At 42.8% G+C, this 72,089-nt stretch overlaps 1 protein-coding gene across 1 annotated transcript; it reads right to left on the minus strand.

Annotated features, from left to right (window-relative positions):
- Window positions 1–3,585: 3,585 nt before the first annotated feature.
- cUnh10orf90 (chromosome Un C10orf90 homolog) lies at window positions 3,586–48,154 on the minus strand (the record flags this gene model as incomplete). The annotated part of the gene is made up of 13 exons (XM_084078342.1): window positions 3,586–4,283; window positions 20,440–20,545; window positions 24,139–24,202; window positions 26,440–26,578; window positions 28,186–28,230; window positions 29,278–29,432; window positions 30,843–30,962; window positions 35,247–35,570; window positions 35,997–37,104; window positions 39,256–39,350; window positions 43,196–43,268; window positions 47,012–47,282; window positions 47,790–48,154. 13 exons carry the CDS (start codon window positions 48,152–48,154, stop codon window positions 4,251–4,253), a joined length of 2,898 nt encoding a protein of 965 aa, XP_083934468.1. The 3' UTR covers window positions 3,586–4,250.
- Window positions 48,155–72,089: the final 23,935 nt, after the last annotated feature.

Here is a 72,089-nt window from a genome sequence, read left to right on the forward strand (position 1 = left end):
TTCAAAAGTACGCTTTGAAAAATACTGTAAGTACAAGTAAAAGTAGAAATACATTTCTTAATTTTTATATCAATGAATTGGCGTAATATTTTCACAATGAATTTATAGGACCTTGTTTCAGAGAAGTAATTCTCTGAAACCACCTGCACTGCATGCACTGCTGTGCTTGCTTGTAGAACCACTATACGTTATACAAAGCCTGCAGAAACACTTATAAAAACATAGAAATTACGGAGGAACCAGAACTAAATACTTTTACTCCCATACACCCATACAAGATGTAACAAAGAGGCGAGCGGAGGGGGAACCCAGAAACACGGCCAGTGTGAGAGCAGAAGTTAGGCCAATTGCATTTTAGGGAAGAGAAACAAAACAGCCAACCTAAAGGCCAAACCGCACCAATGCAACTAGTTGCAACATAACCGTTTTATGGTCAACCGCACCAATGCAGCTCCTTGCAACTGCCATTGGTGATCAAGTAGTTGCGTGTTGAAAGGAGTTGCATGGCGAATCGTTGGTGTGGAGTGGGCTTGAAAGTACTCAGTACTTTACTGCCTTCCTAAAAACGTACCAATGAACTGGCCAGATGTATGGAGAACCGGGATGACTGGTGGGTAGCTACTTGAGTAAAAGTAAAATATTCGTCTTGGAAATATACTCAAGTAAGAGTAATAAGTATTTTTTTTTAAATCTAATACTCATGTAAAGTACAGATCCTCAGAATCTGTACTTAAGTGCAGCACTCAAGTACATTTACTCCGGTACTGTCCACCCCTGCGTATTATGATGTATATATGCATGAAGATCAAAGCCCCTGCAGTAACATTGTTGTGCACGGTGATAATAATGGGGCCCTTTTACTCTCAACCACTGTCTGTCTGGGTGGGCTGTGGAAGCTGATTGGAAAAGGTAATGTTTTGCCCTTGCACAGTGCTGCAGGGGAGGATGAGAGGGTCATAGAGGAGGGTGTAGGCGAGGAGAGATGAGCACCAACCAATCCCATCCGCCGGATCCGAGGACTGAAAGTACTCAATAATAACACTGACTCACTTTATCCCATTAAGGCCGGGTAAACGCGTCTGTGTCATTTTAAGATTTCTTTGGGGCTTTTCAAAGATAGCAGATATACAAGCTCATAGCGCGGCACCGAGTGCCGCGCTATGAGCTTGTAGACCTGCTATTTTAGAAAAATCGTGAAAATAATGTGCAAATCTTTGAATATATATATATTTTTTAAAGCATTTGTAACTCAAATCTTTGCTTCTGGGGGATTCTACAAATGTCTTCTAAATCCTAACCGTTTTTTTTGCAAAAAATAAATATTTTGCAATAATCTGTGGTTCTCAAACCTTTTTCATGTCAAGGACCCCCAAAATTATATGTATTTGGCTGCGGACCCCCCCCATCTCAAAATATTTTGTTCCAGGGACCCCCTGGAAGCAAAGATTTTAGTTAAAACCGGCCGCTTTAAAATATATACACATTCAAAGATTTTCACACATTTTCACGATTTTTCAAAAATAGCAGATCTACATATCTGCTATTTTTGAATAGCCAAATAAAGATGCATTCCCGGTCTTGAAGGGTTATACAGTGGCAATATATGACATCTAAACATTTTTTCCACAGTGGGGCCTTTTGCAGACAGTAAATATAGATTCTGAAGTAAACTGGGAGAGAGAATAAATAGTACAGCATGTGAGGAAAAAATGGAAAAGGGGTGTGTGGGGGTGTGTTGTGTCAAAAACAATAAAAGGGGACTCAAAAATACCACCACTTAAAATATAAAGCCTTTTTGAAGACACTCTTTTTATGTTACTTCACACAGTAAGTGAAATGCTAAATTACATCCATGGAAGGAGACATCTGATGAACGTTTTGGGAAAAAAAACATGAAACCAAACCTGGAGGAGAGGAAGCGATGCACTCATTAAAACATCCTTATCTCTGGGCTTTGCGCTGCCTAATCTACAGTAGAGCCATTTTACTAAGTGGGCAGAAGCAATTATCGGGCATCAAGTGCTGTTATTTACGCTGACTCTAGTTGCTTTTGTCTTCTGAAGGACATTAGAGAGATTTAAAGCCGGATTGCGGGACATCCATTGCACAAACGAGTATAAAGATGGATAGAACAGACTCTGAAATGATCCTAGACCACAGTGGTTCTCAACAAGTGGTCCGGGGACCACCAGTGGTCCTTCAGGCCGGGGATTACCAGGGGGGTCCCCAGCAAAATAAGTTAATATAGCATCGCAATAGTTTTAACCAGTTAAACCATACTTTATACATTGGCTATTCAAAAATAGCAGATATATACAAGCTCATAGCGCGGCACTCGGTGCCGCGCTATGAGCTTGTAGATCTGCTATTTTTGAAAAATCCCTGGCACAAAATGTTTTTGAGATGGGGGGTCCGCAGCCAAATATCATTTTGGGGGTCCTTGACATGAAAAAGGTTGAAAACCACTGTCCTAGACTAAACAAAACAAAAGGGGAAAGGGTGGGCAGTAGGGGTGAAGTTTGCAAATATGAACAATAGGAGTTGATGTGGCTGTTGCCGCGTGGATAATTCCAAGTGCAAATATTCACACATTTCACTTTTAATTTACGCCCGGGCTCCATCAAATCGTCACTCATGCAGCAGTCGGGGCACGTCCGCCGCACTGGATCACAGTGCACACATCTAAATCCGTGATGGCAGCCCTCATTCCATCATCGGACAAAGACAAAAGAGACAAGGGCTTCTTTCAGATGGACACTGTCCATTAGCAAGGCCCCCCCCACCCCACAGACGAGAGACTAGGGTCACATTCTTCCAGTGCCCTGTTTAATCCATCAAGACCGGGAACGCGTCTGTGTCATTTTAAAGATTTCTTTGGGCTATTCAAAAATAGCAGATATACAAGCTCACCGAGTGCTGCGCTATGAGCTTGTAGATCTGCTATTTTTTTTTTAAATGCTGGAAAACGTGTGCAAATCTTTGTATATATATATATGTTTTAAAGCGAACATTTTTTACTCCGATCTGTGCTTCTGTGGGGGTCCCTGGAACAACATATTTTGAGATGGGAGGTCTGCGGCCAAATACATTTTTGGGGGCCCTTGACATGAAAAGGTTTGAGGACCACTGATTATTAGCAACATACGTTTTTTCAAAAACATGTTTTAGAAGACATTTGTAGAATCCCCAGAAGCAAAGATATGAGTTACAAATGTTCGCTTTAAAAAATATATATAGCAAATCTGCAAAAACAAATCATAATTATTTCAAATAATAGCAGATCTACAAGGTCATAGTGAGGCACTAGGGGCAGCAGTGGCTCAGGGGTAGAGTGGCCGGATGGCAACCGCAACGTTTCAAGTCCTTGAGCAAGACGCTGAAACCCCTAATTGCTCCCAATGAGCAGGTTGGTGCCTTGCATGGTTTCCTCCGCCATCGGTGTATGAATGTGTGTGAGAATGGGTGAAAGTGCTTTCGATAAAAGCGCTATATAAATGCACCATGTACCATTTACTTGGTGCCGCGCTATGAGCTTGTATATCTGCTATTTTCGAATAGCCCAAAGTATAAGATAATGGCTAAAGTGGTTAAAATCTAAAATGACAGATGCTTTCCTCCTGGTCTTAATGGGTTAATGGCTGGCTGGCTGGCACTGAACGGTGGCAGAGACCTGACCTCTCTTCTTCTTCGTCGTCCCCATGATGTCCACAAGTCCCCCCTGCTTATCAGTGAGTGGCTAAATAGGGCAACAGCTGAAAGGCTGAAGGCTCTCTGATGGCTCTCTGGTGCGTAATGAATGTTTATATGTCTCCTATCACCTCTGCACGTCGCGTTTTGAGAGCTATGTGTGGAAGTGAGCGGCTGTGTGAGCGCCGCTTAAACGCTTCTGTATCTTCCAGCAGCAAAGAGGTTATACTAGTGCTCACAGCTCTCTTCTGTATAAAGGATAAAGGAAGCAGCTCGGCTCAGATCAAAACAGATCAAACCGCATCAAAGGATACAGACGGGTCTTGTAAATCAATCGTGTTGTCAATCATATTTGGAAGGGGAATGGAAACAGACTAATGATGTCTCAGATGGTTTTTAGATTTTTTTTTTGTATACCAGTGTTTTAGCTATAAACTGTCATCTATTGTTATATTAGTGCTGATCTCTCTCGGTACATTTCATCAGTCTCTGCATGGCTCTGCAACAGGAAAGACATCTCGTATTTGAAGATCCACCCCTCATTCACTTTTCAGTCGTTAACTTCAGGTCCTTTGAAGAATCTGATCCAACAATTTCTGCAAAGGAAAAAAAAAGCACGGTTCAGACACGCGTATATATATATACGCAATGCAGCCTGATTATAGACAGAGAGAGAGAGCATTTCCCACATTTCCCCACACACACTATATCTCTTCCCTTAGCCTCAGCCGGGCATCACTATATCCAGGTACACACCATGGACATATTAAAATACATACTCGGTTAATTTAACTAAAGAGAGTGCACAAATGGAAACAGATGGATCCCTACAAAGGTCCATTTTGTACACTCTCAGTTAACCACTTAAGCCCTAGTTCATTGGTTCTCAGAGTGGGGTCCGGGGACCCCCAGGGGGTCCTTGTGAGGGGTACCAGGGGGTCCCCAGCAAAATGCCAGAGCTCTGATCAACAGTCTGTGGCGGGTCTTGGAGGCATGTGGAGTGATCCTGTGCATGCGAATCTCGGACGAACTTTCGGAGCTTTTGTCAATTATATAGTAGTAAGATTTGGCCGTGGACTCCCCCCCAACTCAAAATATTCCAGGGACCCCCAGAAGTTGTAACAGAGGTTAAGAGCTATAAAGCTGTGGCATTATGCCACAGCTTTATAGCTCTTAACCTCTGTACAAAATGGACCTTTGTAGGGATCCATCTGTTTCCATTTGTGCACTCTCTTTAGTTAAATTAACCGAGTATGTATTTTAATATGTCCATGGTGTGTACCTGGATATAGTGATGCCACTGGCATATAGCCCTGATGCCACACATCCCTTATCTGTTGCCTCTGCAGCAGTGTGGGCGAAAGGAGTTGTGTTCTGTAGCAATGCAACGCTCTTCCCACCTCTCTCCCACTCTCTCTGCAGGCTGCAGCTCCACACTGAATGGTGGCAGTGCAACAACTATAGAGCTCTCTACCAGTGAAGGGCCTTTTGTTTGTTTCTCCACAGCAACGTTGAACCCATACACACCCTTCAGCACAATGACACTGTTCACACATGCAGAGAGAGAGAGAGACAGACAGACAGACAGACAGACAGACAGACAGACAGACAGACAGACAGACAGACAGACAGACGTGGTGTAAAGTGGTGTACATTTACTTAAGTGCTGTACTTCTAAGTACAATTTTGAGGTATTGTACAGTACTTGACTTGAGTGTTTCCAATTTCCAATACTTTTACTTCTACTCCACTACATCTCAGAGGCAAATATTGTACTTTTACTCCACTACAATTATATGAAAAATGTAGTTACTGGTTACTTTGCAGATGTATGATATTATGAAACATACATTAACCACTTTAGCCCTATTTTATACCTATATTTGAAAATAGCCGATCTACAAGCTCACAAGCTTGTTGATCTATTATTTTCAAAAATGTTAAAAAATGTTAGTACATTTTGATGCCAGTACTTTTGTACTTTTACTCAAGTAAATTTTGAATTCTGAACTTTTACTTGTAACAACGTATTTCTATATTCCAGTATTGGTACTTTTACTTAAATAAAGAATCTGAGTACATTTTCCACCACAGACAGACAGACAGACAGACAGACAGACAGACAGACAATCTGTCCAAAGCAGATTCCATTCTTTAGTAAATGACTAAAGAATGGAATCTGCTTTTGACAGATTCTCTCTAGTATAATGTAAACAAAGCACACACAACAACCTTTTAAAAAAAATGAATGAGTCAAGGTATTTCACAATATGCACCTCCTTTGGGTTCAAAATGATTGTGTCTGAACAAAAAGCCATGCCTGTGTTTTTACCTACTGATATTTTCTTAAACACATCTGTCCTTGGGAAGAGAATGTGAGGAGGGAAATGTGTGTTAGCACGCAGTGACCTCTTGTGGATGATGCAAGTCATTGCTCCTGTTCAAGATCATTTCGTGCATTCAAGTGGTAATTTCCAGTGGTGGAAAAAGTACTAAAATGTTTTACTTAAGTAAAAGTATCAATACTGCTATGTAGAAATACTTAGTTACAAGTAAAAGGCCGGAATTCAAAATGTGCTTGAGTAAAAGTACAGAAGTATTGGTATCAAAATGTACTTAAAGTACCAAAAGTAGAAAGTGTCGTCTTTATGCAGAATGTCCCATTTCACAACTTTTCAAATGTATGAAATGTATGAAGATCTTTTGAAAAAAGCAGATCTACAAGCTCACAATGCGTTGCCTAGCGACGCATTGAGAGCTCGGCCAAAATGTATATAGGGCTGAAGTGGATGATATATGTTTTGTACTAATGAATGCTATTGGTTGGGACCAGAGCGGGGTGGGGCAAGAATGCTATTGGTTGTGTAGCTTGTCAATCAAATCATCACAAGGTAGCCATGCCCCTCCTTGAGCATATACCCTACTTTATCATCAATATTAAAATAAATAGGACCATAATTTACCAAAACGCATATCATGGTGATTGAAAGAAGACTTTAAACTAACAACTGGAAGCATATAGTATTTATGACAATGTTTATTAAGGTAATAAAATCAAGTGTAAAGTTCGGCAACAACCCATCCGCTTGAATGGAGCCTAATTCTTTCTGACACCAGCTGGGGTAAAACAGCGAGACTACAGACCATTCATATGAACTGTCTCTTCCTATACAGCCTCAATTTACCACTCAGTAGCTGGCCCCTTGAGGAGTACGTACAGTGACAAAGTTCACCCTCCTTGCCCAGCTCACATGCCCGAACACGACTAATTGTGTTCGAATAGACACTCGGCCAAACCGTATGCACCGCGGTGGATTCTAAACCCTAGACTTTGAGATGGTGGACAGGTACTTTACAATGCATCACGTTTAAGAGAGAAATGTGTGCAGATATAAGAACACCTGCGCAAATCAGCGTTGTTACGCATGCGTGTCAACACTGTGTTGTGGGTGACATCATATCAGAGCTCTGGACAGCCTTATATAAGGTATCGGAGATATCAGAGAGAGAGCTATCGAGACATTTAGTTGCAAGTGTGCCAGAGAGAGATAGATGTATAAGTGTTAGAGAGAGACACAGAGAGAGAGAGAGAGAGAGAGAGAGAGAGAGAGAGAGAGAGAGAGAGAGAGAGAGAGAGAGATGTTGTGTTGGTCGTTGACCCTGAAAGAAGAACTGGTGCATCCCGAAAGCGAACTGACTCATTGTGCTGTTGTGCCAGTGGGGGACAATGTTTACTCTTTTGCAGGGCTCCATCCCGCCGGTGCGACCAGCGACATGGATCAGATTGATGTGCAGGTCTTCAACACAGTGTCTTCTCACTGGATGAAGTTGTCTCCGGTGACAAATGGAAAAGGAGAACGGCCCCTCGAGGTTCCCTCCCCACGCTTGGGCCACACGGCTGTGCTGATAGAGGATTTCATCTACGTCTGGGGGGGAAGAGTGAAGTTTGAGGAGATCAAAGATGACCCTATTCTTAATGCATTTTATAACAATGACTACACAATCACAAAGCACCGCCAGGACCCTATTCTTTATGCATTTGATGTCGACACCCACAGATGGTTAAATCTCGAGATTTCTGGGACCGTTCCAGAGGGGAGAGAGGGACACTCGGCTTGTGTCTTAGGGAAGGTCATGTACATCTATGGAGGAAAAATCTATAGTTACAATAGATCAGGAGGAAGCAGGCGTAGTGACAGCGATAGTAGCTATGGTGTTAGTAATGACTTGAACAAGTTGGACACCAGCACAATGGTCTGGTCTTTAATTGACACCGGAGGCACTCGGCCATCTGCTTCACACCATCACTCTGCCACCATCATTGGGACAAAGATGTTTGTATTTGGGGGAAAGGAGTACTGGGAGTACCACAACAACATCAGAGTATTTGATACAGAGACCAACTGCTGGCTGAGCACGCCTTCTGCACAGCTTCTTTCTGAGGGACGCATACGTCATGCAGCCTTTGCCTATAATGGAGAGCTGTACATATATGGCGGCGACAACCTTGGTCTGAACCTCAATGATCGTCTAGGGACTCCTGTCCAGGACAGTGATAACCTCAATGATCTGTGGAAATTCAACCCAAAGACCTTCTTCTGGAAGAAGGTTGAGCCCAAGGGGAAAGGCCTGTATTGGACATGTGGTATGTTCAGTTGTATGGTGAGAGATCGCCTCTTCCTCTTTGGATACACATCCCAGACACAACAACCCGTCTGTTGTTCCTTACAGGCCTTAGACTTAAGTCCTAGTCTGAAGACGCTGTGCAAGCTAGCGGTTATTCAGTACGGTATGGAGCAGTCTGGACTCCAACACAACATCAGGTGGGAATTGGCAGCCATGACAACATGGCCCCTGGGGGTCCAGGGACCCCCGCTGAACTAATTAGCGAACTAACTAACTAACTGTTTTTCTCGCTGGTGAAAGTTCATATGGTGTGCAATGTTTTTCAGTTTTTCTTTCCCCTTTTTCCCCCCCATTTACCCAGAGGAGGTTGGCTGAGCACTGATGCTCTTGTTCTGCCACGCCCTGCTACACCTTCACAAATGGAACTTCCCAGCAGTGGTGGAAAAAGTACATCATTTTTTTTTTACTTAAGTAAAAGTATCAATACTGCAATATAGAAATACTCTGTTACAAGTAAAAGTCTAGAATTATTTATTTTTTTACAATTTTTTTTTTCATCCCACGATTTTTTAACCCTTTTTCACCCGGTGCCAATTATCTAAGGGATCCTTGGCGCTACACTCCCCCCGCCAACTATAGGGAGCCCAGAGCCGAGCTCATTCCTCCTTCAATGCATGAGAGTCAACTGACCTTCTTGTCACCTGACAGGGGGGAGTTTCCCCGGTAGGACGTAGCGCGTGGAAGGAACGCGCCCCGGCTGTCATGCGGGAGGCGGTATAGTGGCCACGATTACTACATGTTTTTGTGAGGGTATCAACTACCCTAGGAGACACGGGGAGAACATGCAAAAGGCTAAAGTGGTTAATGTACGTTTTATAATGTAATAATGTATATCTGCAAAGTAACTAGTGACTAAAGTATTCAAATAATTGTTGTGGAGTAAGTACAATATTTGCCTCTGAGATGTACTGTAGTGGAGTAGAGGTAAAAGTACTGTATAAACAATTCAAAATACTCCAGTAAAGTAAAAGTACCTCAAAATTGTACTTTAGTAGTACTTGAGTAAATGTACTTAGTTACTTTATACCACTGCTTAAGAGCATAGCACAACGTGAGTTAGGCTCTGCGACAACCAAACACATTTCAATTCACATGGTAACCTGTCAGTTTAATTTGTACACATTCATAGTGGTTGTGTGGCTCGACCAAATACACCGGATTAAAAAAATAAATATTCCCCTCAGCTATTATTCTGAACTCTAAATCTCTGTCTTCCTTCATTCCCTCTACTGTGCCTACATAAAGTAACTCCTCTATTGCCTATTACCGTAGATCGATTATATTATTGTTGTTTATTAATCACCTATATGCTGCTATCTACATGTCTATGAGGCCACTAAGTTCATTTAATTGTATATTCATGTCCAATGACATGACTGTGTCTCCATCCTACTCCTCCCGCTCAACATTCCCACTGACATCCTGTAGGAGTACCATAGACTGTAAAAGAAAAAAAAAAAAGAAATGGACAAAGTGACGCCCATAGACTCTACAGACCGTATATGAAGCCTGTTTTACAATGATTTCAAATCCGCCATATCTTTCTATATCCGGTCCGATAATTCAAATAAGAAACTGGAAATTAATGAATGCTATTGGTTGGGAATTAATGCTATTGGTTGCATAGCTTGTCAATCAAATCATCACAAGGTAGCCACGCCCCTCCTACAGCATACCCTACTTTATCATCAATTTTAACATACATTGGACCATAATTTACCAAAACCCATATCATGGTGATTGAAAGACGACTTTAAACTAGCGACTGGAAGCATATAGTATTTATGACAATGTTTATTAAGGTAATAGAATCAATTGTTAAGTTCAGCAACAACCCATCCGCTTGAATAGAGCCTAATTCTTTCTGACACCAGCTGGGGTTAAACAGCGTGACTACAGGCCATTCATATGAACTGTCTCTTCCTATACAGCCTCAATTTACCACTCAGAAGCTGGCCCCTTGAGGAGTACGTACAGTGACAAAGATCACCCTCCTTACCCAGCTCACATCCCCGAACACGACCGATTGTGTTCGAATAGACACTCGGCCAAACCGTATGCACCGCGGTGGATTCTAACCCCTAGACTTTGAGATGGTGGACAGGTACTTTACCAACACCACGTTTAAGAGAGAAATGTGTGCAGACATAAGAACACCTGAGCAAATCAGCGTTGTTACGCATGCGTGTCAACACTTTGTGTTGTGGGTGACATCATACCAGAGCTCTGGACAGCCTTATATAAGGTATCGGAGATATCAGAGAGAGCCATTTACGTACAAGTGTGCCAGAGAGAGACTTATCTAAAAGTGTTAGAGAGAGGCACACAGAGATACTGTAGACGAGACAGACCCAGACCGAGAGAGCGAGAGAGAGAGAGAGAGCGAGAGATGTTGTGTTGGTCGGTGACCCTGAAAGAAGAACTGGTGCATTCCAAAAGCGGACTGATTCATTGTGCTGTTGTGCCAGTGGGGGACAATGTTTACTCTTTTGCAGGGCTCCATCCCGCCGGTGTGACCAGCGAGATGGATCAGATTGATGTGCAGGTCTTCAACACAGTGTCTTCTCACTGGACTAAGTTGTCTCCGGTGACAAATGGAAAAGGAGAACGGCCCCTCGAGGTTCCCTCCCCACGCTTGGGCCACACGGCTGTGCTGATAGAGGATTTCATCTACGTCTGGGGGGGAAGAGTGAGGTTTGAGACGATCAAAATCACGGAGCAGCGCCGGGACCCTAATCGTTATCCATTTTATTTCAGCAAGGACAATTACGTGGAAATCACGGAGGAGCGCCAGGACCCTATTCTTTATGCATTTAATGTCAACACCCACAAATGGTTAAATCTCGAGATTTCTGGGACCGTTCCAGAGGGGAGAGAGGGCCACTCGGCTTGTGTCTTACGGAAGGTCATGTACATCTATGGAGGAGAGACCTATAGGTCCCGGTACTCAGTAGGAAGTTCATGGAGTGGTAAAAAAGGTGGCGGCAGTAGTGGCCGTGGTACAAAAAATGACTTGTACAAGTTGGACACCAGCACAATGGTCTGGTCTTTAATTGACACCGGAGGCACTCCTCCATCTGCTTCACACCGTCACTCTGCCACCATTATCGGGACAAAGATGTTTGTATTTGGGGGAAAAGGGGAAGAGAAGTACCACAACAACATCAGTGTGTTTGACACAGAGACCAACTGCTGGCTGAGCACGCCTTCTGCACAGCTTCTACCAGAGGGACGGATGCGTCATGCGGCCTTTGTCTATAATGAAGAGCTGTACATATATGGCGGCGACAACCTTGGTCTGAACCTCAATTATCGTCTAGGGACTCCTGTCCAGGCCAGTGATAACCTCAATGATCTGTGGAAATTCAACCTCAATGATCTGTGGAAATTCAACCCAAAGACCTTCTTCTGGAAGAAGGTTGAGCCCAAGGGGAAAAGATTGAAGTGTAATATGTTCAGTTGCATGGTGAGAGATCGTCTCTTCCTCTTTGGATACACAAACCAGACACAACAACCCGTCTGTTGTTGCTTACAGGCCTTAGACTTAAGTCCTAGTCTCAAGACGCTGTGCAAGCTAGCAGTTATTCGGTACGGTATGGAGCAGTCTGGACTCCCACACAACATCAGGTGGGAACTGATAGCCATGACAACAAAATGAATACATAATAAAATAAGAAAACAGTGAGGCCAATAAAATAACACAAACATGGAACTTCCCAATAAAACCATAGTCTTGTACTGTTCTGTCACTGAGCAACTCCACTGGAGCAGTTCTGGGGGTTCAGTGCCTTGCTCAAGGCTACTTCAGCGGTTTTTGGGGGAAGTATGGGGGTTATTTTGTGTCTGTTGGTTCAAGTACAGAAAGGTTTTTGGGGTTTCTCCCTTTTACTCATTCAGTTCCATTGACGTGTTTGGCGTGGTTTTGTGTTTAATTTTTTTTTTTTTTTCAAAGAACCAGGAGATAACGTGATCCCAAGATTTACTGCTCCATGCACTTCCTGGTTAAAGTATTTGGGAAATATTCTGTATCTCGGCTCCTGTGTTTTTTTCCTGTGAATTTTTGGCGAGACATGCTATTTTCAACGGCATATAACATGCGAACGGGGGGGGTTTCACGGAAGCACAGTGAAGCCCTCCGTGATTAGCAACCATGAGGGGATCGATCATACTGGCGATAAATATTCTGTGACTACTTGAAAAGATAAGAAAATCGTTGGCAGAAGGGCAATTTTTGTATTTATGTACTTGACACTGAATGAGTAAATAGATGGTGGAGAGAGACGGGAAACAGGAAGAGAGAGTCGGGGAGTGACATGCAGCAAAGCTATTGGCTATTGGGTCAACAGAACATGTTCAATTATATACACTAGACCATACCCGGTCGACGCATCCGTGGGGGGATATGCGCACAGGATCTGGCAACCCGGGAGGCGACATTGTTTGACACATAAACGCTAATAAGAAGCTGAGATTTGATGAAATTGAAAAACGGGCTTCACAGTTAAGTTCAGATGGTAATGGTCAATGGCTGTGTGCAAAATCAGAGCAATTGCTCCTGCCACTGAGGAGAACCGGGTAGCTTCACTCACTCGCCTACCACTACAGAGGTTACTCAAATTATAGGAGGATACATAAGTAGGGGTGTGCCGATACACTCATTTCACGAAACGATACGATACGATATTTGGCTCACAACTTCGATACGATTTCGATACGATACGCACTTTTTTTATTATGAAAATATATGGAGGAGAAAAAAAGAAAATGCAAACAAATAATTCTGTTTTTGCATTATTCAGACATGCAAACTTGTAGCTTTTCAGCTCCAATAGCCGTTTTGAATCCAAATAGTATGACACCTGACCCGAAAAAAAAACATGTTGTCACTCTTTTCACTTCGGGGCCGTTTGCATGCCTGATTATTATGATTGTAAAAAAAAACATTTTTTTTTTTCCAAAAACAATATTTTTTTTTTCCAAAACGATACATATCGTCGCGAAAACGTATCGCGATATATCGCGGGACGATATATCGGCACACCCCTATATAAGACACAAACATAAACAAAGCCAGAATAAACAGTTGATTCAACACGCCAGTTAACCTACTTTATAATCCATCAAGGCAATAATAATGTTTCATTTGTGCACAATCAAATAGGACCATGTACTCTTAGATTGCATCAAATGATCCATTTGATCCATCAGGAATTGGGAAAAAAAATAACCAGTGTTCCAGTGTAGATATTATTTAGTCACAAGCTCTTGTTAAGGCTGCACTACGTATCTTTTCTGTTCTTACACCAGATTTGAACCCAGCTCATCTGCGCAAGTGCTGAATGTATTATTTTACCATTGAGCTAATAAAGCCTGAAAATGCATTTCAAATTTTGTGTCAAACCAGAAACAGGATGGTGTCAAAGGTCGCGTCCAACCTAGACACGGGATCTAAATGTCTCAATAGAAGAGCACGGAGACCAAATACAATCGTTTCGGTTGTATAAGTTCTATTGTATTGACATGCTCTGCTCTACCATACTGTACAGCAATGGTTTTCAACCAGTGGTCCGGGGACCACCAGTGGTCCTTGAGGGAGTACCAGGGGCCCCCCAGCAAAATGAGTTAATACCTTCACAATCATTTTTTTAACCACTCAGCTTTGGCTATTCAAAAAATAGCAGATCTACAAGCTCATAGCGCGGCACCGAGTGCCGCGCTATGAGCTTGTATATCTGCTATTTTTTGAAAAACCTTGAAAAAGTGTGCATATCTTTGAATATTTATATTTTTTTAAGGTGAAAATGAACTGATATCTTTGCTTCTGGGGGTCCCTGGCACAAAACATTTTCAATTGGGGGTCCGCGGCCAAATGTATATCAATTTAGGGGTCCTTGGCATGAAAAAGGTTGAAAACCACTGCTGTACAGTAAGCCTCAGCATAGAAACAGAGACACCTCCAGGTGTCTCTGTTTTTTTGCTGAGGTTTCCCATGTGGTTGTGTCGATGTTTGTGGCTTTTAGGTCTCGCTTGCATGGGTCTTTGTATCGTAGCTGTGGCCGCCCTTGTGGCCTTTTTCCCGTATTTTGTCAAATCTGTACAGTATGGTAGAGCAGAGCATGTCAATACAATAGAACTTATACAACCGAAACGATTGTATTTGAGACACCTCCAGGTGTCTCTGTTTTTTTGCTGAGGCTTCCCATGTGGTTGTGTCTATGTTTGTGTCTTCTCATCCCGCTGAAGCAGCAGGTGTTCTTCAAACCTTTGTACTCCCTTATGGGTGTACAGAGGTTTGAAGAACACCTGTGCTCCGGTGCGTAATTTCCGAACGCACCCATAATGTAAATTTGCCAAAACATTATTATTTTTAACGGCGTATAACGCGCGAACGGGAGGTCGCGATGACTTTTCTTTTTTTGCGGAAGCACAGTGAAACCCTCTGTGATTAGCAACTATCAGGGGATTGATAATACTGGAGATGAATATTCTGTGACTAATTGAAAAAACAAGAAAATAGAAAAATAGCCGGCAGTCTGGGCCTTATATAGTAGTATATACTCTGGCAGTGAAAGAGTTATGGTAATAAAATCAAGCGTAAAGTTCGGCAACAACCCATCCGCTTGAATGGAGCCTAATTCTTTCTGACACCAGCTGGAGTAAAACAGCGAGACTAAAGGCCATTCATATGAACTATCTCTTCCTATACAGCCTCAACCGCTGGTGGATTCTAACCCCTAGACTTTGCGATGGTGGACAGGTACTTTACCCACGCACCACTTGATATAAGAAAACCTGTGCAAATCAGCGTTGTTACGCATGCGTGTCAACACTTTGTGTTGTGGGTGACATCACACTAGAGCTCTGGACAGCCTTATATAAGGTATCGGAGATATCAGAGAGAGAGCTATCGAGACATTTACTTACAAGTGTGCCAGAGAGAGATAGATATAAAAATATTAGAGAGAGACACACACAGATAACATACAGAAACAGACGCAGAGAGAGAGAGAGAGAGAGAGAGAGAGAGAGAGAGAGAGAGAGAGAGAGAGAGAGAGAGAGAGAGAGAGAGAGAGAGAGAGAGATGTTGTGTTGGTTGTTGACCCTGAAAAGAGAACTGATGCATTCCAAAAGCGGATCGATTCATTGTGCTGTTGTGCCAGTAGGGGATAATGTTTACTCTTTTGCGGGGTGCCGTCCCGCCGGTTTGACCAGAGACATGGATCAGATTGATGTGCAGGTCTTCAACACAGTGTCTTATCACTGGATGAAGTTGTCCCCGGTGACAAATGAAAAAGGAGAACGGCCCCTCGAGGTTCCCTCCCCACGCTTGGGCCACACGGCTGCGCTGATAGAGGATTTCATTTACGTCTGGGGGGGAACAGTGAGGTCTGAGACGATGGAGAATGAATACAAAATCACGGACGAGCGCCAGGACCCTATTCTTTATGCATTTGATGTAAACACCCACAGATGGTTAAATCTCGTGATTTCTGGGACCGTTCCAGAGGGGAGAGAGGGCCACTCTGCTTGTGTCTTAGGGAAGATAATGTATATCTATGGAGGAAACAAACATAGTTCCCATTATTCAGGAGGATGGCATGGTGGTGGCGGCGGTGGTACATTCTACATTATTAGTAATGACTTGTACAAGTTGGACACCAGCACTATGGTCTGGTCTTTAATTGACACCGGAGGCACTCGGCCATCTGCTTCACACTATCATTCTGCCACCATCATTGGGACAAGGATGTTTGTATTTGGGGGAAACCGCGAGTACCACAACAACATCAGTGTGTTTGACACAGAGACTGACTGCTGGCTGAGCACGCCTTCTGCACAGCTTCTTCCAGAGGGACGAATGCGTCATGCAGCCTTTGCCTACAATGGAGAGCTGTACATATATGGCGGCGACAACCTTGGTCTGAACCTCAATTATCGTCTAGGGCCTCCTGTCCAGGACAGTGATAACCTCAATGATCTGTGGAAATTCAACCTCAATGATCTGTGGAAATTCAACCCAAAGACCTTTTCCTGGAAGAAGGTTGAGCCCAAGGGGAAAAGATTGAAGTGTAATATGTTCAGTTGCATGGTGAGAGATCGTCTCTTCCTCTTTGGATACACAAACCAGACACAACAACCCGTCTGTTGTTGCTTACAGGCCTTAGACTTAAGTCCTAGTCTCAAGACGCTGTGCAAGCTAGCAGTTATTCGGTACGGTATGGAGCAGTCTGGACTCCCACACAACATCCGGTGGGAACTGACCCATGAGCCATGACAACAAAATAAATACATAATAAAATAAGAAAGCAGTGAGGCCAATAAAATAACACAAACATGGCACTTCCCAGTACAACCATCGTCTTGTACTGTTCTGCCACTGAGCAACTCCACTGGAGCAGTTTTGGGGGTGCAGTGCCTTGCTCAAGGCTACTTCAGCGGTGTATGGGGGGCTTTATTTTGTGTCTGTTGGTTAAAGTACAGAAAAACATTTTTTTTTCCCTTTTACTCATTCAGTTCCATTGACGTGTTTGACGTGTTTGTTTGACATGGTTTTGTGTTTTAATTTTGTTTTGTCTTCAAAGAACCAGGAGATGACGTGATCCAAAGATTTACTGCGCCATTCACTTCCTGGTTAAAGTATTTGGGAAATATTCTGTATCTCGGCTCCTGTGTTTTTTTCCTGTGAAGTTTTGGCGAGCGAACGGTAGGTCGCGATTTCTTCTTCTTTTTTTCACGGAAGCACAGTGAAACCCTCCGTGATTAGCAACCATCAGGGGATCGATCATACTGGAGATAAATATTCTGTGACTACTTGAAAAGGTAAGAAAATCGAAAAATCACTGGCACTATGGGCAATTATTTTTGATTTACTTGCCACTGAATGAGTTAATGGATGGTGGAGAGAGACCGGAAACAGGAAGAGAGAGTCGGGGAGTGACATGCAGCAAAGGTCTATCTATACCCGGGCCTGAACAGAAAAAACAGGTATCAGAGGTATCGGGTCAACAGAAAATGTTCAATTATATATATTATTCATTTGTGCACAATCAAATAGGACTATGTACTCCTAGATTGCATCAAACGATCCATTTGATCCATCAGGAACTGGGAAAATAAGAACCAGTGTTCTAGTGTAGTTATTATTTAGTCACAAGCTCATGTTAAAGCTGCACTACGTAACTTTCCTGTTCTTACACCAGATTTGAACCCAGCTCATCTGCGCAAGTGCTGATTGTATTTATTTATTTTTTGTTTTTTTAACCACTGAGCTAATAGAGCCTGAAAATGCATTTCAAATGTTGTGTCAAACCAGAAACAGGATCGTGTCAAAGGTCGCGTCCAACCTAGACACGGGATCTAAATGTCTCAATAGAGGAGCACGGAGACCAAATACAATCGTCACAGTTGTGTATATTGTATTGACTCTGTAATGCTCTTACTGCAGTGGTTCTCAAACGTTTTCATGTCAAGGACCCCCAAATTGACACTTATTAGCCCGCGGACCCCCATTTGAAAAGAGGGTTTTTACGGCTCTAGCAGTGATTCTCAACCGTTTTAATTTCAACGACCCCCACTTTGACATGCATTAGGGCTACAGACCCCCATTTAATGGCATTTCTATCTCTGGGACCCCAATTTAAATAGTAAAATCAATGTTAATTTAACTCTGAGAGTGTACAAATGGAACCAAATGGACCCGTTAGGGTCCATTTGGTTCCATTTGTACACTCTCAGAGTTACAGACCCATAAGGGTCCATTTGGTTCATAAAATCATTTAGCTGGGGACCCCCTGGAACTCCGTCAAGTACCCCTGGGGGTCCCCGGACCCCACTTTGAGAACCAAGGCCTTACTGTACAGATTGGACAAAATATGATTTTATTCCCTAAAGAAAATGACATAACCCACATTTAACCACTTTCACAAATGTTCAAACTTTTTCGTTGGCTCAGCTGTTGTCGAATAGCTGAAATAGGGCTTCAGTGGTTAATGTATGTTTTTGTAATAGTAAAATAGTGGCAGTGGAGTAAAAAGTACAATAGTTAGTTTAGTTAATAGGAAATACCAGAGTAAAATAAAATTACCTCAAGTGATCTTCCTTTATTTAAATAAGAGCTTTTAATTCTGATAGTAATCATTGCTATATAGAGTGTTTGTTCAGTAACAGGTGACTCCCTGTCTCCAGCTCTTAGTAAACAGAAAATGCATTTTCAGGTCAGGATACCAATTTCATCCTAACAGGAGAGAGAACTCACACAGGATGTAGGATAAACGGTATTTGACAGCTGCACCTCCTTTGGGTTCAAAATGATCCTGTCTGAACAAACCCATGCATGTGTTTTAAACTACAGAGGTATTCTTAACACAACCGTCCTCTGGAAGTGATGTGTGGGGGCAGTGACCTCTTGTGGAGGATGACAGTAATTGCTCATTCATGTTCAAGAACATTTTCTCAGCACTTTCTCATTGTAAAAACTCCAAACAAACTTAAAATATGTTTTAAAATATCAAACCTGACAGATTGTCACCCCAAATGTGCTAAAAAAACAAACATCCCAAGCTTAAACAGAAGGCAGCAGAGGCCGGACATGTCTCCTATCTTGAGGATAGGAGACATCTCCACCTCTTATTTGTTTTCTTGTCTGCAACCAGTGGTGGAAGAAGTACTCTGATATTTTATTTAAGTAAAAGTAGCAATACCACAATATAGAAATACTCTGTTACAAGTAAAATGCCTGTGTGATTTTTTTTTTGTAAAAGCTCAAAAGTATTGGCATCAAAATATACTTAAAGTACCAAAAGTAAAAGTACTAATGTTTGAAAATAGCAGATCTACAAGCTCACAACGTGTCGAGATAAGACGCGTTGTGAGCTTGCAGATCAGCCCTACAGTATGTACAGAATAGGGCTGAAGTGGTTAATGTATGTTTTGTAATATAGTAATTTATATCCGCAAAGTAACTAGTAACTAAAGTTTTCAAATAATTGTAGTGGAGTAAAAGTACAATATTATAAAGTACAATAAGTAAAAGTATTGAAAATTGTAAATATTGAAGAAAGTAAAAATACCACAACGTTTTACAACAGCGCTATCGCTTTTACTATAAGCCATTACTGCAAAAATGCTGCAGTCATGGTGGAAGGGATTCATTGAGCTTGCAGGAGAAAAGGTGTGGTATTATTACTTGCTCAATTGTCCGTGGGGCATTATGCACAATTAATGTTGTGTTTAGTGCCTCATCTCCTCGCGGTCGGGCAGAAACCCTGTATCTCCATGTTTCAACTTGTTACGATTTTAACCCATTAAGACCTGAGGCTGATTCTACAAAATGTCTTCTGAATCCTAACAGTTTTCTGAAAAACCTAAGTTGCTACACCAGTGGTTCTCAAACTTTTTCATGTCAAGGGCCCCCAAAATGATATGTATTTGGCCGCGGACCCCCATCTCAAAAAATGCTGTTCCAGGAACCCCCCAGAAGCCAAGATTTGAGTTAAACATGTTCACTTTAAAAGAATACAAATACATTAATTTGCACACATTTTCTTGATTTTTTCAAAAATAGCAGATCTACAAGCTCATAGCGCGGCACTCGGTGCCGTGCTATGAGCTTGTAGAATGAGCTTGTAGAATAAGTAATAATATTATGTTACTTATTACTTGGAAGAGTAATTTATTATATTACATATTAATCCCCCCCCACCCGCAAAAAAAAGAAGAGATACAACAACACAATCTGTTTAGCCAGCTCCTTTAACTGAATCCCATTTTTGGGGAGAAATAATAATAATAAGAGTCACAAATCAGCCAAAAAGGCTATAAAATAAAGCAGCAATGTCTCTTGACCTTTTAAACTAAATGTTTTCAAAAGGCAGCCAACAAAACCTGCGTAATATGTAATATGTCAAATGTTTTACTCTGTTTTGGCAGAGTAATACCTTACAATATACTCGTTACTGGTTAAAATAATAATATTACAGTAATATATTCAAAGTAACTGCCCAACACTGCTCTTCCACCACGGCTGTTCACACTACGTTATTGATTATATTATTGACGTTGCGTTACCTTCTTGAAAAGCTCCACTCGCTGTCTGTTGGTCAAATAGAGCTCTCTCTTCTTCTCTGCCTCCTTTTTCCTCTTCGCCTCTGGCACTGGCAGATTGTTATGGCACCTGTCAACAGTGTTGATTTTCATTTAGTTTTATAGTTTTATAGTCATATAATATATAAAATTTATAGTCATAGTCTTTTGAATACAATTCCGTTTAGTTTTAGTCATATTTTAGTCATCTGAAATGTTTCAGTTTCAGTCTAGTCTTAGCCGACTAAATAGCATAAGATTATAGTCGACTAAATCTACAGTTGATTTAGTCGACTAAAATGTATTTTGCCGGTGCCTTGATGGCGTCGTAATGGCTCATTTTACACTTGGTTGCATGCTGAAAATAGCCGATCTGCAAGCTCACAACGCGTCGCGCTGCGACGCGTTGTGGGCTTGTAGATCTGCTATTTTCAGAGCGCAACACCCGAGCGCAACCAAACATAAAACGACTTATCTTTTAGTTCTACTGGATCTCTTCTCCACTATAGTCCCTCACTAACATTTTAGTCTAGTTTTTATTTGTTGACGAAATTGTCAATATATTTAGTCTTTGTTTTAGTCATCGTAGCTTAGTTTGTATTTAGTTTTCATTTAGTTCATCGTCAGTGAAAAAGGTAGTCGACGAACATTTTCGTCATAGTTTTAGTCGACAAAATCAACACTGCTTGCTTGGGAATCACAAACATGTTGATGATGGCACAGTGTATTTCTCACATGAGTGCATATACAGTAGCAGTGTTTTTTCATGTTAAGGACCTCCACATTGATATGTATTTGGCTACATACAACAAAGCATAAAATAGACAAAAACAACATAAAAAGATGAAACATGGCCCGACGGCAACAACAATATACAGTGGTGGAAGAAGTGCTCAGATATGTTACGTAAGTAAGCAAAGTGTTGCATCAAAATATACTCAAAGTACCAAAAGTAAAGGTACTAAAATGTTTGAAAATAGCAGATCTATACACGCTCACAACGTGCCGCATCACGACGCGTTGTGAGCTTGTAGATCAGCTATTTTCAAATAGCCTACATATAAAATAGGGCTAAAGTGGTTAATGTATGTTTTATAATATAATATTATATATCTGCAAAGTACCTAGTAACTAAAGTTTTCAAATAATTCTACTGGAGTAAAAGTACAATATTTGCCTCTGAGAAGTAGTGGAGTAGAATCTTTACTTAAGTACAGTACTTGAGTAAATGTACTTAGTTACTTTACACCACTTTACACCATGATTATGCATGCACTTCATGGTATCACATCACCTCCAAGGCTTTAAAAACAAGGCTCCAAACATCCCAAAACAAACTAGTAAGGCTACTTCTTGGCCTCAATCACAAAAGCCATCTAACCCCTGCTCATTTTGCTAGGATTGGATGGCTTAGGGCTGAGGACAGAGCACAGCAACTTTCTATGGGCCTGGTCTTCAAGATACACGACAACATTGGGATCCCCCTGTATTTGTCAAAAATACATCCTAAATGTTAATGAAGTCCATGATCATAACACCAGAGGCAGCTCCACGAATCATGTTCAACCCAGATTTGGGTTGAACATGATAGGGAATGAACAAGCTCAGTGCTTAATGAGTCTCCCAGTTTAGTAGACCTTGTATTGTGAATTTGTACTTCCATGTACTGATGTTCTCATGTCTTACTAAATAAAGTACATCAATCAATCAATCAAACCACTGACGATATACCGTATACGAGTGGTTCTCAAACTTTTTCATGTCAAGGACCCCCAAATTGACACTTATTAGCCCGCGGACCCCCATTTGAACAGATACGTCATTTTGTACGGCTCTAGCAGTGATTCTCAACCATTTTAATTTCAAGGACCCCCAGTTTGACATAGATTATGCTACGGACCCCCATTTAATGGCATTTCTATCACTTGGACCGCAATTTATATTGTAAAATCAATGTCAATTTAACTCTGAGAGTGTACAAATGGAACCAAATGGACCCTAACGGGTCCATTTGGTTCCATTTGTACACTCTCAGAGTTACAGACCCATAAGGGTCCATTTGGTGCCTAATCCATCATTTGGCTGGGGACCCCCTGGAACCCCCTCAAGTACCCCTGGGGGTCCCCGGACCCCACTTTGAGAACCAATGCCGTATACAGTAAATTGGGCCACCGCAAGCTGCGAAAACAGTTTCAATGCGCCTTGCCATAGACTCTACAAGTCTCTGGAACTCTACTCCCATCAGGATAAAATGTTTCATCATAGGATAAAGGTGAACACTACTAGCTTTGTATGGATTTGCAGTGACCCTTCCCTCCATGCCAGGATAAAATACCCCCCCCCCCCTCACAGCATAACAGAGCCACCAGACCAAACCCCCTGACTGACTGTACTGTATAGGGGTCAAGTATTCAGGCCTGTACTATTCTCTGGGCGTACGCGACACGCAGTCGCTCCACTTGTGTAGAATATGGTTAAAGATGACTCATCTGACCTTATCACTCCCCCCCCACCCACCCCCCTCCCACACATCTCTGTGGACCAGCAGTATCTATAGCAGGTAATCCTCAACCTTTTCAGGATCAGGGCCCACTTGGATATTCTCTAAAAATAGTTCACGAACCCACTCATCTGACCACTGATTTAAGCAGTGGTGGAAAGTAAAGTCCGCCACTTTATTTGAGTATTTTCAATTTACAATACTTTTACTTCTACTCCACTACATCTCAGAGGAAAATATTGCACTTTTACTCCACTTTTTCCTCACACTTTCAATTTTTTTCAAAAAATGTTCAAAAATATTGACCTGCTGTGAGCTTGTATATCTGCTATTTTTGAAAAGCCGATGCAAAAAAAAATCTAAAATGACACAGATGCCTTCCCGGTTTTGATGGACAAATTTCATGGGACGTAATTATGAATTATTATTTCAACATATTGTTTTTGAAACGTTTAACCACGGGTATACCGTACAATACGTCCAGGTATTGCTACTTTTACTCAAGTACAAAAAATCGGAGTACTTCTTCCACCCCTGCATAATAATATAGATGTGAGCGATAGAGAGAGAGGCCCCTGGATTTCACACTTTGAGAGAGATGTGACGCTGATAGAGGGGGTGCGTGTGCGTGTGCGTGTGTGTATTGCTATACTTGTGAGGACCAAGTATAGTAGAATTTGAAGAAATCTACATTGTGAGGACAGTTTTCCTGGTCCTCCTCATAAGACAAATGGTTGTTTTATAGTTAAAAAAACATTTTTAGAGATACGTTTATAATTAGAAAAACAGTCAGGTTAGGATTAGACATTTAGAGGTTAGGTTTAGGGATTGGAATTAGAGTTAAACATGATTTATACTCAGTTGCGCGCCATGTGTCATGCACAGAAAAACAGCCGATCTATAAGCCCACAACGCGTCGCAGCGCGACGCGTTGTGGGCTTATAGATCTGATGTTTTTCGGCTTTCGGTTAAAACAGCCAAAATATTTGTGTTTTTAAATCACATTCATAAAATCGCTTTCCTTAAAGCGTTGATGTCCTCACAAGTGTAGTAATACAAACGCGCGCGTGTGTGTGTGTGTGTGTGTGTGTGTGTGTGTGTGTGTGTGTGTGTGTGTGTGTGTGTGTGTGTGTGTGTGTGTGTGTGCTCTGTCTGACAAAGAGATTGAGAAGACGGAAGCTCACCTCTGGGATCTGAGCTGAGTCTCTTTTCCCGTAATGGCTCTATCTCTGGCTCGCAAAAGGTTATCTGGAAGTGTGAGAGAGTTCATATGAAAGCACGCACGCACGCACACACACACACACACACACACACACACACACACACACACACACACACACACACACACACACACACACACACGCACACACACACACACACACACACAGTGCAGTTTGAGTTAAAGGCTCACAGGCAGTGAATCACTCTGGCTTTTCTTGGCATTTGAAAAGATTGACCGACTCCCCTCTCTTATCAAGACATCACAGTGTAAATCCTAACACATCCTACTGCTACCTAGTGTGTGTGTGTGTGTGTGTGTGTGTGTGTGTGTGTGTGTGTGTGTGTGTGTGTGTGTGTGTGTGTGTGTGTGTGTGTGTGTGTGTGTGTGTGTGTATGTGTTTGCGTGCGTGCGTGCGTGTGTTTGTGTGTGTGTGTGTGTGTGTGTGCGTGCGTGCGTGCGTGCGTGTGTTTTGTAGGACTTCTAATGTGGCGTCCTTTTTTTCTTTTTGTTCATGTTCATTATAAGCGAGATCTTTTCAAAAGATTCTCGCACCGAGTGCCGTGCTATGAGCTTGTAATCTGATATTTTTGAAAGCGAACATTTTTAACTCAAATATTTTTCTTCTGGGGGTCCCTGGAACAACATATTTTGAGATGGGGGTCCGCGGCCAAATACAAATTATTTTTAGGGCTCCTTGACTTGAAAACCACTGATATTACAGCAACATGTGTTACAGAAAACTGTTAGAGATTTAGAAGACATTTGTAGAATCCCCAGAAGCAAATATATGACGCTTTAAAAAAATATGTATATATATATATATTGAAAGATTTGCACAAATATTTAAGTATTTTCAAAAAAATTGTCAAAGAAATCTAGAAATTACACAGATGCGTTCCCGGTCTTAAAGTGGTCAAAGTGGCTACCAATACAGACAGTCCTCCTCATGACCTCAGAGAAGGAGGACGATCTTTAGTACTACCACACAAGTACATGGAGTGGACCTTATTAGATCTCATGCAAAAGCATGGCACTAAAAGTGACCGGAGCGGTGGATTGATTTACACATGGCTTTCACCATGCTGAAGTCATTTCACTCGGCCTACTGTATAACTAGTGGTGGAAAGTAACTAAGTACATGTACTCAAGTCAAAGTATAGATACTCCTGGTTGAAATATTTCAGGGTCATTTTAATGTCTACCCTGGCTTTTGTGTGAATATTTAGGTATTTTGATAAATGACATATTATATATTCCCTTTAACAGACACGCCCACTTCGTATACAAACCCATTGTAACATTGTTCAAACTCCATTTTAACCACGTTAGATTCATTGAAAACATCCGTTCTGGGTTCTGGTGACTGATATTGTCCTTCTAATGTGTGAGGGGGCTGTATTTTTTCAAATACTTTTTTCATGTGTTTTTTTTATAAATAAAATTACAATTAAAGAATATAAAAACTTAATTGAAAAACCACGGGCACCCCTCACACATTAGAAGGAAAATATCAGTCTCCAGAACCAGGGACTGATGAAATGGATATCTTAATATTGAATCATGCAATTAAAAAAACTGCCTGGGGTGCACACAAAAGCCTGAGTAGATGTTAAAAGTGAAATATCCTTTAACTAGTATAAAGACTGGCATTTTCCACAACCATCACTTCTCCCTTTGGTGTAGTTTGCAGGCACGGACAGCAGGGGGCAGCGAGAACTGTAAAAATCTCTTCATACTTGTATTTTTAAAATCTCATCAGATTGAGCCACACACTGACAGCTAAATAACACCCCAAGGTCACGCAAATATTTATAAAATCACCTTGTTCCATACATTAATGGCATATGAATATATGCTACATAATGATTATTCTACATTATTAATCCACAGCCATACATAAACATATGTGAGCTCTCTCTCCCTCCCCCTCTCCCTCTCTCTTCTCTCTCTCTCTCTCCTTCTCTCCATCTCTCCACCCACCCTCCACTACAGTGAAATCGAATGACAGAGAGATCAACAGGCAGTAAGTATGTTAGTTAGTGTGTGTGTGTGGTGTGTGTGTGTGTGTGTGTGTGTGTGTGTGTGTGTGTGTGTGTGTGGGTGTGTGTGTGTGTGTGTGTGGTGTGTGTGTGTGTGTGTGTGCGTGCGCGTGCGCGTGCATGCTGCATACAGCCAGTGCAGCTGCACAGAGAGACAATAGGTGGCACACTGGGCACAGTGGGGGGGTGAGCAGGATGAGGAGAGTTTCTGGTACAGTACGTACCACTCTGAGCAGTGTGGCAGCGGGGATGGCGGCCTGATGCCTTGTGCCTGAGTATGGCGTCTGACTGTGGCTCCAGCGATACGGCCGCCCGCTCCCTCATCCTCGCCTGGGCCTTCTGCTCCAGCTCTCTCACTCTGCCCTGCGAGGAGGAGGGGGGTCATATTTAAAAAAAAAAAAAAAAACGGACCCTTGATCGCTTAACCCATTGAGACCTGAAGCCGATTCTACATGTCTCCTAAATCTCAACAGTTTTCTGAAAAACGTATGTTTCTATACCAGTGGTGCTCAATCTTTTTCATGTCAAGGACCCCCAAAATAACATGTATTTGGCCGCGGACCCCCATCAAAATATGTTGTTCCAGAGACCCCCAGAAGCAACGATTTGAGTTAAAAATGTTTGCTTTAAAAATATATATATTCAAAGATGTGCACACATTTTCACGATTTTTCAAAAATAGCCCAAAGTGTAAAATAATGCTTTTTAGCTAAAATCTAAAAATGACACAGTTCCAGGTCTTAATTGGGTTAATATAGCTAAAATAGCCAATCTACAAGCTCACCTTGGGAGCCAACCCTAGGTGAAACTTTCTCCATCAGGTATTCAAGGCAACAACACACTCAGCACATCTATTTGACTGCACCTTTCAAGAGATTGAACATGATCTATGTAAGCACTCAAAGCAAGTGTTATCTTACTACTATATAATTGACAAAGGATCACAGGATCACTCCATTATTTGCCCCGAAACCTGCCACAGACTGTTGATCAGAGCTATGGCTATGTTTCAGGCATCTTGCCCCACCTCGATCTGCGATCAGACTCTCGGCTTGATTGATTCTCTGATTTGCCTATCCAGACCCTCAGCCTGATATGGCAGGTTGCCATAGCAACCGTGTACAGGAAGTTTGACCTCTTTATCACAATTACGGCAAACTCAAAGAGTGGCGGTGTACTAGCAGACATACCTGACCCACAGAAGGAGCCACTCTGCGTCACTCTCTGCGTCAATCCATGCTACATGGACCCTGTGGGACAGCCAACCGCGACAGCCAACCTGCATGGTCAATAACAGCTTCCCTAAAGACTTCTGTGACAAACACTGGACTGCCTCATGATGGCCATGGTTACCCACAGTACAGGCGGCCTAATGACCGAGGTTGGGAGGTTAGGGCCGCAAAGCAAAGAGGGGAGGGAGGAGAGGAGAGGAGAGAGGCCGGACTTCGCATGACATGTGTGCAGAGTGCCTAGGCCAATGCTGTCTGGACCAACCTCGGATCGGGCCTAGATGTAAGGGCCGCGAAGCCAGGACAATTTGGTGGTGGTTATTGAAAACCGGTACATTTTTGAGCGGTGTAGCCGCTCCTATAAGTGGGGTTGGGAATTCGTCCTTCCCTGTACTGTGATTGGCTGACTCTATTCACACCCTTTCCGTCCTTCCCTGTACTGTACTGTGATTGGCTGACTCTATTCACACCCTTTTCGCCGTACCGTGATTGGCTGACTCTATTCAGACCCTTTGCTTTGATTGGCTAGCGAGACGCATGATGAAATTAATAACCTATAAAACGTACCACGCACTTCAAAAAAATATATATTTTTGAAGTGAGCTTCCATCACTGTGATGACACCGCTCACTTCACACTGGGTGTGATTTTTACAGTTTTAGAGATATTTGTCAGGGACTCGAGACACCCAGCTTGAAATCGGGGGGAAGAAATCCCAGGCCAAACCATGGTTCACTGTACCTGTGAGCGACTGATGAAATCTGGCCTGGACTTCTCCAGAGCTTCCTGCCAAAAAGAAAAGAAAGGGAAGAAAAAAAGGCTGAAACATGCATCATGTATTATAGACAGCATACTTTCACAAGGGACCCCAGAAAGAACGCAGCAGCCCTGGGGGGTATATCCCAAAAAGAACTATACTGCTTGTTTTGCAGCACAGGAACCTTTGCATTTCGTGTGAAAGCATCGGTGCTATGGCCTATTTGTTCCTGACAGGCACATTTGGTCTCAGAGACACTGTAGTGTTGTTTCATATACCCTTGGAGGAGAAAAGGAAATAGGATAAACACTGTCTATCACAGCGTGAAATTCTGCTTTGAATATGGCGAGAGCTTAATGTTCCTGTGGAGAGCATTAAGCCGTTAAGGTCGGGAACGCATCTGTGATCTGTCATTTTTAGATTTCTTTGGGGCTATTCAAAAATAGCAGATATACAGCTCATAGCCCGGCACCGAGTGCCGCGCTATGAGCTTGTAGATCTGCTATTTTTGAAAAAACGTGATTTTTTTGCAAATCTTTGAATATATATCTTTTCTAAAGCGATATTTTTTAACTCAAATCTTTGCTTCTGTGGATTCTACAAAATGTCTTCTAAATCCTAACAGTTTCCTTTTTTAACGTATGTTGTATGTTGAACGTATGTTGCTATATATATCTATCAGTGGTTCTCAAACTTTTTCATGTCAAGGACCACCCAAAATGTATATATATTTGGCCGCGGACCCCCATCTCAAAATATTTTGTTCCAGGGACCCCCCAGAAGCAAAGATTTGAGTTACAAATGTTCGCTTTAAAAAATATATATTCAAAGACTTGCACAACTTTTCATGATTTAAAAAAAAATAGCAGATCTACAAGCTCATAGCGCGGCACTCGGTGCCGCGCTATGAGCTTGTATATCTGCTATTTTTGAATAGCCAAAGGAATCTAAAAAAATGACACACAGATGCGTTCCCGGTCTTAATGGGTTAAGCCGTCAGCCTTATAGTCTTTCATCAGAAAGTTATACGGAGCGGGGAGGAAAAAGGAGAAAGTTTGTCCGAAAACTTCACTTACCTGAAGCGAAACATCTCTGGCTGGTCTTCTGTTTGGATCAGGACTCAGGGGAACAAACACGGCATGGGGCGAGTTGAGGTGGACTGCACTCTCTGTTCTCTGCTGGTCTGGCCTTTGAGCGGAGTGTGGCTTTTCCCCGTTCCTAGCACAACTTGCTACAAAGAGAAATAACACCCAAAAAAAAAACATTTGTAGAAGAGAACACACTTGAGCAGCTCGGACAATTAAGGCCTCTTTTATTGAGGTGCTAATGCAAGATAACAATGTTGTCAAATGGAAATGACTCGACGAGACAGATGCCGCTTTTCCAATCGTGTGAGTTGAAGGTGGCTACGGGGAGGGTCCTGAAAGTGAGTGACAGGTGGGTCACTTGTTATTGGGACAGAATGCGCTGACAGCTACTCCGTTTTTTAGAATGCGCTGGCTGCAAGAAAACTGAGTTTCACAGCGGGCAACCATATTTCGGCGTGACGGCGCCCTTAAGCAGAAAGTAGCTTTTCACCATTCCTAGTGAGGTTCCCAGTTCGATCCCGGGCTCCCCCAGAGTTAGTGTCGAATGTCCTTGAACAAGACACTGAACCCCAAATTTCTCCCGATGAGCAGGTTGGTGCCTTTCATGGTTTCCTCCGCCATCGGTGTATGAATGTGTGTGTGAACGGGTGAATGTAAATCTATGTGAAAACGCTTTGGATAAAAGCGCTATATAAATGCACCATTTACCATTTATAAAGACAAATAACCCCCCAGAAAATCGTTGTCAAATGGAAATTACACTTTTAATAATTAAAATGTAATTTTCATTTGACAACTTCTTTTTCCTTAAATTATTGACATGGTTTGGTTTCACTCCGTTGAGTGTAATTCATTCACAGAGGCCGTTCACAGTAATTTCACAGTAGCCTTAGTTTCAGGTTCGCCACACCACATTACTTCTACTGTACCAATAAAACAAATGAACGCAGTTATGTATGTGAGAAGCAATTTCACTTCATCCATATTACGGTAATTCAATCATAGCTGCAGACAGTGCACCTCTACACACATGAGCTTCAGACAGTGCACCTCTACACACATGAGCTTCAGACAGTGCACCTCTACACACATGAGCTTCAGACAGTGCACCTCTACACACATGAGCTTCAGACAGTGCACCTCTACACACATGAGCTTCAGACATCTGAATGTTAGGCTAGCAACCGTTTTCTGGTCAGTGGTGCAAGAAAGTACTCTGATATTTTTACTTAAGTAAAAGTAGCAATACCACAATGTACAAATAGTCTGTTACAGGTAAAAGTATTGTATTAAAATAATTGTACTGCAATAAAAAAAAGCTATTTTTTAATAGCTAATGTAGGGCTTAAAAGTGGTATAATCATCCAAATCTGAAAAGTAACTTGTAACTAAAGCTGTCACATAATTGTAGTGGAGTAAAAAGTACAAGATTTCCCTCTGAGATGTAGTGGACAAGAAGTACTATGAAGTACTGAAAGATAGAAATAATTGAGAATTGTACTGAAGTGCAGTGCTTGAGTACAGTAATAATAGCAGTAATAATAATACTGAACCTGTGTTTCCCTGAGGTGATGTTGTCACAGGGTTGAGCTGTCGTTGGAGTTTGATGTTGGCGATGATGGCGGCCGCGTTGGCGGCGATGATGTCCTCCGGGGTCTGCTGTGTGTCGGGATCTGAAACACCAGAGAGCTTTTAATCCATTAACCCATTAAGAGCTCAAGCCCATTCTACAAATGTCTCTGTAATGTTTCTATATCAGTGGTTCTCAAACTTTTTCATGTCAATGACCCAAAAAATGATATGTATTTGGCCACCGACCCCCATCTCAAAATATTTTGTTCCAGTGACCCCAAAGCAAACATTTGAGTTAAAAATGTTTGCACAAATGTTCACGATTTTTCAAAAATAGCAGATCATCACTACAAGCTCATAGCGCGGCACTCGGTGCCGCGCTATGAGCTTGTATATCTGTTATTTTTTAATAGCCAAAGAAATCAAAAAATGACACAGTCAGATGCTTTCCCGGTCTAAACGTGTTAATCACTGACTTCTAATTCCTGACATTTAGAAAAACACTTCTGTGAGGAAAAGGCCATGTCATCATCAAGGGCTCTGCCATGTGTTTATACTTGATGTTCTAAATGTGATGCACACTGTCATGAGGAAGTGCAGAGAGAAGAGGAAATGGATCTGGAACACAAGGACCGACTGACTGACTGACTCTCTGCAATCACTTGATTGACTTCAAGTGCATTAATGATTGACTGAACTGCATTAATGATGCTACCTATACGTAGTACACTAATCGAATGTTGCATGTGAATGTATCGTGCTTTGCAATGCTCCTTTATTCTGTATGTTAAGGCAAGGCCAGGCAAAAGGTTTGTTTGTACGGCACATTTCGATAACAAGGAATTTCAATGTGCTTTACATAAATCATTAAAGGGAAGGGATAGTTCACCCCCCAAAAATGATAGAAAATAATCTATCGATTAGTCACCCCATGGAGACTTGAATTCATGGATATTTTTTTTGTTTTTGTCACATTCCTAAGACAATAATTTGATGACCGGCAGCGGTTCCGGTAGGAGACACAAAAAGAGTCTCCTTTGTGTGTCCTACCGGAACCGCTGCCTACTGTACCTGTCCGCCGGTCATCAAATGATTGGCTTAGGAATGCTACAAAAACTAAAAAAATATCCATGAATTCAAGTCTCCATGGGGTGACTAATCGATAGTAAGTAATGTTTATGGGGTGAACTATCCCTTTAAACGCCTAAAGACCTATTCAGGATTCAGAGCACGGTTGGATAGGCGGTTGACTAGAACCGCTGATCCATGTTTTCTTATTTGGCATCTCTAAAGCAACGGCACAATAACTTAAGAGATGCATAAAGAACACCTACAGTGAGGCAAAACGTAATTGCAGTGAATGGAATACAATTTAGGATATACTTGCTGGAGGGAGGCCTCCGACATAACTTACACAACATAAAACCTCTCTCCACAACGCCCTGCCTCGTTTAGCCCATTAAGACCTATAAGGCCCATTCTACAAATGTCTCCCAAATCCTGTTTTCAGGATTTCAGAAAAACCCTATGTTTCTATATCAATGGTTCTCAAACATTTTCACGTCAAGGACCCCCGAAAATGTTATATATTTTTGCTCCAGGGAACCCCCCAGAAGCAAAGATTTGAGTTGAAACATTTTGCTTTAAAAAAACAAAAAGATTTGCATACATTTTCCACAAGCTCATAGTGTGTTACTTCGTACTTTTGAGAGGGGGGGGGGTCCTTCTAAAAAAAAATAACTGCTAGGATTTAGAAGACATTTGTAGAATCCTCAGAAGCAAAGATTTGAGTTAAAGATGTTCGCTTGAAAAAAAATATATATAAAAAAAAAGATTTTGCAAAAAATATTCAAGATTTTGCAAAAATAGCAGATCTACAAGCTCATAGCGCGGCACTCGGTGCCGCGCTATGCGCTTGTAGATCTGCTATTTTTCAATAGCCAAAATGACACAGATGCTTTCCCGGTTTCAATGGGTTAGAGGTAAGACTTTCATCAAAATGTGAAGAGTTGAAACCATGCAGCCTTGGGCCATAGTAATTAATAGATGATGCCCTTAATGGATGTGATTAAAGAGTAATTAAAGAATTTCACACGCCGCAGCACCGTGGCATCATAGATGAAATCTAGCAAGAAGGCGCTCAGCAGGAAAAGTCCATCAGATTACAGTTCTGTGCCTACTTTTCGCTTTGAACTGCGTGGATATTTTGGTGCTTTAAAAGCGGCTTGAATTGGTAGAAATACCAGTTAATAAAGATTATATCGTTGCTGTATTAAGGTGGAAACCTTGTCCCATGTCCAGAACGCAGTGGTGGAAAGTAACTAAGTACGTATGTAATGTAAGTATTGTACTTAGGTAATTTTTTTTGTTACTTTTTACTTTACTAGTATTTATTTATATATTAGTATTTCCAATTTGCAATACTTTTACTTCTACTCCACTCGCAAATATTGCACCATTACTCCACTACAATTATTTGAAAACTTTTGTCACTAGTTACTTTGCAGATATATACCCTTATTATAAAACATACATGAACCACTTTAGCCCTATTTTATACATAGGCTATTTGAAAATAGCAGATCTACAAGCTCACTACAAGCTTAGATCTGCTATTTTCAAACATTAGTAAACAATTTTACTTGTGGTACTTTACGTATATTTTGATGCCAATACTTTTGTACTTTTACTCAAGTAACATTTTGAACACAGGCCTTTTACTTGTAACAGAGTATTTTTTATATTGTGGTATTGCTTCTTTTACTTAAGTAAAATATCTGAGTACTTCTTGCACCACTGCCAAAAAAACGGTTACTTTTCAGGAAAAGGACACGCGCACACACACACACACACACACACACACACACACACACACACACACACACACACACACACACACACACACACACACACACACACACACACACACACACACACACACACACACACACACACACACACACACACACACACAGAGCTAAGGGTATATACAGTATAGTGCAGACAGATCGTATTCTAACACAACCCTGGGATATTTCAAACATGGTTAGCAGCTCTTTGTGGAAGTGGCTGCCAGTAAGGGAATAAAAGAGGACTGGGGGGGATTATAGATTATGCATGCAAAAAGACATGTGGGAAATTGAAAGAAGGTGAAAATGAGAGTGTCTGTGGGTGGTGAAGGAGGGAAGGGAAGGGGAGATGAGAGTGGGGGGGTGGGATAGAGGGGGGGGGGGTGGGTGTTATTTGACAAATCAGCCCGCCAACGCAGATATCTGCCAGAAGCCGCCGTGCCGTGCCGCCGTTTCAATTACAGCAGGCATGCGGCGCCGCGGCGGGATGAAAGTATCATCATCTCATACACGTCAGTCAGAAGGTGAGGAGAGAGAGCAGAATCAACCCTATGATGATGAGAGGAGAGTTGCATAACCCACTCAATCCGGAGACGCATCTGTGTCATTTTAGATTTACATTATTTTTGCATAATCGTCATAATCGTTTCCATGTTGCACAATTTTCACACATTTTCAAATATTAAAAAAGCAGAAATAGCAAGCATACAACAAGCATACAACGCGTCACTTCGTGAGCTTGCAGATCTAGAAGCTTGTACAAGCTACTGTATGAGCTTGTAGATCTGCTATTTTTGAAAAATCGTGAAAATGTGTGCAAATCTTTGAATATATATATATTTTTAAGCAAACTTTTGTAACTCAAATCTTTGCTCCTGGAGGTCCCTGGAACTCAATATTTTATTTTCGTGAGCTTGCAGATCTACAAGCTCGTAGATCTACAAGCTATGAGCTTGTACTGTATATCTGCTATTTTTGAATAGCCAAAGAAATGTAAAAATGACAGAGATTGGTTCCCAGATTGAATGGGATAATAACTTCAGGAGATGAAGCGGTTGTGTGGAGGGGTATGCACGCACATGCACGTGAGGTACAGGGAGGGGTGAGCACGTGCATGTGCGTGTGTACAAAATACTGAATGTTACCCAAAAATGGGGGGAAAATAGACAGATGGCCAACAAGTTCTTTACATTAACCACTTAAGCCCTGTTTTATACTTTCTAAGATTACTCAAAATAGAGAACATAATTGTCTCCGCACACAGAACAGAAACTCTGCCCCAACGTTTTCACATGGGCCTGTCTCCCTACCAGGAGGTCGACTTTTTAAAAACATAGTTTTTGACAGTACTCCTACAGATTTTGTCCAAACATCACGCAAATCGGTACACATGATTTCTATAGTTATGTGATCAAGACGGAAAATCTTCACAGCCCATCGATCTGACACTTAACATGGCAGCCGATCAGATGGGCCCTGATCAAGAAAAAGTTTGGGAACCTCTGCGGTAAAACTCATAGGATAGATAAAACCTACCTGGACTCCTGATCAGAGTCAGAGACGGTGAGGGTCTTCTTGAGGGGCTGAGTGGTGGTGGTGGGGTTTGGAACCGCAGGGGTGGCTGAGCTGGCTCCGCCTCCGTCTGATGATGTGTGCCTTGATGGGACGTCCCGTGTCTGCTGCTGATGACGAAACCGCCGACAGGGCTCCTCCTGTCAGAGTCAATATTTGACTCCCGCCCGAAACTCAGCCTCCTGGTTACAGCAGGTTGTTGTGCCGCATCACGCTCCTCCTGGCTCGGCTCGGCGTGTCCGAAGCTTAGAGGTCTGTGGGGGGGCCTGTCCCAGTCCCACCCCTCACCTAGGGATGTCACCATTACAAGTTTAAGTTGACCATTAATTGTCACTCAAATAATTGCGATTAACGATTTAATCGATAGTGTTGGGGCATAGAACATTGAAACATATGAGCTTCGTAATAAGAAATGTCACAGCACAATGAGCACATATATGACAAATAACTGAAATATACAAAGACATATTTAATAATTTGTAAAAGAAAAAGCATAAATAGCTGAAATGTACAATGAACAGAATATAGCAAGCACAGAGCAGTTATTCCTTCAAGCAGAAAGCAAAAATAGGTATTTCTGCTTTTTTAAAATATTTGAAAATGAGTGAAAATTGTTCAACATGGAAACGATTATAACGATTATGCAAAAATAATGTATTATTATCTCAAATAATTGCAATTATTGCAACGATTATGTAATAATTGTACCCTCACCAACACCAGCAGCCTTGGGGGAGAGCTGAGGGGCCCCCCACACCTCAGGGGGTATGGGGGGCACCTCTATGACTGGCGGGCCGCTCACGAAAAGATTCAGCGTGGACCTGTGGTGTAACTTGTGTCCGTCGCTCTCTGGATCGCTAAGCGCGGCGGAAGTGAAAGACGTGTCTGGCTTCTCATCGCAGGCCCAGCTCGTCGCCCTCTGTGGCGCCCCCAGTGGGCGCCACGAGGGGGAGGAGGAGGCACGTTCCGACGGACCCCCCAGGGCCCTTTGACGCCACAGGCTGTCCTCCCTGTACAGTCCCTCCGTGTAGCTGTGTCTGTAGTGGTCCGGGGGGCCCGCGGCCCTGCCGGCCGAACCGTCGGCAGGCCTGTACGTCTCCCTATGCTCCGTCACTTTGATGATCGTAGCCTTTCTTCTCCGCACCACCGTGTCATGAGCACGGTGGTGCCCAGGATCGGGATCGTACGGATGACTCTCTGACTCATTGCTGTGATGCTCCATCATTTTGACTATGGTGGCCTTCCGCTCCATAGTGACAAGGCTCGGGTTAGAGCCTGTGGAACGGCCGCCTAGGGGCAGCGAGGGCGAAGCAGCCCTGGCTCTGTCCGGGCGAGCGGAGTCGGAGGAGCTCCCGGTGATGGGCAAGCTGGACGACCTGGTCACGACCTTCCTGGAGGTGATGGTGATGGAGGAGAATCCGGTTTTGATCTGAGGGACGACGGTGGTCACGGCGGAGCTCGTCTCTACGTGCGAGGTTTGCGAGCTTCCCTGACCTTCTCTGTTGAAAGGGACGGTCGGTCTTATAGGCTGACAGGCCACTGTCCTACGTAGGGGAGGGTGCGACTTGTATTGTTCGACACTGGTGGCGTTATGCGCCGGTGCATGTGGCTTGAAGGACTCTGTACTGGTCGTGTTGATAGGAGAAGGGCTCTTCCCGGTCGTATCAGAGCCGTTTCTGGTAAAAAGGTCAGTGGGTTGACTCCTGCCACACAGAGGTGGTGATGCCCTGTTGAAGGCCCAGCCCTTCTTCAGGGCCTGCCAGCCTAAAAGCCTGTCCCCTCCTTCGCTCCCCCTTGTCGAGGAGGTCGACTTCTCTGGCACCTGCAAATAGTGGGTGAGACAAGAGGAGATCAATCACGAAACGCACGTCGTAATGAATCAACGTTATTCACTAAACGCTCGCCCTCTTGTTTTCTCTTAGCTAAACATCTCGCCATTAACCGGTTCAATTCGGGAAACGCATCTGTGTCATTTTTAGATTTCTTTGGCTATTCAAAAATAGCAGATCTACAAGCTCATAGCGCGGCACCGAGTGCAGCGCTATGAGCTTGTAGATCTGCTATTTTTGAAAAAAGAAATCGTGAAAATGTGTCAAATATTTGAACATACTGTATATATTTTTTCAAGCCAACATTTTTAACTCAAATCTTTGCTTCTGGGACAAAATATTTTGAGATGGGGGTCCGCGGCCAAATACATTTCATTTTGGGGGTCCTTAAGAACCACTGATATAGAAACAAACGTATTTTTTCCCATTACAAATGTAATGTTTAAAAATATATTCAAAGATTTGCACAAAACGTCAAGATTTTTTGAATAGCCAAAGAAATCTAAAAATGACACAGATGCGTTCCTGGTCTTAATGGATTAATCAGCAAGATTCATCTCCACCGATAGACAAGCATTCATCTAGACCGGCGGGATATCGTGACAGCGCTATAGCTGTTTCTACAAGCCGTTGATGAACAAAGAAAATGTGATGCAGCAGCCATGTAACACAGCGTGAAATATTGACAGCGTGACATGTCCCTAATATAGGTTTTATGACAGCTGGGTCAGCTGTTGATGTTCTTCCTCCAGGCCCGGGCTGTTTGTTCTTCTGCGTTCTCACATGACTCTCTCTCTCCCTCCACGCTTGACTCAGCCTAAATGCCCCCGCAGCATCAGTAAGCAAAGCGAAAGGCAGCAGGCCATAGAGATATATACCCCACACAGAATGACAATGAGACTCTCTCTCTAACCGTGGGGGACGTGCGGGGCACAGAGCGATGTCTCTCTGCCCCCATAGGCCAGCGGTGGTGGTAAAAGTATACTCAATTTGTTTTACTTGAGTAAAAGTATCAATACTGCAATGTAGAAATACTCTGTTACAAGTAAAAGTCCGGTAATCAGAATTGAGTAAGAGTACAGAAGAAGAATATTGGTGTGGAAAAGGAAAAAAAACAGAACATTAAAGGAGTAGTTCACCCCCAAAATGACTTTTTTTCTATCGATTAGTCACCCCATGGAGACTTGAATTCATGGATATGTTTTAGTTTTTGTCGCATTCTTAAGCCAATAATTTTATGACTGCCAGTGGTTCCGGTAGGAGACAAAGACATAGACTCTCCTTTGTGTTTCCTACCGGAACCGCTGCTTACCGGTCCGCTGGTCATCAAATTATTGGCTTAGGAATGCGACAAAAACAAAAAGAAATATCCATGAATTCAAGTATTCAAATTCCTTTTTGGGTGAACTACCCCTTTAACGTGACCGTATACCTCCAACCATGAACAAACAGGGCCTGTTTGTTGTGTTAACACACTGAGGTAATTTGGAGGGGCAGTGTGTGATACAAACACAGTACACACGCTACACCATAATGACCACAATAAATCACTGCAAAAGTGCAAAAATCACTGACACACTGTAAATAACAACTAATGAAGTCATTCATTCTGATCATGCGCTCCCATGATCAGAATGATCCCTCTGAGCTGAACATTACAGTAGCCTTCAGACTGTGTAATTAGTGTTATGTCATTCAAAGAAAACAGCTCTGTGACAGCGATTCTCAACCTGTGGGCAGGGTATTGCAAGTGCCCCCCCCCCCAAAAAAAAATGTTGGCAAAATAATACGATTCTAATGACAATACAACAAACATTTATGTAAAAAAAACATTTCATCTTATTTTTGCTTTTAAACCTTGAGAAATCTATTTTCATAGTGACACTAACAAATAAGTATCCTACATTCGTTATATTGATCCGAGCAGGCGAACACTCAATTGATTGATCATTAAAATAAACATGCTCTGAAAATGCATGCAGCCCACACTTCTGACCACTTAACACGGCCTCCGGCATCAATCTGTCTGTTTGAGAATGTTGTTATTATTATTAAATTATTTCTCCTATGGGTTTACCATCTACGCTATTCAGATTATGTAAAAAAAAAAGATACTTCACCGTGAATAGGACAAGATGTGTTACCTGTTCACTGGCGGGAGAGGCGAGATAGGGAGCCTGCTGCCACGTCCTTAAACCCACAACACTGGGACCGGTGTGACTTCTCTCCACCTCTCCACCTATATGTATGAAGGATAAACAAATGACTGACACACTCCCAAAAGCACATATACAAACACACACACGCATACACACAGTAGAACTGACATTCCTAAGCCTGCAGGCTGGTGATGTTGACATTGTCAATAAGCAGAGGTGGAAAGAAAGTTGTCCGAATTCAAAATTTTACTTGGGTCGACATCAGCAAGTGCATGCGGCAGTGGCGTGCACAGACATTTTGAGGGGCAGGTGCTCAAGTAAATTATACTTTTTTTTGTTTACTTGGTCTGCTCTTTTTTCCCTCTACGCCTATACCTCTTTGCCAAAAATAGCCGATCTACAAGCCCACAACGCCTCGCAGCGCGAGGCGTTGTGGGCTTGTAGATCTGCTATTCTTGGCTAAAGTTCTCCTCAGAAAAGGGATGCTAGGTTTCGAGTGGTTATGGTATAAAGTAAAATCATATCACATAAAGATTTGGCGGACCCCCTGTAGTAACTCTGAGGACCCCCTAGGGGTCCCGGACCCCCTGTTGAAGACCCCTGCTGTGCCCTTTTTTCAAAAGGGCACTTCTGGTCAAGAGGGCAAAGGGCAGGTGCTCTAGCACCACCTAGAGTCTATCTGTGCACGTCCCTGGCATGCGGTCGCAATGGGTTCCTAATAACGCCAAATACAATGGGTTCAGGTCTCACTCTGAGCCAATAAGTCTCCCACAGGCGGCGCTGTCTGAAGCCTGTCCTGGAACTCAGGAGTCTCCGGACGTAAAAAAAAGTAAACAGATGATGACTTAAGTTAAAGGTACAGGTACTTAGTTACTGTACCTCCAATGTCAATAAGCGGTGTTGGCACTGCTGTGTGTTCATAACAGCACCCAGAGCAAGGAGACATCATGGCTAACACCAGTCTGTCAGTGTTGACTGATACTGGCATCTTGCCTGTTGTACCTGTCTGGCCGCATCGCAGGTCTGGGCAATATATCAAACCCAACATTTAGAACCTCTATAATCCAGTGCTTCTCTGATGTTTTCATTTCAACAACCCCCCTGTTTGGTATTGCATTATAGCAGCCTGGCATGGCCAGACTAATATCACTGCATAGATCAAGGGTCTTCAACGTTTTCAGGCCAAGGACCCCCTAGCTGAGAGAGAGAGATTAAGCAGGGACCCCCTCTATATTGTGTAAAATTGTGTTTCAGATTCAACTTTTTTTTTTACTTGACCATCTCTTTTTTTCCCTCTACACCTACACCTCTTTTTGTTGTAAGCTTGTGGATCTGCTATTTTTGGCTAAAGTTCTCCTCAGAAAAGGGATGCTAGGGTTCAAGTGGTTGAGGTAAAAAAAACAATAATCCTATCACACAAAGATTTGGCGGACCCCCTGTAGTAACTCTGAGGACCCCCTAGGGGTCCCGGACCCCGTGTTGAAGACCCCTGTATTAGGCCACGGCCCCCATGACTCTGAGTGTGTACGAAATGGAACCATTCGCACACAACGGTGGTACAATACAAAATTGGCATGGTTGGTCTCTCTGCTGTTCTATTGAGAGGTTAAACATGACCTTTGACACAATCCTGTTTCTGGTTTGACACAAAAGGTGAAAATTCAATTGCCATGGTGACCACTCTCTCACTTTGGGATACCCCTCCCATTTTTATTTTTTATTTTGTTTGTTTGTTTGTTTAATTGTTAAGGAGATTGAGATGTAAAAGACACGTGGGCAAACACTGCACACAGAAAAAAGTGTTTGTAACTCTCTGAGTTAACTCTCTGAGTTAAATGAACACTCTGGAGTTTACCCCTGTAGGCATGCCTGAGCTCAAACTTAAAGGGATAGTTCACCCCCAAAATGACTTTTTTTCCTATCCATTAGTCACCCCATGGAGACTTGTATTCGTGGATATTTTTTTGTCTTTGTCGCATTCCTAAGCCAATAATTTGATGACCGGCAGCGGTTCCGGTAGGAGACACAAAGAGTCTCCTTTGTATCTCCTACCAGAACCGCTGCCTAACGGTCTGCTGGTCATCAAATTATTGGCTTAGAAATGCAACTGGTGAGAAAAGTACTCACATTTTTCAGTTAAGTAAAAGTATCAATACTGCAATATATAAATACTCTGTTACAGGTAAAAGTCCGGAATTCAAAATGTACTTGAGTAAAAGTACATACGTTTTGGCATCAAAATGTACTTAAAGTACCAAAGGTAAAAGTACTCATTATGCAGAATGTCCCATTTCAAGTTTTCAAATGTATACATCAAGCTCACAATGCGATGAGGTGCATTGTGAGCTTGTAGATCAGCTATTTTCAATTAGCTCAAATGTATGTAGGGGAAGTAACTAACCAAAATGTTTTCCAAAAATTGTAGTGGAGTAAAAGTAAAAGTATTGAAAATTGGAAATAGTCCAGTAAAGTAAAAAATACCTCAAAATTGTACTTAAGTACAGTACAAGTGACATCCTCGGGAGGCAGGTTTGAATCAAGATTTCATAGATTTACATATAGCCCAACAATGAGATACAGAGTGAGCAGACGGGAATAATCTGCACAATCTTATAATAAGCATTAGTGAGGATTAATTATCATATGAAGATAGAAGTTGAAAATCTGAGTACTTCTTCCAACACTGAGTGATAGGTTCATCAACCCTATTCCTCAGAGAACAGCTGGTTTTCTGTTCCACCTCGTCACTACCAGGCCAGCTGTATATAATCAGGGACCCAGGACATCAGGTGAATGCAATTAACCTTTTTTTCTTCGTTCTCCCCAATTTATTCATTGCCATTTTCTCCCATGTATATGTCAGTGCCAACCCCTACTTGTTGGTCTTGGTATTAAAGGGTTCTCTGATACACATGAAGACACATGATACACAGGACACGTGTCCTCTGATACACATGAAGAAGTACTCAGATATTTAAGTAAGTAAAAGTATAGCAATACCACAATATAAAAATACTCTGTTACAAGTAAAAGGCCTGTGTTCAAAATGAGCACTTGAGTAAAAGTACAAAGGAATTGGCATCAAAATATACTTAAAGTACCAAAAGTAAAAGTACTAAAATTTTTGATAATAGCAGATCTACAAGCTCACAACGCGTCGGGATGCGACGCGTTGTGAGCTTGTAGATCTGCTGTTTTCAAATAGCCTAGGTATAAAATAGAGCTAAAGTGGTTAATGTATGTTTTATAATATAATAGTTTGTATATGCAAAGTAACTAGTAACTAAAGTTTTCAAATAATTGTAGTGGAAGCAAATATTGTACTTTTGGTACAACATTTGCCTCTGAGATGTACTGTAGTGGAGTAGAAGTAAAAGTATTGAAAATTGGAAATACCTCAACATTGTACTTAAGTACAGTACATGTACTTAGTTACTTTACACAGGTGTAACACATGCAGAGGAACACTCTAACCAATATAGCCAAACAGCCAAATTCCACTCAAATGTTTGCCTTCTCAACTTCTTTGTCCTCCGTCTGTCCTCCTCCAGCATGGCGGTGTTACTGTGAAATTGGTGACCCGTCGAAATATGTGACCATCGTCACATATATATATATCACACCGGACTTCTTCACCTAGCCGTAGATTACGACTCTCGTAGATGTATTTTATCGATTCTGTCTACGTCTAGACTTCACCTAATGACACTGTCCCAATATAAATCACAGCTGCTTGTTTATGAACAGAGTAGCCTATGACAAACAGGTGGTGTCACTGCCAAGCCCTGGCTTAATTGCAGTTCCTTCCTCTGACACTAGGTTTAACTCTGTTTAGTGTTAATAAACAATCAACAGTGGTTCACTGGCCATCTGTTGATGAGGTGAGGAGGACACACTATCATCAAATGCATAGAGCTTTACATACCCAGATGTCTGAACCCATTGGTGCTGACTGGAGCCCTTTGCAAAGTTGGAGCGATGGGTTGTTTCAACTTCACCTGTAAAAAAAAGGCCCATAGAAATGTTATTTCTGCAACACAACTCTCTCTGCCACAAGATATCGTACGAAAAACTTAATTAAACATTGTTTATGTGATACATTTTGTGTGTGTGTGTGTGTGTGAGCAGTGGGGAAAGTTGTCCAAGTTCAACATTTCACTAAATATACATTAATACTAAATCCATTAAAACCGGGAAAGCATCTGTGTCAGTTTAGGTTTTTGCGTTGGCTATTCAAAAATAGCAGATATACAATCGTGTTTGGCCCATTTTCAGCCTATCTACATATAGTTGACCATCAATAATGCTTAATACAAGACCACCATTTCCGTCTACTCACTCTGTGCCTCAGAGGAGGGCTGTGGACAGTTCAGAACCCTGCCTACCAGTGACATCCTCAGAGGGCAGGTTTGGTCATTTCAAACAAGATTTCAAGATTTACATCAAACCCAACAATGAGATACAGAGTGACCAGACGGGAATCGGCACGATCTTATAGTAAGATTTGTGTGAGAGAGATACTATTGGTCGATATTTCAGCAATAGTTTGTATTCAAGTCAACTCTCACTGAAGGTCATGAGGCAATCACACAGCCCCAAAAAATGGTCTGTTTTAATCTTCCAGTGCAGCTGATCATTTCTTCCCACTGAGGGCCCTAGCTGTGAGAGAGGGCCTGAGAAGTGATGTTCTCTGCCTGCACATCAGTCCCTGGCAAACCAGCACTGGAAAGTAAATAAGCACATTTACTCATGTACTGTAGGCCTACTCAGTGGTGGAAAGTGACTAAGTACATGAACTCAAGTACTGTACTTAAGTACTATTTCAAGGTATTTGTACTGTACCACTTTCCAATACTTCTACTTCTACTCCATTACATCTCAGATGAAAATATTGTACTTTCACTCCACTACAATTATTTGAAAACTTTACTAGTTACTTGATTATTATTACAAAACATGCATTAACCACTTCAGCCCTATATACATTTCGACCATTTAATAATAGCCAATCTACAAACTCATAGCGTTTCATAGCGTGGCATCGAGTGCCACACAATGAGCTTGTAGATCTGCTATTTTAGAAGAATCGTGACATTTTTTGCAAATCTTTGAATAATTAAAGCGAACATTTTAACTCAAATCTTTGCTTCTGGGGATTCTACTTAATGACTAAATCACTTCTAAAACATTTTTTTTTTTTAAACTTACAGTATCTTGCTATAATATCAGTGGTTCTCAAACTTTCTCATGTCAAGGACCCCCAAAATTATATGTATTTGGCACAGATGCTTTCGCGGTTCTTAATGGGTTAAGTAAAAAAAAAAGAAAGAAAATAGAAGCACTTCTTCCACCACTGCGGGCAAACCTATTAATTTCAAAGTCATTTCATCAGTGCATGGAGGTACAAACTCCCATTGACTTCCACAGGCTGCGCCATCGACATGCATCCTCTCTCTGGGCAACGAACGCAGCTCAATCTCTGCCGCCGCTCGCTGCCGCTCCAAATGAGTCGTAAAAACCTTTTGAGAGTGCAGGGAGTTCCTGCAGTGTAAGCTGTTTTCAAAGGATGCCAGAGCACCGCCTTCTCCCCGGGTAGCCGAGACTTGACTACTAATGGTCTCTCGGTGGCACTCTGTTTCTTTTTTCCCCTTATTTTTCTCGCCTTGTGTCGCACAATGCACAGTCACCTCCATCAGAAGGCCCTTCTTTTTACCCCCCGAGGTATTTAGAGCTGTCTCTCTGCCTCTCCAAACCCCAGAATCACAATCAGACAGCCCTGAGAGGGTTTTTGAAGCTAAAGCCTGATTTATACTTGTTGATTATTGTGTCTCTGCACCGAAAAAAAATGGCCGATCTAAAGTCTCCACTGGTGCACAACTAAGTATAAATCAGACTAAAGCCTTTAAGTTGTACTTAATTGCCTGACTTGCCAGAGATGCATTTATCGCTTAAAATCTGTTAATTAAATGTGATCTATCTATCTATCTATCTATCTATCTATCTATCTATCTATCTATCTATCTATCTATCTATCTATCTATCTATCTATCTATCTACAGTATCTATCTATCTATCTATCTATCTATCTATCTATCTATCTATCTATCTATCTATCTACAGTATCTATCTATCTATCTATCTATCTATCTATCTATCTATCTATCTATCTATCTATCTATCTATCTATCTATCTATCTACATGATATATAGATAAACTGCCCACAAAAAGTTTGTCAATGATATCTCCCATTTAAAAATACCAATTGGTATTGTGTTTCATATCATTTTTATCGTTGATTAGTCACCTTAACAACGAGGTGAATAATTGTAAGGATCAGGCATTCGTGGAATGAGCAACACAGCTAAACGTGTGGGTAGCGGCCCCAAAACATTTGCCAAAATCCTCCAATATGCTTCTGTTGGTAATGACTCTTGTTTTGAGCGACCTGCCAGGTCGCTCAAACTGGCACCTGAGCATGGGTTCTGCAACTTTGTTGAGTTTGTGCCCCCATGGAAAGATGCCACGTTTGTCCCTTCAGGATAAAGAGGCCTGTGCAATAGGAAGCAAGTGGAAGCTGGTGTTCCGTTATGCAGAGTGGCAGCATTATTTGCTGTCAGGCCTTGGCCTGGTACCACTTCCAAACTTAGGACCAAGTTCTATGAGACTGGTAAAGTCAAAGGAAGACAACAACCGAAGAAGACCGGTTGTTTCCCTTGCTTCACTGAGGAACCATAGGTTTTCTTCCAGAGATTTACACACAAGATTTGCACAACGGTACCAAAGACAGATGTCAAAGTTGCAGGACCCATGCTCAGGGGCCAGTCACACAGTCACCTGTGACTGGCACACACCTGCCTGCAAATGCCAGGGGGTACCAGGGCTCACATCAAATAATGCGTAATCTGCGTAACGGAACACCAGCTTCACTTGCCCTATTGCACAGGCCTTAACCTGAAGGAACAAACGTGGCATGTTTCCATGGGGGCAGCGTTGCTACTTGGAGCATCACACAAGCAGATCTATAAGGTTGTAGATGTGCTATTTTGCCAAATGTTTACCTATTTTTGCGGAATGTTTGCCTGTTATTCCCAGAATAGAGATGCTAGGGTTCATCTGGTTTAAAAAGATTTCAAGGTATTAAAGGTAGGGTAAGTGATTTTCTTTAGTTAAAATAAGTGTTAAATAGCTCTATATTCTGATAGTACTCATTGATATAGAGTGTTTGTTCAGTAAAAGGAGTCTCCTTGTCTCTCCAGCTCTTTATTAAACAGAAAATGCATTTTCGTTTCAGTTTCAGTTTCATTTCCAATTTTATCCAATCAGGATAGATAACTTAATCAGGATATAGATTAAACTAGTGAAATTGGAAGTGATGACACTAAGAAATGAGCAGACAAAATTGGAACCGGAATACTATAAAAATAAAGCTTAAACATGGGTACATTCTCCTGATTGGCTGAGATTTTGACACCTACCGGAAAATGTATTTTCTGTTTATTAAAGAGCTGGAGAGATGGGGAGACTCCTGTTACTGAACAAACACTCTATAGCAATGATTACTATCAGAATATAGTGCTTTAACCTTATAACAAAATACTTTTTGTTTTAACCAAAAAATATCACTTACCCTACCTTTAAATCAACATTACATGCTTCAAGGTTGACCCTGATGATCAGCTTGAAAACAAGCCAAATGTCTGAACATCACAGTTTTTTCCCCCCAGGTGCTCTCTGTCCTACCTGGCTGGTAGAGTGGTCCATGCTGTGCTGGCTTTGGCCCGGAGGACCCCCGCCGGTCACCACCACTCTCCTCTGGATGGGCAGCCAGCCTATCTTGACCGCCGTCAGACAGCTGAGTCTAGTGTGTTCCTCCTTCCCCGGGGCCTGCATGATGTGGGCCCTCTCCCAGCTCCCCCTGCGCTCAGCGGAGGAGGCTCTCATCAGGCTCTCCTGGCTGCCCAGTGAGCTCCCCCCCCACTGGCTGAGGCTCCCGTTGCTGGAGTTGAAATCCCTAGGAATGACAGAGCCCTTGGTGACCTGCAGCGGTGGAAAGTAACTAAGTACATTTTACTTAAGTATTTGGTAAGGCATTTGTACTTTATTTGAGTATTTCTAATTTCCAATATACTTTTACCTCTACTCCACTACATCTCAGAGGCAAATATTCCACTACATTTACTTGAGAACTTTAGTTACTAGTTACTTTTCAGATATAAACTATGATATAATCAAACATACATTAACCACTTTAGCCCTATTTTATACCTATAGGCTATTTGAAAATAGCCGATCTACAAGCTCACAACGTGTCGCATCGCGACGCGTTGTGAGCTTGTAGATCTGCTATTTTCAAACATTTTGCACTTTTACTTTTGGTACTTTAAGTACATTTTGATGCCAATACTTTTGTACTTTTACTCAAGTAAATGTTTAATTCTGGACTTTTACTTGTAACAGAAATATTTTTATATCGCAGTATTGGTACTTTTACTTAAGTAAAGAATTCAAGTAGGCCTACTTGTTCCACCACTGATGATGACGTGCGGGTTCTTTATTGAGCGCCGGCATGGACGTGGTCAGCTCGTTGAAATAAGGAGGCACCATCGCCTGGTCACCACGGACGGGGTCTCTGAAATAGCAGGCCTGTAGGCTCTCCATCTGCTGCGTCCATCCTCCCCCCACCCTCTGGCCGCGCTCGATAGCACTGTGGGGCCGCGGGCCGCGGACATGGGGGCGAGAGACATGGGGCCTCACATCAACCTCCACCTCCTCCTCTGCAGATCTTAGCCTCGCCCAGTTGGACTCCTCATCCCCCCCTGATCTCCTCCAGCCCGATGGGGTCCTCCTGCTCAGGTGGGGGGCAGCTGGCCCTCGGAGCGTCATTACTAGCTCAGGGGGGGCTCAGGTAACCGAGCCGCACACACAGCTCGGGTTTCGCCCACCACGATAAAGAAGGCCTTTTTACGGTGAAGGTATTAATGAGAATCCTCTCTCAGGCTCTCAGCTCTCCTGGTTACCAGAAAGGCCCGTCGTCAGGCATAGCCTACAGCTGGCAGAGAGGAGAGAGAGTGGTCGATGCAGAGTGCTGCGGTTCAAAACCGTCGAGGACCTAGAGAGTAATTGGAAGTTTTATCACAAGAAAGTATATCAGAATCCTGTCAAGAGTGAGAAATTATACATTATGTATAATATTAGAGTTTAAATGAAACTTTTTTAATTTCAAAGACCCCCCCAGTTTGGTGTGTATTAGGCCAGTGGTTCTCAAACCTTTTCATGTCAAGGAGCCCCAAAAGGATGTATTTGGCCACTGACCCCCATCTCAAATATTGTGTTACAGGGACCCCCCCCCCCTCCCAGAAGCAAAGATTTGAGTTACAAATGTTGCACAAATTTTCAAGTTTTAAAAAAATAGCAGATCTACAAGCTCATAGCGCGGCACTCTGTGCTACGCTATGAGCTAGATCTGCTATTTTTCAATAGCCAAAGTATAAAAGTTAAAGTGGTTAAAATTATTGTGATGCTATATCAACACATTTTGCTGGGGACCCCCTGGAACCCCCCCAAAGGACCGCTGGGGGTCCCCGGACCCCACTTTGAGAACCAAACAGACTAAACACGTACTTACCAGAGATGAAACATGTTGGGGAAAAGTCAGGGATATCAAAAAAAAAATAATAATCAGATGATTCCAAGTATCTTTTTCCCCCTTGGTGAAACGGCTCCTGTTGCTGCTACGTGTTGAAGTAAGCTGGGTGCTACTGTAGGTGCTGGTGGGTGATGTCTCCAGTGAGGCATGTAGCAATGTGAAGGATGTTTTGACCAACAAAAGAGCTACTGAACAGCAAGCTGCTGGGCTGAACATCCACAGAGAGGGAGAGGGAGGGAGGGAGTCAGAGAGAGAGAGAGAGAGAGAGAGAGAGAGAGGGGGAGAGAGGGAGGGAGAGAGAGAGAGAGAGAGAGAGAGAGAGAGAGAGAGAGAGAGAGAGAGAGAGGGAGAGAGAGAGTGTGTGTGAGGGGGGAGAACAAGAGAGAGTGAGCAAGTTAGAGCAGTGGTTTTCAAACCTGAGGACAAGAGAGAGTGAGAACAAGAGAGAGCGAGCAAGTTAGAAAAGTGGTTCTCAAACCTTTTCATGTCCACTAGACAATGACCCCCAAATTAATATGTATTTGGCCTCGAGCGCCCATCTGAAAATATTTGGAGAATATAAACCCCATACAAGATTTGTGTTGCTAAAATGTTTTATTAAATTCAATTGTGAAATTATTCACATCTGGCAAATCTAAAAGCTCACAACAACTGATCTACAAGCTTGTGAGCTTGCAGATCGTCTATTTTCGTATGTACAGGGTTAAAGTGGGAAAACTGATTTTGATTGCCGATAGGACCCCCTCGAGCCCCCTCAAGGACTGCTGACCTCACTTTGAACCACTGAATAAGAGTGGGAAGAATATGAATAGAGTGAGCTCAAGAGAAACAGAATGAGCCAACTGTGGATAAAAAAAAAAGAAGAAACAAATACGTCACAGTATCACAGCCACAGTCGTGTGATTGTATTAATCTTGTCTCTTGAATGTAACGACATGCTATGAAAACAAGAGATCCCACAGCACAGGGACACATGTGGTGCTAGAGGGCGACATTCATCCAGGCAGATAAAACCATCCCTGACATCTAAAGGGATGTCTCTGCTAACAGGGCAGATCTAATTAGCTGATTCCCCCCCATGTTATTCAGTGACTACTGTAGGTCACACCGCTTCAAACGTCCCTTTTGTGGATCATCCCCCTTGTTGCCTCTATATCCCTTCTGTGATCTCGTGGTTGGTGGCTGATGATGAGGCATTGCTTATCCTCAAGGCCTCTGTTCCAGAGCCATGTGATATCTGCAAGACCAGCTGTGGAAAAAAATGGCCTTGTGTTGTTGTGCGTCTGCTTGGATAAGTAAGCTGTGACTCGCCGATGCACGGCGTACCAAGATATGCATAGTATTTATATTACCGGCATGCACATAAAAACCAGTGGTGGAAGAAGTACTCAGATATTTGTACTTAAGTAAAAGTAGCAATATCACAATGTAGAAATACTCTGTTACAAGTAAAAGGCCTGTGTTCAAAATGTTACTTGGGTAAAAGTACAAAAGTATTGGCATCAAAATATACCTAAAGTACCTAAAGTAAAAGCACTAAAATGCTAGAAGCTAGAAGGTCCTGGGTTCGATTCCCACCGGGGACGCTGTGGGCGCTAGGGGCGTGTGACGAGTGTCTTCTCCTCCGCGTCATTAGCGCTCATACCCTAGGTGGGGTTGGCGAAAGGGCCTACTCTGTGTGGAGTTTGCATGTTCTCCCCGTGTCTCCTAGGGTAGTTAATACCCTCACAAAAACATGTAGTAATCCTGGTCGCTATACCGCCTCCCCCATGACAGCCGGGGCGCCTGATGGAGGGGAAGGGAACTGGCTGGAATAACGTGTTCCTTCCACGTGATACGTCCTACCGAGGAAACTCCCCCCTGTCAGGTGACAAGAAGGTCAGTTGGCTCTCATGCATTGAAGGAGGCATGAGCTCGGTCCTGGGCTCCCTAGGCTGGTGGGGGGAGTGTAGCGCCCAGGATCACTTCGAAAATTGGCACTGGGTGAAAAAAGGGTTACAAAATCGTGGGGGGGAAAAAAGTGCCTCGCTGTTTTCTTATTTTCTTATTTATTTATTTTGTTGTCATGGCTGCCAGTTCCCACCTGATGTTGTTTGGGAGTCCAGACTGCTCCCTACCATACTGAATAACCGTTAGCTTGCACAATGTCTTGAGACTAGGACTTAAGTCTAAGGCCTGTAAGCAACAACAGACGGGTTGTTGTGTCTGGGTTGTGTATCCAAAGAGGAAGATACGATCTCTCACCATGCAACTGAACATACTACACGTCCAATCCAGGCCTTTCCCCTTGGGCTCAACCTTCTTCCAAGAGAAGGTCTTTGGGTTGAATTTCCACATATCATTGAGTGGATATCCACTGCCCTGGATAGGAGGACATTGCCAAATGACATTGCCGAGGTTGTACCCGCCATATATGTACAGCTCTCCATTATAGGCAAAGGCTGCATGACACTTGCGTTTTCCTGAAGGAAGCTGAGCAGAAGGCATGCTCAGCCAGCAGTTGGTCTCTGTGTCAAACACTCTCATGTTGTATCTGCGCCTCGCGTACCTGTCCCCAAATACAAACATCTTTGTCCCGATGATGGTGGCAGAGTGATAGCATGAAAGAGATGGCCGAGTGCCTCCGGTGTCAATCAAAGACCAGACCATTGTGCTGGTGTCCAACTTGTTCAAGTCATTATTATTACTACCAGTACTGCGACTACCTGTATTACTACAATCAGTTCTTACATATCCATGGATACTATAGGTCATTCCTCCATAAATGTACATGACCTTCCCTAAGACACAAGCCGAGTGGCCCTCTCTCCCCACTGGAACGGTCCCAGAAATATCGAGATTTAACCATCTGTGGGTGTTGACATTAAATGCATAAAGAATAGGGTCCTGGCGCTCCTCCGTGACTTTGTAGTCACTCTCCATCATCTCAAACTTCACTGTTCCCCCCCAGACGTAGATGAAATCCTCTATCAGCACAGCCGTGTGGCCTAAGCGCGGTGAGGGAACCTCGAGGGGCCGTTCTCCTTTTCCATTTGTCACCGGAGACAACTTTGTCCAGTGTGAAGACACTGTGTTGAAGACCTGCACATCAATCTGATCCATGTCGCTGGTCACACCGGCGGGATGGAGCCCTGCAAAAGAGTAAACATTGTCCCCCACTGGCACAACAGCACAATGAATCAGTCTGCTTTTGGAATGCACCAGTTCTCCTTTCAGGGTCAACGACCAACACAGCATCTCTCTCTCTCTCTCTCTCTCTCTCTCTCTCTCTCTCTCTCTCTCTCTCTCTCTGCCTCTGTTTCTGTCTCGTCTATCTGTTTGTGTCTCTCTCTAACACTCTTAGATCTATCTCTCTGTCACACTTGTAAGTAAATGTCTCGATAGCTCTCTCTGATATCTCCGATATCTTATATAAGGCTGTCCAGAGATAATATGATGTCACCCACAACACAACGTGTTGATGCGCATGCGTAACAACGCTGATTTGCGCAGGTGTTCTTATGTCTGCACACATTTCTCTCTTAAACGTGGTGCATTGGTAAAGTACCTGTCTACCATCGCAAAGTCAAGGGGTTAGAATCCACCGCGGTGCATACGGTTTGGCCGAGTGTCTATTCAAACACAATTGGTCGTGTTCGGGATGTGAGCTGGGCAAGGAGGGTGATCTTTGTCACTGTATGTACTCCTCAAGGGGCCAGCTTCTGAGTTGATTCTGTATAGGAAGAGACAGTTCATATGAATGGTCTGTAGTCTCGCTGTTTTACCCCAGCTGGTGTCAGAAAGAATTAGGCTCCATTCAAGAGGATGGGTTGTTGCCGAACTTTACACTTGATTCTATTACCTTAATAAACATTGTCATAAATACTATATGCTTTCAGATGCTAGTTTAAAGTCTTCTTTCAATCACCATGACAAGTGTTTTGGTAAATTATGGTCCCATTTATTTTAAAATTGATGATAAATTAGGGTATGCTGTAGGAGGGGCGTGGTTACCTCGTGATGATTTGATTGACAAGCTACACAACCAATAGCAAAGCAGCTCTTGTCCCAACTAATAGCATTAATTAATTTCCGGTTTCTTATTTGCATATTTGGACCGGATACAGAAAGATTGCGGGTTTGAAATCGTTGAAAAACAGGCTTCATTTACGGTCTGTAGAGTCTATGGCGTGTCAGGATCCTTGTACCTTTATTGTGTAGTATCGTTCCTAGTATTTCCTGTCTGCCCTAGTGTTTGCTACCTGTCTTGTCTCACCTCCCTGTGACTACTCGTTTCTCCACCTGTGTATGGTTAGTCTCCCAGCCAATCCCTGTGTTGATTGTCCTTGACTTTACCTGTGTCTTGTTAGTCCTGTGTCTATTTAAGCCCTGTGTTTATATGTGTTCCTTTTCAGATTATGAGTTATTGTCATCTGTGATATGTCTGTCCCAGTTTTGTCTACATTAGTGTCATTAGTTTAGTGTTTCCTAGTATAGTTCAGTTTTCCAGTTTATGTCCTTGTGTTTCTTGTTCATTTCTTAATAAATATCCTTGAATTTAGATACGGTACACATTATCTCTATAGTCGTGTGATCAAGACGGATCTGTCTGATTCTTCATATTCCATCAACATTGCTGGCCCACAATAACTTACTGTATCTGCCATGGTGGAGACCTGTGCTCCGAGGTATTGAGGGGGTTGGCCCCAAACTTCCCCTTATACGGGTGTGTAACTCTGACAGTGTACAAATAGACATTTGGTTCTATTTGTACACTCTCAGAGTTATGGGGGTCCTTGAAATAAAAACAATTGTGAACCACTGTGCTACACTAAATGGAACAGAGCCTTAATTTGTAAAATTGGTAACTCCTGTGAAGGAAGTAAGGAAGAGGCCCAATTTGTTTCCAATATGCTTGCTGCGCATATAGAGCCGGTTGTGAAAATAGAAGATCTACAGGATCACAAAGCATCGCAGTGAAAATGTTTGATAACCACTGTCCTACATGACAAGTTGGTTGGCTCTGCAGGCCCAGGGTCTTTCATTAAAGGTGCAGTGATTTTTTTTTCGTGTTCAAATAACTGTTAAAAAGTGCTACATTCTGATAACAATCATTGCGATAGAGTGTTTGTTCAGTGACAGGGGTTTCCCTGTCTCTCCGGCTCTTTAGTAAACTCAAAATACCTTTTCAGGTCAGGATACCAATTGCATCCAATCAGGAGAGAGAACTCATACAGAATACAGGTTAAACAAGTGAGATTAGAAGTGATGACACAAAGAAGTGAGCAGACAAAATTGGAACTGGAACACTGCAAACTTTAAAGAGATGGTGCCATGGTTTTGCACTTTTTCTGTTTTTCATGTGTCTATGAGGTTGATAGAACTTCATTAAGCCCCCTGGTGGTGTTTTTATGGTGTTTTATGTCTTCTCTGACTATTTTGAGTTTCTTCCTGGAGGCTGAAACCTTGAGTTCAAACGTGCCAATAGAGAAACAGCACTTTAGTGACTTAGTAAACATATACCCTCCCCCTCATTATCATAGCACAACAGGTGTGGGCATGAGGAGGAGGAGGGACTAGGACAGGTGAGTGGTGCTAAGGTGGTGGAGGAGGTGCTAAGGTGAGAACCAGGTATACTTAATGAACTGGAGGCGTGTCCACATAAAAACATACTTTTAACAATTTCTGTACACTTTTTTGAAAAAAAACTTCCTCCTAGTATAACCATAATACCTGATGATTATGTTATGGGGGGGGGGGGTCACTGAAAATCACGGCACCCCGTCTTTAAGTTCATAAATGGGTACTCTCTCATGATTGGCTGAAATTGGCAACCGGACTGAATATTTTTTTCCTGTTTATTAAAGGGATGTTAAATTGTTTCAAAACTATTTCACATTTTCCATTTTTTTAAATTTTATTCAAGATTTTTTGAAAATAATAAAAACCCTGTGGTAAACAAGAAAGAAAAAACTATAGACCTACTTCCTCCAACAGAGAAAGGCTCCTGCGGTGGACAGTGGTGGAAAAATTACTCAAATGTTTCACTTAAGCAAAAATATCAGTACCTCGATGTAGAAGTACTCTGTTACAAGTAAAAGTCATGAATAAAACACTTGACTTGAGTAAAAGTACAAAAGTATTGGTATCAAAGACTTACTTACTCACAGCGAGCTTGTACATCTGCTATTTTTGAGCGGTGTAGCCGCTCCATAAGTGGGGTTGGGACACCTCATTAGTACACCCTTCGCTGTACTGTGATTGGCTCATAATAGCACACCCCTCTACATTAGTACACCCCTAGCTGTACTGTGATTGGCTGACTCTATTGGCTGACTCTATTCAGCACTGTGATTGGCTAGCGAGACACATGATGAAATTAACTTAAAAAAAAACATTTTTTTTTTATTTGAGCCTCCATCACTGTGATGACCACTGTGATGACCACACCGCTCACTTCACACTGGGTGTGATTTTAATATATATATTATTTTTTACATAATTCTTCTCTTTGGGGGTCCCTGGCACAACACCTTTTCAGATGGGGGTCCCCTAGCCTGGTAAACCAGCCCGGTCGCGTCTTCTGCATAGGACACATGAAAATGTAAATTCATGCGTTTACCAGGCTAGGGGTCCGCGGTCAAATACAATTCGGGAGTCCTTGGCATGAAAAAGTTTCAGAACCACCGAATTAGTTGGGTTGCGTTTATTTTATTGGCCTCTCTGTTTTCTTATTTTAACATTTCTTTATTCTGTTGTCATGGCTGCCAGTTCCCACCTGATGTTGTGTGGGAGTCCAGACTGCTCCATACCATACTGAATAACTGCTAGCTTGCACAATGTCTTGAGACTAGGACTTAAGTCTAAGGCCTGTAAGCAACAACAGACGGGTTGTTGTGTGTGGGTTGTGTATTCAAAGAGAAAGAGACGATCTCTCACAATGCAACTGAACATATTACACTTCCAATCCAGGCCTTTCCCCTTGGGCTCAACCTTCTTCCAGAATAAGGTCTTTGGGTTGAATTTCCACAGATCATTGAGGTTATTACTGGCCTGGACATAAGGACAGTGGCTATAAGGACCAAGGTTGTAGCCGCCATATATGTACAGCTCTCCATTATAGGCAAAGGCTGCGTGACGCATCCGTCCCCCTGGAAGAAGCTGTGCAGAAGGCGTGCTCAGCCAGCAGTTGGTCTCCGTGTCAAATACTCTGATGTTGTTGTGGTACTTCACCATCCCTTTTCCCCCAAATACAAACATCTTTGTCCCAATGATGGTGGCAGAGTGAATTTGTGAATCAGATTGCCAATTGCCTCCGGTGCCAATTGAAGACCAGACCATTGTGCTGGTGTCCAACTTGTTCAATTCATTTAAGTGTTCGCTGTAATTCGATATGAGGGAACTATAGATAACTCCTCCATAGATGTACATGACCTTCCCTAAGACACAAGCCGAGTGTCCCTCTCTCCCCGCTGGAACGGTCCCAGAAATCTTGAGCTTTAACCATCTGTGGGTGTCGACATTAAATGCATAAAGAATAGGGTCCTGGCGCTGCGCTGTCATATTGATCATCTCAAACTTCACTCTTCCCCCCCAGACGTAGATGAAATCCTCTATCAGCACAGCCGTGTGGCCCAAGCGTGGGGAGGGAACCTCGAGGGGCCGTTCTCCTTTTCCATTTGTCACCGGGGACAACTTTGTCCAGTGAGAAGACACTGTGTTGAAGACCTGCACATCAATCTGATCCATGTCGTTGGTCACACCGGCGTGATGGAGCCCTGCAAAAGAGTAAACATTGTCCCCCACTGGCACAACAGCACAATGAATCAGTCCGCTTTTGGAATGCACCAGTTCTTCTTTCAGAGTCAACGACCAACACAACATCTCTCTCTCTCTCACTCTCTGCGTCTGTGTCTGTTTCTGTCTCGTCTATCTGTGTGTGTCTCTCTCTAACACTTTTAGATCTATATCTCTCTGGCACACTTGTAAGCAAATGTCTTGATAGCTCTCTCTTTCTGATATCTCCGTTACCTTATATAAGACTGTCCAGAGCTTTGGTATGATGTCGCCCCCAACAACACGAAGTGCTTATACACATGCGTAACAACGATGATTTGCGCAGGTGTTCTTATCTGCACACATTTCTCTCTTAAATGTGGTGCGTGGGTAAAGTACCTGTCAGCCACCGCAAAGTCTGGGGTCTAGGAATGCGACGCGTTGTGAGCTTGTAGATCCGCTATTTTCAAATAACTTAGGTATAAAACAGGGCTAAAGTGGGCACGGTGGCGCAGTCGGTAGCGCTGTCGCCTCACAGCTAGAAGGTCCTGGGTTCGATTCCCGCCGGGGACGCTATGGGCGCTGGGGGCGTGTCTCCTCCTCCGCGTCATCAGCGCCCATACCCTAGGTGGGGTTGGTGAAAGGGCCCACTCTGTGTGGAGTTTGCATGTTCTCCCCGTGTCTCTCAGGGTAGATAATACCCTCACAAAAACATGTAGTAATCCTGGTCACTATAACTCCTCCCCCATGACAGCCGGGGCGCCTGATGGAGGGGAAGGGAACTGGTTGGAATAACGTGTTCCTTCCACGCGCTACGTCCAACCAGGGAAACTCCCCACTGTCAGGTGACAAGAAGGTCAGTTGGCTCTCATGCATTGAAGGAGGCATGAGCTCGGCCCTGGCCTCCCTAGGCTGGTGAGGGGAGTGTAGTGCCCAGGATCACTTAGCAAATTGGCACCGGGTGAAAAATAAGGGTTACAAAATCGTGGGATAAAAAATGTAGAAAAAAAAAACAGGGCTAAAGTGGTTAATGTATTTTTTATTATGTAATAATTGATACCTGCAAAACAACTATAGCTAAAGTTTTTAAGTGATTGTAGTGGAGTAAAAGTACAATATTTGTCTCTGAGATGTAGTGGAGCAGAAGTAAAAGTATAGACAATTGGAAATTAGTAAATAGTAAAGTAAAAGTACCTCACAATTGTACTTACGGTAAGTACAGTACTGGAGCAAATGTATTTAGTTACTTTACGCCACTGGCGGCGAAGTAATACACATCACACAGTACAGTGTGAGGACCAGAGCATTCCCCTCACAGCCACATTCCCGCCACTATTCAAACTGACTGATTGACTGACTGTGAACACAGCTCGAGAGAGACCAGCGATTTACAGGAGAAGAACAGGCGCGTGTGTGTGTATGTGTGACGAGGCTCATGTGATAAAGAAAGGCCACAGACAACATTGGAACTGAATGGAACATCATAAACATTGAAGCTGATAAATGGCCACTCTCTCTCTCTCTCTCCTAATTGGATGAAATTGGTGACCCACCTGCTCATGTATTTTGTGTTTTATTAGAGACAGCTGGAGAGATGGGGAGCAGTCCCCAGATCAGCTGTTAGCCTACTGAACAAACACTCTCTATGTAGCTGCATGAATATGGAGCTTTTTACCTTTTTACAAGACACTTTTTGTTTCATAAAAAAAAACATAGGCTACACCAGTGGTTCTCAACCTATGGGTCGGGACCCCCAGGGTCCACATGTTTTTGGGGGGGTTCCAGATGACAGTTAAGTGACAATTTAAGGACTTTTAGGACCTTTTTAATGCCTCAAAAAAAGAAAAGAAAAAAAGACTAAAAAAGCACATTGCTGCTTCAAAAGTAATCAACAAACTATATTATAAAAACTGGTCCAACATTGGCCAAAATGTCAAATAATACAAGAAAGAGACAAAAAATCTGAAAATATTCGCATTGTGAGCTTGTAGATCTGCTATTTTCACAATATTTATCTGTAGAGCCGAGTCTAACAAAATGTAATGCCTCAACTCCTACAATTCCATGTGCTTGTCAGGGTGGGGGGTCCCCAGTTCAAATATGATTATATTGGGGGGTCCCCAGCTCAAATATGACTATGGGGGGGTGCCTGAAAAGGTTGAGAACCACTGCTCTATATAGCTGAATATTATATAGAGCTTTACCTTTTTACAAGACACTTTGTTTTATCCAAAACATAGGCTACACCACCTCACTCACACACGCACACGCACACACGCGTACACACACGCACACGCACACACAACCTTTTGAAATACGAAAAGAGATTCACAAGAAAGAAGAGATTCCAATAGTTTGGCTTTAGAGTCCCGAGGGTGTGATGTCAACGCGAGGCTGTCCTCTGCTGGAGAGACATTGTAGATGAACGTATTGTGAGCTTGTAGATCTGCTATTTTCACTGCTTTTGTGTGACACTCTTGTATTGATTGATTGATTGAATATTTTATCAGATAGAAACGCAAACGGCACGAGTACAGTCAAACACTTGGTCTAAAAGGATAACACCAAAAAAGTCATTGCGGTCTTGTTTCCATTGGGGTCCTATGTATTCAATTCATCAACATAACCAGGCCTGGGATTTCGTCATTTTAGGGGCAAGGCCACTTGGCCTTTAGTGTTGTAAATTTCTTTGAGCTCACAAAGGCCATTCCAGGGCAGGAAGGCCATCAAATAAAACAAGATTTAAGTCCATTGAAATCATTCATTTAATTAATTGATTTTAAATGTAATATGAGACGATCTGCAGTGAAATAAATAAATAATGGTATTTACAATCTGATCCATGTTCAGCCCTGCACCAATCAAAGTTACTGGATTGGTTTAAAGATGGGGACTCAGAGGAGTTAAGAATTCAGAATCTCAACAAAAGACACTGGTGTCTACATGACAGGAAAGAGACACTGGCGTCTACATGACAAGAAAGAGACACTGGTGTCTACATGACAAGAAAGAGACACTGGTGTCAACGTGACAAGAAAGAGACACTGGTGTCTACATATTGACAAGAAAGAGACACTGGTGTCTACATATTGACAAGAAAGAGACACTGGTGTCTACATGACAAGAAAGAGACACTGGTGTCTACATATTGACAAGAAAGAGACACTGGTGTCTACATGACAAGAAAGAGACACTGGTGTCTACATATTGACAAGAAAGAGACACTGGTGTCTACATGACAAGAAAGAGACACTGGTGTCTACATATTGACAAGAAAGAGACACTGGTGTCTAGATATTGACAAGAAAGAGACACTGGTGTCTAGATATTGACAAGAAAGAGACACTGGTGTCTACATATTGACAAGAAAGAGACACTGGTGTCTACATGACAAGAAAGAGACACTGGTGTCTACATGACAAGAAAGAGACACTGGTGTCTACATATTGACAAGAAAGAGACAGAGGAGAAAGTGGTACAGTCAGCTGGGGCATTAAGACCACTGCCTCAGGGCATGCCATTTCTTTGAGGGGCACAAGGCCAAACTGAGGGGCAATGACAGCCATGGCCTTCGTGGCCTCCCTGAAATTCCTACCCTGAACATAACATAACAAATAATACATATGATGAAGTAGGGCATTGATTTAGGCTAACAAAAAAAAAACACAAAAAAAGCATGTTGAAATATGGAGATACTGTATGATTTAAGTCAGTGAATTCAGGCTCGGGATCATAAGTTCAGGAAGAGGTAAAAGTTTCATTTTCTGACAAGTTGGAATGTGATTTACTTCTTTATTTTATTTTTGCGAGAGACTCATCTCCTCATGAATAAACACGAGGCAGTCGGTTCACCGGTGCATTTCTCTGTGATGTTGTTCGGTGCTTTCAGCTCCGAGGGATACATTCTAGCGTCAGTCAGATCACATCAACACTCCATTGTTGTTTAGCACACACTACAGCTTCATTAGATGATGATGGCAATAAGTGAAGGATGGAAGTGTGTGTGCGTTCAGACGCGAAGGGGAACCTTGTGTGTGCGTGTGTGTGTGCGTGTGTGTGTGTGTGTGTGTGTGTGTGTGTGTGTGTGTGTGTGTGTGTGTGTGTGTGTGTGTGTGTGTGTGTGTGTGTGTGTGTGTGTGTGTGTGTGTGTGTGTGTGTGTGTGTGTGTGTGTGTGTGTGTGTGTGTGCGTGCGTGCGTGCGTGCGTGCGTGCGTGCGTGCGTGCGTGCGTGCGTGCGTGCGTGCGTGTGTGTGTGTGTTCCTCCCCACACACATTTCTGTATTGTCACTGCTCTTGTATCCTACTGACTCACCTGCCAGTGAGGAGCCCCCACCTCTCAAGGTGCCCACTCGTCCAGGTGCCCAGTTATCCCCACCCCTAAGTGCCCACTCGTCCAGGTGCCAACATGTCCCTGGTGCCCAGATGGTTTTGGTACCCAGATGTCCCTAGTGCCCACCTGTCTTGTATTTTTGTGTGTGTGTGTGTGTGTGTGTGTGTGTGTGTGTGTGTGTGTGTGTGTGTGTGTGGTGTGTGTGTGTGTGTGTGTGTGTGTGTGTGTGTGTGTGTGTGTGTGTGCGTGCGTGCGTGCGTGCGTGCGTGCGTGCGTGCGTGCGTGCGTGCGTGCGCGCGTGCGTTTGTGTGTGTGTGTGTTCATTTAGATGCCTGAATAACTTGTTCAGCAGCAGACAGTGCAGTTTATTCCAGGTGGGAGTGGAGCGGAAATAGATGTTCCTGCTTCTTGAATCATGCTCCCACGGTCACCTAAATGTAATTAATTTGAGCCTTAATAATTTCCCCCCAGAGGGCTGATGGTTTCACAGATAGAAACTCACCGAAATGTCTCATGCAATCTGCCTGAGAATTATAATAAGTTTCACAAACGTATGAATTTGGAGGCGCGCACAGCAAAGCCGAGCAATATTAAAAGGTATATACCGCTACCTGACATAATCCCTAAGATAAATCCTGCCATAAACCAGGCAACCTGTTTCTCTCTCTCTCTCCAGAATTTAAAATGTACTTGAATAAAAATACAAAAGTATTGGCATCAATATATATGAATGTACTAAAAGTAAAAGTACCCATTATGAAGAATGTCCTATTTAAAGGTTTTCAAATGTATAAAATGTATAAAAGAAAACTTTTGAAAACAGCAGATCTACAAGTTCAAAACGTGTCGGGATGCGACACCTTGTGAGCTTGTAGATCTGCTGTTTTCAAATAGACAAAGTTTAAATAGGGCTGAAGTTGTATATGCTTTGTAATAATAATCAAAATCTAACTAGTGACTAAAGTATTTAAAGTTTTCAAATAATTGTAGTGGAGTAAAAAGTACAACATTTGACTCTGAGATGTAGTGGAGTAAAAGTAAAAGTATAACAAATTGGAAATACTCCAGTAAAGAAAGCCTTACAAAAGTACAGTACTTAAGTAAACGTACTTACTTTCCACCACTGCAACTTATGGCTTTCTAAACTGCTCAAAAAAAGTTCGGAAACTTAACTTCGGTCAATTATATCTCCACTTTAATAATACCAATTGGTATTGTGTTTTATATCATTTTTATCGTTGATTGGTCACCTTTACAACGAGGTACAGCTTGTAAGGATCGGGCATTCGTGGAATGAGCAACACAGCTAAACGTGTGGGTAGCGCCTCCAAAACATTTGCCAAAATCACCCAATATGCTTCTCTTGGTAATCGCTCTTGTTTTGAGCAACCTGCCAGCACACACCTGCTAAGTGGTGTGTGCCAGTAGTCACAGGTGTGTGACTGCCTCACAGGTGAGTGACTGGCACCTGAACATGGGTTCTGCAACTTTGTTGAGTTGGAGTGTGTATGCTCCAAGCAGCAACACTGCCCCCATGGAAAGATGCCATGTTTGTCCCTTCAGGATGAGGCCTGTGCAATAGGGCAAGTGAAGCTGGTGTTCGGTTATGCAGAGTGACAGCATTATTTGGTGTCAGCCCAGGTACCATTTGTAAACTTAGAACCAAATTTTGTGAGACTGGTGAAGTCAACAAGGAAGACAACAACCCAAGACCCCTTGCTTCACTGAGGAACCATAGATTTACAGGCCAGATTTGCACAACGGAACCGAAGACAGATGTCAAAGTTGCAGGGCCCATGCTCAGGTGCCAGTCACACCTGTGACGGCACACACCTCCCTGCAAATGGTACCAGGGCTGACATCAAATAATGCGTAATCTGTGTAACGGAACACCAACTTCACTTGCCCTATTGCACAGGCCTTATCCTGAAGGGACAAACGTGGCATCTTTCCATGGGGGCAGTGTTGCTGCTTGGAGCATACACACTCCAACTCAACAAAGTTGCAGAACCCATGTTCAGGTGCCAGTCACTCACCTGTGAGGGAGTCACACACCTGTGACTACTGGCACACACCTTTCAGCAGGTGTGTGCTGGCAGGTTGCTCGAAACAAGAGCGATTACCAACAGAAGCATATTGGGTGATTTTGGCAAATATTTTGGAGGCGCTACCCACACATTTAGCTGTGTTGCTCATTCTACGAATACCCGATCCTTACAAGCTGTACCTCGTTGGAAAGGTGACTAATCAACGATAAAAATGATATAAAACACAATACCAATTGGTATTATTAAAGTGGAGATATAATTGACCGAAGTTAAGTTTCCGAACTTTTTTTGAGCAGTTTATAATAAACGGCCACTTTTATTGTGTGTCTCACAGTGTTGTGATCCATTCTACCCCCTTGTGGAGCAAAGAGTCACTGAGTGGAGTGTTGGTGGAAATATTGTACTTTTACTCCTCTACAATTATTTAAAAACTTAAGTTACTAGTTACTTTGTAGATTATTTTAATTATTATTACAAAACATTTAACCATTTCAGCCCTATACCTTGGCTATTTTCTGAAGTACTTTTACTTTTAGTACTTTAAGTATATTTTGATGACAATATTGTGTACTTTTACGCAAGTACATTTTGAATACAGGACTTACTATACTTGTAAAAGAGTATTTCTACATTATGGTATTGACAGTGGGGGCAAAGGTACTCAAATCTTATACTTAAGTGAAATTATCAATACTGCAATGTAGAAATAATAGCCTACTCTGTTACAAGACAAAGTCCGGAATTCAAAATCTACTTAAAAAGTGCACAAGTATTGGCCACAAAATGTACATAAAGTACCAAAAGTAAAAGTACTCATTATGCAGAATATCACATTTCAAGTTTTCAAATCCTTTGAAAATAGCAGATCTAAAATTGTAGATCTGCAATTTTCAAATCATTTTTGATGATTTTTTAATTTTATTTTTAAGTACATTTGTATACCAATACTTTTGTACATTTACTCAAGTACATTTTTAATTCCGGACTTTTACTATTAACAGAGTATTTCTATATTGCAGTATTGATACTTTTACTTGAGTAAAAAAAAAAAGAAGTACTTTTTCCACCACTGCTGGGAAGTTCCATGTTTGTAAAGGTGAAGCAGGGCGTGGCTGAAAAGGAGCATTAGTGCTCAGCCAACCTCCTCTGGGTAAATGAGGGGGAAAGGAAAAAGAAAAAAAAACGACAAAACATTGCACACCATATGAACTTTAACCAGCGACAAAAACAGTTTGTTAGTTAGTTTGTTAATTAGTTCAGCGGTTCTCAAAGTGGGGTCCAGGGACCCCACCTTCGGGGGGTGGGGGGGTCCCAGTAAAAGTAGTTAATACAGCATCACAATCATTGTAGCCACTTTATCCATTTATATGTTGGCTATTCAAAAATAGCAGATCTACAAGCCCACTGCAAGCTTGTACATCTGCTATTTCTGGACATTTTTAAAGAATATCAGAAATGTTTGGAAAGTTTTGAAGATTTTTTTTTTTACATAAATCTTCTCTTCTGGGGGTCCCTGGCACAACACCTTTTCAGACGGGGGTCCCCTAGCCTGGTAAACCATCCCGGGATGGTTTACCAGGCTAGGCGTCTGCGGTCAAATACAATTTGGGGGTCCGAGTTTTCTTATTTTATAATTTCTTTGTTTTGTTGTCATGGCTGCCAGTTCCCACCTGATGTTGTGTGGGAGTTCAGACTGATTCATACCGTACCGAATAACTGCCAGTTTGCAAAGCGTCTTGAGACTAGGACTTAAGTCTAAGGCCTGTAAGCAACAACAGACGGGTTGTTGTGTCTGGGTTGTGTATCCAAAGAGGAAGAGGCGATCTCTCACCATGCAACTGAACATACCACACTTCCAATACAGGCCTTTCCCCTTGGGCTCAACCTTCTTCCAGGAGAAGGTCTTTGGGTTGAATTTCCACAGACTACGGTCGTATCCGCCATATATGTACAGCTCTCCATTATAGGCAAAGGATGCATGACGCATGCGTTCCCTTGTAAGAAGCTGAGCAGAAGGCGTGCTCAGCCAGCAGTTGGTCTCTGTGTCAAACACACTGATGATGTTGCAGTTGTCCCTCGTGAGGCCCCCAAATACATACATCTTTGTCCCGATGATGGTGGCAGAGTGACCTGTTGAACCAGGTGGAGGTCCTCTGGTGTTAATTAAAGACCAGACCATTGTGCTCGTGTCCAACTTGTACACTTCATTACTAACAAACGATCTATAAGTCCTTAATGATGATGGTCTATGATCACTACGGATTTCTCCTCCATAGATGTACATGACCTTCCCTAAGACACAAGCCGAGTGGCCCTGTCTCCCCACTGGAACGGTCCCAGAAGTCTTGAGATTTAACCATCTGTGGGTGTCGACAATAAATGCATAAAGACTAGGGTCCTGGCGGTACTCTGTGATTTTGATTTTGTCATAGTCATTCATCCTCATTAGCATCATCTCAAACTTCACTGATCCCCCCCAGACGTAGATGAAATCCTCTATCAGCACAGCCGTGTGGCCCAAGCGCGGGGAGGGAACATTGGGGGGCCGTTCTCCTTTTCCATTTGTCACCGGGGACAACTTCGTCCAGTGAGAAGACACTGTGTTGAAGACCTGCACATCAATATGATCCATGTCGCTGGTCATATGGAGAGGGAGCCCTGCAAAAGAGTAAACATTGTCCCCCACTGGCACAACAGCACAATGAATCAGTCCGCTTTCGAAATGCACCAGTTCTCTTTTCAGGGTCACCGACCAACGCAACATTCTCTCTCTCTCTCTCTCTCTCTCTCTCTCTCTCTCTCTCTCTCTTAATACTTTTAGATCTATCTCTCTCTCTGGCACACCTGTAGGCAAATGTCTTGATAGCTCTCTCTCTGATATCTCCGATACCTTATATAAGGCTGTCCAGAGCTCTGGTATGATGTCACCCACAACACAAAGTGTTGACACGCATGCGTAACAACACCGGTTTGCGCAGGTGTTCTTATATCTGCACACATTTCTCTCTTAAACGTGGTGCATTGGTAAAGTACTTGTCCACCATCGCTAAGTCTAGGGGTTAGAATCCACCGCGGTGCATACGGTTTGGCCGAGTGTCTATTCAAACACAATTGGTCGTGTTCGGGATGTGAGCTGGGCAAGGAGGGTGATCTTTGTCACTGTACGTACTCCTCAAGGGGCCAGCTTCTGAGTGGTAAATTGAGGCTGTATAGGAAGAGACAGTTCATATGAATGGCCTGTAGTCACGCTGTTTTACCCCAGCTGGTGTCAGAAAGAATTAGACTCCATTCAAGCGGATGGGTTGTTGCCGAACTTTACACTTGATTTTATTACCTTAATAAACATTGGCATGAATACTATTTGCTTCCAGTCGCTAGTTTAAAGTCTTCTTTCAATCACCATGATATGCATTTTAGTAAATTATGGTCCCATTTATGTTAAAATTGATGATAAAGTAATACCCTATTGGGTATGCTATTGGGTATGCTGTAAGAGGGGCGTGTCTACCTTGTGATGATTTGATTGACAAGCTACACAACCAATAGCATAGCAGCTCTGATCCCAACCAATAGCATTCGTTAATTTCCGGTTTCTCATTTGCATATTTGGACCTTTTATACAAAGATGGTGGATTTGAAATCGTTGAAAAACAGGCTTCATTTAAGGTCTATAGAATCTATGGGCGTCACTTTGTCCATTTGTTCTTTCTTTTTTTTTTACAGTCTATGGAATGTTGAGCGGGAGGAGTAGGACGGAGACACAGTCATGTCATTGGACATGAATGTACAATTAAATGAACTTAGTGGCCTCATAGACATGTAGATAGCAGCATACCAGACCCATAGAGAGAGAGAGTTCTGACACTAGCGTTCACTTCTTCGGGCCAGGTCTTCTACATCGTCGGTTCTCAAAGTGGGGTCCGGGGACCTGACAGGAAATGGGGAGAGAAATAGGGGTTGACACGCAGCAAAGGTCGTCGGGATCGGGAGTCGAACTCGCGACACGCTGTCAGGCTGGCATCGCAGCCTAGGGTGCCTGGACCGTCACGCTACGGCCCATGCCATAAATCTTCTCTTCTGGGGGTCCCTGCCACAACACCTTTTCAGATGGGGGTCCCCCTAGCCTGGTAAACCATCCCAGTTGCGTCTTCTGCAGATTTGGGGGTTGGCATGAAAACTTTTTAGAACCTCTGAATTAGTTGGGTTTACTTTATTGGCCTCACTGTTTCCTTATTTTATTATTTATTTATGTTGTTGTCATGGCTGCCAGTTCCCACCTGATGTTGTGTGGGAGTCCAGACTGCTCCCTACCGTACCGAATAACTGCTAGTTTGCACAGCGTCTTCAGACTAGGACTTAAGTCTAAGGCCTGTAAGCAACAACAGACTCGTTGTTGAGTCTGGGTTGTGTATCCAAAGAGGAAGAGGCGATCTCTCACCATGCAACTGAACATACCACACGTCCAATCCAGGCCTTTCCCCTTGGGCTCAACCTTCTTCCAGGAGAAGGTCTTTGGGTTGAATTTCCACAGATCATTGAGGTTCAGATCAAAGTTGTCGCCGCCATATATGTACAGCTCTCCATTATAGGCAAAGGCAGCATGACACTTGTGTCCTCCTGGAAGAAGCTGAGCAGAAGGCGTGCTGAGCCAGCAGTTGGTCTCTGTGTCAAACATTCTGATCGTTGTCGTTGCAGTGGCCCCTCATGTACCAGCCCCCAAATACAAATATCTTTGTCCCGATGATGGTGGCACTGGCAGACCGACCTGTTTGAAAAGGTCGACTGCTATTGTTAATTAAAGACCAGACCATTGTGCTGGTGTCCAACTTGTTCAAGTCACTATTAGAACTGTATCTACCACTAATACCTCTTATTGATTTATGGTTACTATTGATTTCTCCTCCATAAATGTACATGACCTTCCCTAAGACACAAGCCGAGTGGCCCTCTCTCCCCACTGGAACGGTCCCAGAAATCTCGAGATTTAACCATCTGTGGGTGTCGACATTAAATGCATAAAGAATAGGGTCCTGGCGCTCCCCTGTGATTTTGTAGTCATTCTCCATCATCTCAAACCTCACTCTCCTTCACTACTTTTGGTAGGGCATTCCACATTTTTGTTGCATAGCAGGAGAACAAATTCAACCCCTTGTTTGTGACAAATCTGGGTTGGAAGTGATCAGTGCATGGAGCTGCCTCTGGTGTTGGTGTCTCTGAGATGTAGTGGAGTAGAAGTAAAAGTACTGAAAATTGGAAATACTCCAGTAAAGTAAACCCTTCCATTGCATTAACAATGGAAGGGTTAGGGGGTATACAAATCTTTTGGTCGGTGTCCAAAACTCACTTATAGGGGGCGGCTACACCGCCCCAAAAATACCTCAACATTGTGCTGAAGTTAATTATTAACCTGAGTATTATGTACTTAGTTACTTTACACCACTGGGTGAAGGTGAAGCAGGGCGTGGCTGAAAAGGAGCATTAGTGCTCAGCCAACCTCCTCTGGGTAAATGGGGGGAAAAGGAAAAGAAAAACTGAAAAACATTGCACACCATATGAACTTTAACCGGCGACAAAAAAAGTTTGTTAGTTAGTTTGTTAATTAGTTCAGAGGTTCTCAAAGTGGGGTCCAGGGAATCCACCTTCGGGGGGCCCCAGTAAAAGCAGTTAATACATGCATCACAATCATTGTAGCCTCTTTATCCAATTATATGTTGTTGGCTATTCAAAAATAGCAGATCTACAAGCCCACTGCAAGGTTGTACATCTGCTATTTCTGGACATTTTTTTTTTATATCAAAAATGTTTGGAAAGTTTTGACAAATTTTTCTTTTACATAAATCTTCTCTTCTGGGGGTATCTGGCACAACACCTTTTCAGACGGGGGTCCCCTAGCCATCCCGGGATCGTTTACCAGGCTAGGGGTCTGCGGTCAAATACAATTTGGGGGTCCTTGGCATGAAAGGGTTTTAGAACCACAGAATTAGTTGGGTTGTGTTTATTTTATTGGCCTCACTGTTTTCTTATTTTATAATTTCTTGATGTTGTTGTCATGGCTGCCAGTTCCCACCTGATGTTGTGTGGGAGTCCAGACTGCTTCATACCGTACCGAATAACTGCTAGCTTGCACAGCATCTTGAGACTAGGACTTAAGTCTAAGACCTGTAAGCAACAACAGACGGGTTGTTGTGTCTGGGTTATTGTGAATCCAAACAGGAAGAGGCGATCTCTCACCATGCAACTGAACATACCACACTTCCAATACAGGCCTTTACCCTTGGGCTCAACCTTCTTCCAGGAGAAGGTCTTTGGGTTGAATTTCCACAGATCATTGAAATTCAGACCAAGGTTCTTGTAGCCGCCATATATGTACAGCTCTCCATTATAGGCAAAGGCTGCATGACGCATGCGTTCCCATGTAAGAAGCTGAGCAGAAGGCGTGCTCAGCCAGCAGTTGGTCTCTGTGTCAAAAAAACTGATGATGTTACAGTTGTCCCTTGTGAGGCCCCCAAATACAAACATCTTTGTCCCGATGATGGTGGCAGAGTGACCTGTTGAACCAGGTGGAGGTCCTCTGGTGTTAATTAAAGACCAGACCATTGTGCTCGTGTCCAACTTGTACACTTCATTACTAACACACAATCTATAAGTCCTTAATACTGATCTATGAGCACTATCGATTTCTCCTCCATAGATGTACATGACCTTCCCTAAGACACAAGCCGAGTGGCCCTGTCTCCCCATTGGAACGGTCCCAGAAATCTTGAGATTTAACCATCTGTGGGTGTCGACATTAAATGCATAAAGACTAGGGTCCTGGTGGTACTCTGTGATTTTGAATTTGTCATAGTCATTCATCCTCATCAGCATCTTCTCAAACTTTACTGATCCCCCCCAGACGTAGATGAAATCCTCTATCAGCACAGCCGTGTGGCCCAAGCGTGGGGAGGGAACCTCGAGGGGCCGTTCTCCTTTTCCATTTGTCACCGGGGACAACTTCGTCCAGTGAGAAGACACTGTGTTGAAGACCTGCACATCAATCTGATCCATGTCGCTGGTCGCACCGGCGGGATGGAGCCCTGCAAAAGAGTAAACATTGTCCCCCACTGGCACAACAGCACAATGAGTCAGTTCGCTTTTGAAATGCACCAGTTCTCCTTTCAGGCTCACCGACCAACACAACATTCTCTCTCTCTCTCTCTCTCTCTCTCTCTCTCTCTCTCTCTCTCTCTCTCTCTCTACGTCTTTGTCTGTCTCTGTGTGTGTCTCTCTCTAATACTTTTCTATATCTCTCTGGCACACTTGTAGGCAAATGTCTTGATAGCTCTCTCTCTCTGATATCTCCGATACCTTATATAAGGCTGTCCAGAGCTCTGATATGATGTCACCCACAACTCAAAGTGTTGACACGCATGCGTAACAACGCTGATTTGCACAGGTGTTCTTATATCTGAACACATTTCTCTCTTAAACGTGGTGCATTGGTAAAGTACCTGTCCAACATAGCAAAGTCTAGGGGTTAGAATCCACCGCGGTGCATATGGTTTGGCCGAGTGTCTATTCAAACACAATTGGTCGTTTTCGGGGATGTGAGCTGGGCAAGGAGGGTGATCTTTGTCACTGTACGTACTCCTCAAGGGGCCAGCTTCTGAGTGGTAAATTGAGGCTGTATAGGAAGAGACAGTTCATATGAATGGCCTGTAGTCTCGCTGTTTTATCCCAGCTGGTGTCAGAAAGAACTAGACTCCATTCAAGCGGATAGATTTACGCTTAATTTTATTACCTTAATAAACATTGTCATGAATACTATATGCTTCCAGTCGCTAGGTTAAAGTCTTCTTTCAATCACCATGATATGCGTTTTGGTAAATTATGGTCCCATTTATACTCAAATTGATGATAAAGTAATAGGGTATGCTGTAGGAGGGGCGTGGCTACCTTGTAATGATTTGATTGACAAGCTACACAACCAATAGCATAGCAGCTCTGATCCCAACCAATAGCATTAGTTAATTTCCGGTTTCTTGTTTGCATATTTGGACCGGATATAGAAAGATAGGTGGATTTGAAATCATTGAAAAGCAGGCTTCATTTACGGTCTGTAGAGTTTATGGGCATCACTTTGTCCATTTCTCTTTTTTTTCTTTTACAGTCTATGGTACTCCTTCAGGCTGTCAGTGGGAATGTTGAGCGGGAGGAGTAGGATGGAGACACAGTCATGTTATTGGACATGAATGTACAATTAAATGAACTTAGTGGCCTCATAGAAATGTAGATAGCAGCATATAGGTACCAGACCCATAGAGAGAGAGAGTTCTGACACTAGCGTTCACTTATTCGAGCCAGGTTCTCAAAGTGGGGTCCGGGGACCCCCAGGGGTCCTTGGGGGGGTTCCAGGGGGTCCCCAGCAAAATGTGTTAATATAGAAACACAATAGTTCTAACCAATAGCAGATACAAGCTCATAGCGCGGCACCGAGTGCCGGCTAACAGGACATGGGGAGAGAAATAGGGGTTGACACGCAGAAAAGGTCGTCGGGATCGGGAGTCGAACTCGCGGCTGGCATCGCAGCCTAGGGTGCCTGGACCGTCACGCTACGGCCCATGCCATAAATCTTCTCTTCTGGGGGTCCCTGGCACAACACCTTTTCAGATGGGGGTCCCCTAGCCTGGTAAATCACCCTGGCAAACATCCCAGTCGCGTCTTCTGCAGATTTGGGGGTTGGCATGAAAACTTTTTAGAACCACTGAATTATTAGAACCACTGAATTAGTTGGGTTGAGTTTACTTTATTGGCCTCACTGTTTCCTTATTTTATTATTCATTTATGTTGTTGTCATGGCTGCCAGTTCCCACCTGATGTTCTGTGGGAGTCCAGACTGCTCCATACCATACTGAATAACTGCTAGTTTGCACAGCGTCTTCAGACTAGGACTTAAGTCTAAGGCCTGTAAGCAACAACAGACAGGTTGTTGTGTCTGGGCTGTGTATCCAAAGAGGAAGAGGCGATCTCTCACCATGCAACTGAACATACCACACGTCC

Source organism: Gymnoscopelus microlampas, assembly GCF_963454915.1.
Source record: "Gymnoscopelus microlampas genome assembly, chromosome: 14".
NCBI classification, from domain to species: Eukaryota; Metazoa; Chordata; class Actinopteri; order Myctophiformes; family Myctophidae; genus Gymnoscopelus; species Gymnoscopelus microlampas.